At 35.0% G+C, this 60,948-nt stretch overlaps 6 protein-coding genes and 1 long non-coding RNA gene across 13 annotated transcripts; 2 read left to right on the forward strand and 5 right to left on the reverse strand.

Annotated features, from left to right (window-relative positions):
* Positions 1–6,755: 6,755 nt before the first annotated feature.
* Positions 6,756–11,697, reverse strand: LOC140839499 (transcription factor TGA2.3-like). Of its 5 annotated transcripts, none has more exons than XM_073206244.1 (12): positions 11,555–11,697; positions 11,310–11,447; positions 11,030–11,194; positions 9,908–10,011; positions 9,308–9,378; positions 9,017–9,208; positions 8,822–8,899; positions 8,689–8,748; positions 8,454–8,583; positions 8,033–8,304; positions 7,650–7,898; positions 6,756–7,254 (listed from the first exon to the last, which is right to left on the reverse strand). In XM_073206244.1, the coding sequence occupies exons 3-12, from the start codon at positions 11,134–11,136 to the stop codon at positions 7,105–7,107; spliced, it is 1,413 nt and encodes a 470-aa protein (XP_073062345.1). In that variant the 5' UTR covers positions 11,137–11,194; positions 11,310–11,447; positions 11,555–11,697; the 3' UTR covers positions 6,756–7,104. The 5 variants fall into 5 exon arrangements, with proteins under 5 accessions (XP_073062345.1, XP_073062346.1, XP_073062347.1 ...); XM_073206245.1 differs by having other exon boundaries at positions 11,410–11,447; positions 11,555–11,683; XM_073206246.1 differs by lacking the exon at positions 11,310–11,447 and having other exon boundaries at positions 11,555–11,693.
* Positions 11,698–27,483: 15,786 nt separating this feature from the next.
* LOC140839500 (uncharacterized) lies at positions 27,484–29,220 on the reverse strand. Of its 2 annotated transcripts, XR_012119737.1 has the most exons (4): positions 29,160–29,220; positions 28,929–29,003; positions 28,611–28,726; positions 27,484–28,171 (listed from the first exon to the last, which is right to left on the reverse strand). It is a non-coding gene; the product is annotated as an uncharacterized lncRNA (long non-coding RNA). The 2 variants fall into 2 exon arrangements; XR_012119736.1 differs by having other exon boundaries at positions 28,929–29,211.
* A 4,964-nt stretch (positions 29,221–34,184) lies between these two features.
* LOC140839231 (uncharacterized) lies at positions 34,185–34,637 on the reverse strand. The gene has a single exon (XM_073205870.1). It carries the CDS (start codon positions 34,635–34,637, stop codon positions 34,185–34,187), a length of 453 nt encoding a protein of 150 aa, XP_073061971.1.
* A 5,319-nt stretch (positions 34,638–39,956) lies between these two features.
* LOC140839232 (uncharacterized) lies at positions 39,957–41,030 on the forward strand. The gene has a single exon (XM_073205871.1). It carries the CDS (start codon positions 39,957–39,959, stop codon positions 41,028–41,030), a length of 1,074 nt encoding a protein of 357 aa, XP_073061972.1.
* Positions 41,031–42,385: 1,355 nt separating this feature from the next.
* Positions 42,386–43,690, reverse strand: LOC140839233 (serine/threonine-protein phosphatase 7 long form homolog). Its single transcript, XM_073205872.1, has 6 exons — positions 43,343–43,690; positions 43,115–43,246; positions 42,891–43,021; positions 42,731–42,818; positions 42,514–42,645; positions 42,386–42,397 (listed from the first exon to the last, which is right to left on the reverse strand). The coding sequence occupies exons 1-6, from the start codon at positions 43,688–43,690 to the stop codon at positions 42,386–42,388; spliced, it is 843 nt and encodes a 280-aa protein (XP_073061973.1).
* A 3,605-nt stretch (positions 43,691–47,295) lies between these two features.
* On the reverse strand, positions 47,296–54,998 carry LOC140839501 (nonsense-mediated mRNA decay factor SMG7-like). Of its 2 annotated transcripts, none has more exons than XM_073206248.1 (8): positions 54,732–54,998; positions 53,642–53,800; positions 52,862–53,470; positions 52,613–52,735; positions 51,772–52,007; positions 49,728–51,691; positions 49,418–49,553; positions 47,296–47,857 (listed from the first exon to the last, which is right to left on the reverse strand). In XM_073206248.1, the coding sequence occupies exons 2-6, from the start codon at positions 53,714–53,716 to the stop codon at positions 49,750–49,752; spliced, it is 2,985 nt and encodes a 994-aa protein (XP_073062349.1). In that variant the 5' UTR covers positions 53,717–53,800; positions 54,732–54,998; the 3' UTR covers positions 47,296–47,857; positions 49,418–49,553; positions 49,728–49,749. The 2 variants fall into 2 exon arrangements, with proteins under 2 accessions (XP_073062349.1, XP_073062350.1); XM_073206249.1 differs by lacking the exon at positions 54,732–54,998 and adding an exon at positions 53,999–54,021.
* Positions 54,999–57,936: 2,938 nt separating this feature from the next.
* On the forward strand, positions 57,937–58,420 carry LOC140839234 (uncharacterized protein At2g29880-like). Its single transcript, XM_073205873.1, has 2 exons — positions 57,937–58,263; positions 58,355–58,420. Exons 1-2 carry the CDS (start codon positions 57,937–57,939, stop codon positions 58,418–58,420), a joined length of 393 nt encoding a protein of 130 aa, XP_073061974.1.
* The last annotated feature ends 2,528 nt before the right edge of the window (positions 58,421–60,948 follow it).

Consider the following 60,948-nt stretch of genomic DNA (forward strand, 5'->3'; position numbering starts at 1 on the left):
TTAACAAAGCTCATTAAATTTAATTAAGGAACTTAAATCCACTATTATGGAATTTAGGTTAAGGCACTTATTTTTAAGGAAATAAAAAAAACAACCCAGCCTCCACTAATTCCAAGGTGTGATTTTCGAGAATCACAAAAACCCTTCTTCCAAGTTTTTTTTTTTTTTGTGGCCAAGCAAAAAAAAAAAAGGCTTGATCTATTTCTCGATTTTAATCTCTACGAAAATGTTCTTCTAAATTACTAGTGCAATTTAGAAGAGGAGCGAATATTCCAGTCGTAGACCTGATTCGGAGATCGAAGAAAGTTCGTAGGGAATTCATCAAGAGCTATATCCACATATACCAGATTAGTTGGAGTCAAGTGAATTAATTCACCAAAAGTATAATGATTTACTTCCAATGAATGTTTAATGTAAAAATCATATGAGTGTCCAAAAAGACCTTGAAAATCAAGATCTAAAAAAATTCCGCCGCGTTTGGGCAAAATTGATATTTTTGAAAATTAGTTCAATTTTTCTTTTGGAAAATTATTTTTTTTGTAAAATTAATAATTTTTTTGCAAAATAAATAATTAGAATATGATTTTAATTATTTATGGTAAAATGAGTTTTATAGGAAATCAATTATTATTGATTTAATTTGAAATTAAATAAAAGTGTTTTAATTTATTAAATTTTTTAATAATTGTGGTGGTCAGTAACAAAATTATTAGATATATGATTTATCAATTAATTAAATTTGTTTAATTAAATTGATGTTAATATTTGATATTAAATGTATGAAAGATGATCGAGAGCCTTGACCAATGTGTTAGGTATATGGTAAGATATTTTACTGTTTTATTCATTTTGTTAATATTTGATATTATTAAAGTGAGCCCGATTTATGGCCCGTTCCCATCCCATGATGTATCCCTTACATGCCATGACTATTTAAATGTAATTAATAGAAATAGTGGGAGATCAAACTAGAAGATGGTGGACCCGATGCACAAGATGAAGACATGTAAAATATTGGAAGCTCTTGTAATAGTTGCATTTGCATCCATGCATTCACGTAGGTTTTGGACTTGGATCCATGTCTGGCTCACATGGATCTAATAATGTTGACGATCGATCATCTTTATTTATTGTTGAATGTTATATTATGATATATATGCGATATATAGTAGTATGCATGTATATATGTATATTATTAGATAATATAGTTGCATGAATCCGGCAAACATACAAAGTCGTGGCACGTGATTTTTAAATTAAAATGATGAGACAATTTTAAAATTAAAATCTCTCATTTTGAATATGATTCAAAATTTATATCAAACCGTAAAAGTAAAAATTAGAAGAGTTTAATTTTTCTTTGCCTTCCATCAACCGTGGTTGCATGTTGATCGCTATCCGTGGACAGTGTTTGGCTCATATTATTGGGGAGACATGGAAGCCGAAAAGCTGTAACTTTCACATGACATATGATGTGAATTGAGTGGAACTCCATAACTTCGGCTCATAATATTGGGGGAACTCATGGCGACCGTCTACTACAATTCATTATTGATGGGTCGGTTTGACACGTGAAAATAAATGACGTCATATTATTGGGTCCTTATTAAACGTGAGGCAAAACACGTGGAGATTGCATAGAGATGCAATTGGATTCTATCTTTTTGAAATTATAATTGGCTGATATTATTCGGGATTATAATTCGCTAATTGGACTCTACGTGCCCACTAAAGACATACGATTTCTGTTTTTCATCAGAGATGGTGGAAATGTCAAAATAGTGGGAGGGAGATTTATAAAATAAAAACCATATTTTTTCTTAGAATTATTTTAAAATTATCAGCAACCATTATTCTGTTTCCGTATCAATATATTTTCGATTTCGTCACGTAATCTATTTTTATTATTAACAACCATAAAATTCACATAACATTTCCGAGAAGAAGGTTGATCTCCTCGGACTTCACCTACCCGGCCTCCCACAGGGAACTTAATCTTTTGATGATAAGTGGATACTACGACCCTCAGTTCATTCATGGCCGGTCGCCCCAATATGATGTTATATGATGATGAGAAATCCACCACAGTGAAAGTGGTCATCACTGTTTTTTAAGATCCTGGGAGCCCAAAGTCAATGGCAAGACAATCTCCTCTTTTGGATAAACCACATGGCCAGCAAAGCCAAAGAGTGCAGTCTCCACGGTTTCAAGCTGAAATCCTTGCAAATCCATCTGCACAAAAGCCTCCTTAAATATAACATTCACAGAACTGCCCGAGTCCACGAAGACTCTCATAATATCATAATTGGCCACCCGGGCCTGGATGATCAGGGCATCATTACAGGGCAAATTTACCCCCTTTAAATCTTCAGGGCCAAAACTAATCATGGCTTCATTTCTCCTCACCCCTTCCACTTCCATATAGTCCTCCTTACTTCTTGATTTCCTTGCGCGGTTGGAGTCTCCATCAGTGGAGCCTCCTGATATCATTTTTATCAACCCCGCAGCAGGGGGTGAAGATTTCTTCCTTTCTGTCTCCTGATCTCTCCTCTTACCAGGATCACTCCTCGGGACATCTCTTGAGTCAACCCAGGTGCTGGGTCCTTGCTGCCGAGAAGTCCAAGGCGGCCATCTCGGCCTCTTACTGGATTGATTATGTCCATGAATAGAGGGCGGGACAATCTCTTTTCATAGTTTTGCATTCCCCAGTTTTATGGTAACAGACCCCATGAAGAGTACATAATCCCTTTTTTTTAGGCCGGGTGAGTTGATAATCTGGAGCCAAATATCTACTGCACTCCTGAACCTCCCGATCCCTAATAATCTTCAGGGGCACGTGATGAGAAAAATGCCCCTGATTGCTCTTCCTCGGCACTCTCTCCTAGGGTTTTACCACCCGGTTTCCCTTCTCCTTCCTCCCCGCTTCCCTCTTCTACTTCTGGGCTTCCTCCATATTGATATTTTTCTCTGCCCGGGACAATAAGTATTCAAAATCCCCAAGCACCTTCTTAGTCAAAGATCGGAAAAACTCGCCCTCCCTCAAGCCCTGAGTGAATGCAGTTGTCTTCTTTCGGTGGCACAGGTAGGAACATCTAGTGCCACTCTATTAATCTCCTGATATAAGCCCTCAGACTCTCCTCCGGGCTCTGTTTGACTTCAAAAAGACTAAAAGCAGTCTTTTTGTACTTATTGCTGCTGCTGAAATGGTGTGAAAACACCTTCTGGAAGTCTTTGAAAGAATGAATAATTTGAGGAACCAATCTCTCGAACCACCAATGAGCAGAATCCACCAACGTTGTCAGGAACACATTACACTTGATTCGATCAGTGTAACAGTGTAACATGGCCATATTTTCAAATCTGGCCAGGTGCTCCTCGGCGTCTGCATTGCCATCGTAATCTTTCACTTTGGCAGATTTGAAGTTCCCGAGAAGAGGTTCCCGGACAATGAATTCAGCAAATGGGCATCCCTTGGCAATTGCTCGAGAAGTACCCCGACTTTCCAACTACCCTTCCAAGACCTTCATCTTCTGTCTTAATTCCAATAGCTCTGCCGCCACAGTTTGGGATTTAGACCCAGTATTAGATTCCCCGTCCTCCTCTCTCACTTCCTCCTCCTCCCTCCTTCCTTGATTCTGCTCCCGCTCCCGCTCCCTCCCTGGAATGGTAACATGATGAGAGGGGTCTTTATGGGCCATAGCTTTTTGCACTGTGTCGCCAACTCCTCTAGGGTCATGGTAATAAGATCGGGTACTGTGGGAAGAACACCACCTTGTCCCGAAGTATGCGCATCATCTCCAAGAGCCCGAGAATTATCCTAGTTAGTTTTTCTAGTTGGAGCCATATCAACGCCTTAGTCTCAAGTTTCCCACAGACGACGCTAATGATGTGATCTTGGTGAAATGAATGAGCCGGGTAAGGGGCTCCACCGGATCAAATCAATAATTTAGTGTTTAGGAATTTGAATGAAGACAATGGCTTCGATAACACCTGCAAACAAGAAAGTAACTCGTGAATGGGCGCAGAGGAGTGTCCAACGTAGCCACTCCGATGCTTAAGTCAGCAGGTTGAAGATGAACACAATCGAATATATGTGAGAATATATATGAGTGCTTGAGAGTTCAAAGTTTTTCAGAATCTTTAAATGACATTAATACCTGCTATTGATAGTAGAAAATGGGGTATGTACCTCGTTTCTCGTGCCACCTACTAAGTATGGCAAGTCGGTTGCCCACACTGTAGCTTCTGACGACTTTTAGAACACTTCAAACCCATGTTGCTCTGACAGATTAGACAGCCCGTATCAATCATACTCGAGTGTGGTGCAATTCTCGAGGAAGCCCGAGTAGTAAGGTACCCGGGTGCTTGTATGAGGGCCCGGGTTATTGATTACCCGGGAAGAGAAGAAAGTGCTCGGGATGTGAGGAAGATATCGTGCATATAGGCTCTGATTTGGGCTATCCAATTAATATCCCGGGTCAATGATTACCCGGATCCTTATGAGATATCAATGATGTACGAACAAGGCCTTCATCTTGATCCTCCACAGACTAAAATCGTTGGTCCGTGAAAACTTGTCAATATCGAACTTTGTGGTTAGATGATTCAAGAATGAAATCTTGGTTGTACCCAACTTATAATATCCTACCACTCCCGACTTCAATTACTTAGGAACACATTAAAGTTTAAGCTTGAATTGTGAATAGATTTCCAGAATTCAAAGTGCATGAGAATTGAAAGATTGAAAGCATAAGAAATATTTAGTAAAAACCAATGAACCTGGTAAAGAAGGCATAAATCTTGAGTGAATTACATAATATATACACAATTCCAATGAATTTAATATAAAGTTAAAAGAGGCAAAATATATTAAATATATGCATTGAATATTCCAAGAATTCAAATTTCCAACAATTATAAATACGACGCACCCCTATTTTTATACACACACTGGCACATAAAAGATAAAATCTAAATATAATTTTCTCGAGCCAAACAAAAGATGATGAAAGGAAGAGGGTTGGGGCTACTTGTGTGTGTTGTGATGGTGATGGTTCTCTTTATTTGTGTGGCAAATGCAGATCACCATTTTCCTGTTGACTGCTTTACCAGGTGTATGCGCATGTGCAACGGTGATGGAACCCTTCCTGGATCTAGTTGTCCTCGTGAGTGCCAAATGGCATGACCACCGGCACGGGCACTGTAAAAGGGGAAAAGGGTTTGATTTCTCTGGAGAAAAATTGTGACCTTTCTTCATGTTTGATTCAAGTGATGGATTAAAACTAAATCGAATAAAATGATAGTATATTGAATAATGAATAACATTTGTTTTTCAATCAGTATTTATCTATGAGCCACTAAAGCAGTTGCAGGATATTGTTATAATCTCAACTGGTTAGATAGACGTGTGTAAAAAGATTAAATTTGTATGTGAGAACCCGAAATTCCAGCATTTCAGCAGCTATGCAAAACTCCAGCAGAAGTTAATATTTCCAACAGCTAGCAAAAATTCAGTAGCAAGGGAAAATTCCAGCAGGAGCTAAAAAAATTCCAGCATCAGCTGATATTCAGAAGTTGATATTTTCCAGCAGATAGAATTCCAGCAGATATAATCCAGCAGCAGAAGAACGAGATTCCAGCAGACAGTTACTAATCCAACTCATGACTTGTAACTGAAGCATTTAAAATGGAATCAAGGCTGTTAAATGCAGATTATGACCATTAATAGGGAGGCTAACAGTCTGGCCTATAAATAACACTCTCAAATCTCTGAATTGGGTTACACAAATCTTGAGATTATCACTTGAATTTTCGAGCTAAGAGAGTGCTGATTTTCGAGCAGTAGAACCAGTAGCAAGAACAAGCAGATTTCAGACTTCAACCGAAACACTTTTAGCAAATTACTGTAAGTGGGCTTATGTATAAATATCTTGAAATCAGTTTGTTAAGATTTGTTTTAAAGCATAGTTTCTGTATGTTTGATTTCTGATATCTGTTTCGAAGCACTGAAACTCCCTAGTGAACTAATGGTAGAAATATATATTCTGAACATTTCTGAATTCTGATTCTGATTCTGACCTCACCCCTTAGAGGAGAGAACATATAGGAGACTGATATCAGTTTAGCCATGAAATTCACTAACGTGCTCAGTGCTTACCAATTCTGATTTCTATTCTGAAACCTGTAAATTCTGAATTCTGATTTCTGTTATGAAAATACGAGTTTTCTGTATATTATTGTATTACTGTTTCTGTTGAAAACGATTTCGAAAACTGGGAGTTATTCCCGCCCCTGCTTACTGAATGACAACCATATCACTCACCCGCTAAACCCATCTCAGATAAAAGCGAGGAGGAAAAGTTAGAGGAAGAAGAGCAGACTCAATTCTGGGGCTGGTGAAAAGGACAGTTGTTTATTAGTTCGGGTTTATGTTTATTCCGTTGCATCTGTTAAGATACTGTAATATTTGGTTTTACATTTCCGTTGTAAAACATTAGTGATTCTTCAATGTTGTCCGATAAAAACTTAAGAATTATTTGTCCAAAATAAATATAATTTGGCTGAAAATAAACGTCATAAAAAAAGCCGAATAAAATTCAACAAACCACGCAACCGGACAAAGAAAAGGTACCAACTTCTCGTTTCAATCCAAAAACTTCAAACGTTAGGATAAGTGGATCCATACAAGTGACATTTGGTGGTGTGTTTGTGTGTGTGTGTCTATATATATATATATATATATATAAAGCCAAACATATTGCGAAACCAGAACGTTATTTTGAATTTGAATTATTTAATTTTCTCTATAACATATGTCACCTAATCTTCCTGCTAAATGCCTCTACTAAACATTGCTTCTTGTTCTACCAACACTAGAATCTGAATACAACACCTAACCAGTAATTTGACATGATATGATCTAAGCTAGGCATTGCAACGATCTTACATCATATTTTACAAAGCAATAAAGCATCCGCCAATCGACTTCCCTTGCAATCACCATGGCATCGTAATACTAGAAGAGTGTTTTTCTTTCGATCACCTTCTTTCACGTGCTAATGACATTATGGGCATGACTGAGTCAAGGGGAGGAGCCTACCTCGATTATGATTCTTGTGGCCTAGCGAGCCAAAGAGAGCTGAGGGCACGAAGCCTTGAAAAATAGTCATTTATCAAGAGAAGTGCCCGGGCTGATTGTTTGGTTGTTAGTATACGATGCATTTGTTGTAGAGTTTGCTGCCGCAGGTTGTCAGCCTAGTGAGAAAAAGAAGATGCATCGTCAGTAGAAATAAAATGTTGTACAAGGATACATTGTGTAGCAACGACCATTGTCTATCACAGTCCTACGTGGGTGCCTGTGTGACACAATGACCGAATTGTACAGCTTCGGGTCCTACTTGGTTCAAAAAAATTGAGTGACAAAATTATCCCACCTATTATTTTCGGCACGATTGTAGACATAAGAATACAATACAACAGTTTGTGTTGGAGCATCACTGCGCATTCGGTACACATGAGGTTTTGTGGGTCAGGGGACGAATGAACTTTGGCATTTCGTATTACGTCCTCATACTCCGTTATAGTATTTTGTACAACATACAGTCCGATATCCCAAGAATGTACACATATTTATGGGGAAGAGATATCACCTGTCGAATAAAACCTTCCAGAGTTCCCAACTTCCCCATGGCCATTGCCATCTGCCCCATATAATTAGCAACGTTTCCAGACGAACCTTCGGCTCCAGAGGAACCAGTGGCCAACGTCTCGCCTAAAGATTGCTGCAACGCATCCATACCTTGCGAAAGAGCATCTTCGGCTTGATGAGATGATTGCTGCAAATTGAATATACCCGTCAATTGCTGCTCTGAAAGTGGCTCGAGTTGGTTCACAAGAAGCTGCAACATCACATCACAAGCCAGTATCAGAACCTGAACATTAACATCACTCACGATTTTTTTTTTTTCACATGGTAATACCCTTGTTTTATTGCATCAATAGATACTTCTGTTAGCATCAAATTTTAATATACCTTGAGGAGTTCTGATGGACGGAATCCACCAATCCACAAAAAACACCTTTCCGCCGGCGTCTTCCACATTCCTAATAAGATGTGAAATACATCGGCCTTGGCACCGTTACCTTTCAGCCTGAAAACATCGTTAAAGTGTGTTATCGCATTATTGACAATATTCCGAAGCTCCACATCATTTGTGTGTGAATTGACTGCAGTTCGCAGCTCATTTATGAGCCGATGCTGCTCTTCCATCCACCGTGCATATTCTGCATCAAATGCCAATACCCCTGGAGAACAAAACAACGTTAAGATTTGGTTTTAATTACTTGATGACAGTTAGCTAATATTACATTTACACCCCCTCTGTCGTAGGAAGCTTTCAATGTGTTGATCTTCTTCAGAGGGTATCCCTGTAAGTTAATCCAAAGAATCGTACCATTGGCACTGCCAGTATGAGATTGATCTGCCGTGCTTGTAATGTACACACCCTGCTGACGTGCTCGCTGCACTTCCTGCTCTAGTTGGGTTAACTTCATGCGACTATTCTCCAGCTGCTGAACATATGCCTAGAGCCATAAAAACCATAACTTCATTGATCTAGGATTTCCATTACGATACCTCGATTCTTAAGTGATGAAACACCAAGAACGAGCTAAAAATTATAAACATACTTTCTTCCTCAATCTGCTCTTTCTCGCAGCTTCACGATTTTGTGCAAGCCTTCGCTGTGTCTGAACATTACAGAATATTATAAGAATCAAATAAGGACTTGCTAAAATAAAAACTCTTACGAAAATGCAACACCTTTTGATCTTGGTTTCTTTCTTTCGATTTATCAGTGGAATCGGAGATCACCACAGCTGCAGATTGACCCATTTCAAACTGCATCACAAGTATGAATGTGCAATCACAAATGCAGTGAAAAGAAATGAATGAACATAAAGCCACACACTCAAATTTCTTGTACGTTAATTAGGAGATTACATGAAGACAACTCACCTGTAGATTTTTATCACCAGGTTCCGCATCTGTTGAAGTATCTGTACGGGAGCTGGAATCAGCCATGTTGGAATCTCCCCAATTCTCATGCTGAGCATTAGATCCAGAAACTATATTTGGCATTGGTGCCAGCGACTTATGAAACTGTATTACTTGAGATCCCGGGAAAAGCGTGCTAGTTGAAGGACGAGTCTACATATTAGACATTTAAAACTTATCACAATCTCAACAATCAATCCCATAAATAATAAAGCAATTAAGGTACAAAGCCATTAGATAAGTGATAGTTACCATATTGAATGCTTGAGAATGGAGATCAGCGCCTGATAGTTGGCCATCCGCAGCCGAAGTAAATCTTGGACCTATCAACGAAACAACTTTCTTGGATGAAGACAAAATTCTGACAACAGAAAAAAATCTGGATTTTTTTAAAAATATCTTTTTAAAACTGCAGGTTTTGAAAAAAGTGGCTTTTGGTTGGGTTTTACTTCAAAAAACCACTTAAAAATGCACAATTTCCCATCTACGTCGAAACATAAGGCAGTGTTTGCTTCTTTTAAAAAGCCCTGATTTACAGATTATGGCATTGAGAAAATGCTTGTGAGAATACATTCCGCTAGTTTATGAATTATGAGCATCGAGTGAAGTCAGATTACACTTCGGATTAGGTCGAACTTATAAATACTGGCACCTTCATCTTTCCCAGAGCTAAAAGTATTTTTAGAATATCAAAAGACAATAAAGCAAAGGATCAACCAACTTCAATGTATTACAGGTAGCAAATGCACAGTGTATAAGTTCGGAAACATGATTGTGATCCAAATAAAATTGAAGAAACTTGACAAAAACCAAGTAACAAACTACAAAGATAACTAAATTCATTATACTTACTTTGGCTGATACCACTGGGATCTCCGACACGAAATCCCATGTATTGCTCGAGGACCCCATAATCTGGAAGTCGTGAAGATTGTGTTCCATTAGCTTCTGTACCCCTGCAACCCACAAGGTACGCTTCTCATAAGATGTAAGCTAATGAACATATACTCAAACATAGGGAATTCAAAAACGATTTTTCGTACATCGTCAGCATGGAAAATGTCACAATCGAGCACTAGCTCTGTGAGAAACTATGAGAATGATTAGTAAGTTCATTTAGGCTCTTCTTTCGGACTAATAGCCTAAAAAGGAGGTCATCACAATTAGCTATCCGCAAAGAAGATGTCTTCTTCGTTTTACTTTTTACATGCATTTGGGCCTCCTTTGGGTAACTCAAACTGCTTTTTTAGTGAACCAACTCCAACAAGTAAATGCTGGTACAAGCACAACAAAAGCTTAGCGGAGTAACTATTCTACTTGAAATTCAATATAAGCACTAATCAGCATTGAATGTTTCAATAATAATTGACAAAATACAACTAAAACTACATCCTTGCAACTACTTTTCCCCTTTTCAACAACTTTTTAACTCAATTCATTTGTTATTGTACAAAAATTAAAGATTTGTCTAATCTTGAAAATCTTCAACTATATTAGATTCATAGCATCCGCAGTTCATTAGAACTCAAACTAATGATTTATTTATCAAAAAGAGAAGAAAAGGGTAGTCCCCGTCTCTCTTCAATCTTACTATAACAAATAAACGATTTTGATAAAAGGGGAAAAAAACATATTTTCGCATCCCTAAACCTCATAATTTTTCCTATGCTAATAACACAAAGTGAGATGCCGCATCATCATGTTTACGAATTATTTTGGTTTCAAATTTCACCGGCTTCTCGCTTTCAGTTTTCACTCATTGTGCTTACTGACGGTAAAGAAAATACAAGAAACTGAACCGTAAAAACAATTAATGCAAATTATACAACGATAATTTCTAATAAAGGATTCGCAAGAACTTGTTGCAGCAATAAATTTCACATAATCACCACATGTTCGAGTATTCACGCACCAAAAGTGGGTTGGAAAGGAAAAAAGAACAGGGAGAGAGAGAACGAAGTACAACAATATTACATGGGATTTGAAACTGGCGCCTGAGAAAAGAAGCTTGGCATCACAGAAGTGGCACTTCTTCTATTATTATTATCCTCTGCACCAATTTTTATTTTTGCACCAGCCATAAATCATCACCACCCCCTCCAATTCTCAAACCCGAGAAACAAGATGAAAATCTCCAATCTTCTTTGGCCAAGAAAGTTGCAAGTATTTGAAAGTCAACAGGAAAATCGGCACAAAGACCAAATCCCAGTTAGTACACAAATCAAACACGCGAAATCAAACTTTCCAAACGCACCAAAGTCGCCATAAACACAACGCTGTGTAGTGTAAACCCTTCCCGCAAGGCCTCGAAAACATGATAAAAAGTACGAAGGACACCGAGACCTTATGCTTACAGCTGGTATTTTCAGGCAAAGATCAAGTGTTCTGGGAGCTAAAAGACAAAAAGATTTGATATTTTCAGCTTCCAAAAAATTAATAAAAAGCTCATTGGATTGCTCTAAATATAGAATCCGATTTAAAAAATCCCAAAAAATTTACCATTTTTATCTGGAAATTTCTCCCTAACCAAGAAGACTTTCTTGTCAAGCACAATATTCAAGGGACCTTTAAGATTCTTATTTTTTTAAATGTATTTACGTATTATTTGGAGACGTGGCTTTCAGATTGTTCCAAGCAATGCGTCATTTTCGTCCAAGCATTTATCCACTTTTGAAAGCATCCTCCTTTTGTCAATAGCCTTTTCCAGCCACAATGGAAGATTGCTGTAATCCCCCTGTACTTACTTGAAATTGTACTTGTCGCTGTCTAATTCTGGTAAAAACTAATTTGTAACCCATGTTTGTGTTCTTTATTTTAAGGGTCATTATACGATTTTTCTTTTTCTTTTACACTACTTTTTTTTCTATAAATTTGGTGAAATAATTTAATATGCTTGTAGGAAACTTTTTTTTTTTTTTTAAAGATATGTTAAGATTGGAACTTGGACCTAACTCAACCACAAAAGTTAGCTCAAGGAGGGAGGATTGTCCAAGCCAATATATACAACTCCCAAGTTATCTATCCAACAGATGTGAGACAATTGACACACCCCTCTCACGCCCAGGAATGAACATCTGGAGCGTGGAGTTTACAAATGACCCAATTATGAGTAGAACGAGTGGCCTAATTATAGGTAGTCCAACACATAACTGTGGAACCCGGGCTCTGATACCATGTTAAGATTGGAACTTGGATCTAACTCAACCCTAAAAGCTAGCTCAAGGGAAGAAAATTGTCCAAGCCAATATATACAACTTCCAAGTTATCTATCCAACCGATGTGAGACAATTAACAAGATATGTTTATAAGAAACTTATTTATATTGAATTACAGATAATAGTAACTCGGGAACATTCATGATTTATTTTTGCAACATTACTTTGTGTATTAAGCATTCATATAAACTAAGTCTAAATATGTACTTGAATAAATTTTTTTATGATTTTAATTTTGATAAAATTTGTTTTTTATTATCAGTATTTTTTATGTGTACGAGATTTTCCGGTTTCATCGGGTTGTTCTAGATTTAAAAAAAAAAAAAAACCCAAAAGAGCATTCTGATATATTATATATAACTAGTAATTTTGTTTGGTATCGTATAACTATTAATTTTATGTCGTTAAAATTGAAGCTTGAATCTAATTCATCCTCAAAAGATTTTCAACGAGAGATGATTATTAGATTATATATTTACAGCTCTCAATAGTTTAATCTGACCGATGTGACACATTTCACATTTGACACATACTCACGTCCAGAAATTATTAATTGAAGTGTGAAGTTTATATGACATTATTGGGGGCCATAGATCATTTAAATACATAATGTTTAAAAGCTAGTTTAAGGTGAGAAGATTGTTCAAGTCTATATATACAACTCTCAAAGACATAATCTAGCTGATATAAAGCATTCACCATGTGTGTTTGTATAAATGTTAGTTAATACAAAAATGATTGTGACTTTATATTAGATTCAGTTGTTTTTAGAGGTGATTTTCATAAGTTTGTTTATGGTTAGAATAACTTTTATATATGGGTATTTAGGTCATTAATTGTAGTTTGTACCTATTCATTGATTATTATTAATTAGAATAAATAAATTACAATAATTTTTTTAATAGGAGTATTTTTCTAATATGTTGATAAACTTGCATATACGTAACCAATAAACTGGAGTTTATCAATTCAAAAGAAAATAGAAAAAAATAAATAAATCTGACACACATATTTGGAAGGACTGCATTTATTAACACAAGAAAATATTTTTTTTGTAGCGGATCAATGTCGCGACATCAATTTCCATTCTGTCTTGGATTCCCTCATCTTATAAACAATTTTTTAAAAACGACATCTTATAAACAATTTTTTTTTTTGTATTTGTATGATATAAATTGGGAACTGATTAAATCATATGTTCATGTGCAACCATGTTATTTTCAACTAGAGCGATTAAACCATGATCCTTAGTCTGCTATGCAGTTTAAAATATTTGATTTGATAATTATCATTAACTATAATTTTTGGTAAAACGGTAAGTGATCGATCTTATAATTAGTATCTGAACTAAGGTCGCAAGATTGATTCTCGTTAAGAATGTAATTATTGAGAGAGATTATTGCTGCAATAATTGGGTAGAGCAATCGAACCATGTCACTTGAGATGATGTTCGGTAACAAAAATTTGAGTTACACAATTACCAGAAATTATAATTTTTTATAAAACAACAAACGTTACATCTTATATCCTACATAATATAAATTATAATTTAAATTACCAATAGTTGTGAGCATTATGTGGTCAAACAGCACTGTTGATGTTCATCGACAAACATTGAATGCGTAAGTGCTCTGACTTTCCTATAAAAAAAAAAAATTACATTTAACAAATTTATTATTGTTGTGTCGCTATATTTATAACATAAAATAAAACCATTTTTATCATTAAAAATACCAGGTTACAGCAACATTTTCTCAATTACAATATTTATAACATAAAATCAGTTTGATCATTTGAAAGGTTAGGGTTACAACAAGACAATTACAATGGGTTAATCTGAAGTTGAACTGAGTTGGATCTATTATGGTAGAGTCGCACAATATTTATTTTCTTGATTTATCGAATTCGAATTCGAGATTATTTAAGTGCAATATTGTTTAATTCATCATATATAACAATTTTTTAAATTTAATTTGGTCGGTTTTGCACCATACAACTCATTTATCTTAAATTTTATGGTCATACGAATAAAAAAGTAGTGTTCAGAAATTTGGTCAATGTTCTTTGGAAAAATATGTTTGAGAAAATTTATTAGAGAACATGACTTTTTTCTTCAACTTGGCCGAGGTCTCACAGGGACGTAGTCAGGATTTTTAAATTTGGGGTGGAGCATTAAAATTTTAACATTTTTTAATTTTTGTGAATGAAATAATAGCCGATAATCTTTTTTACCTTTTACCTTTTAATTCACCTATAAATAAAAATTTAATAATTTATCATTTTATTTAACTTATAAGTAGAATATTGTTCACAACAAAAAAATAGCTCACAAAGATATAACAAAAAATGAATTTTTAAATTATATATAACACATCATATATGAAAACGTTGAAATTTTCTCTAAAATATCTAATAATCCAAGTAAGAACATGTTAGGATCATGTCAGATTTTAGAATGAGTGAATAAACTCCTTAAAATTTTATATAAAATAATGTCGAATAATGTGGTCGGTCTTGATATGGTTCGCTATATAATATTAATTGTCCAACATCGGTTGAATAAATAACTTGAGAGTTGTATATATGGGCTTGGACAATTCTCCCCCCTTGAGCTAGCTTTTGGGGTTGAGTTAGGTCCAAGTTTCAATCTTAACATATAATACCTAATTTTCTCAAATCTTAAAAACAATCGGACAACAAATAGTGTTAAATATGGTCCTATGATTTTTATGAAACTATTATACTCAAATATAGCAAGTCAACGAAGTAAATATGTGCAATAAAGAAATAACACAATGATTTTATTAATGTTAGAAACTCAAGCTCCTACGTTATCTCATCTTTCACTTAGGAACGATTTTTACTAGAAGACTTTGGTTTTACAACTCTTTATAACAACCCGCTTCAACTTTAGAATTTATTCACTGCATAAGTAAAAACTTCTAGTTTACTTTTACAAACGGTTGAGACACGCAGTCAAACAACAAATACAACACAAATGAAATAAAGTAATGAATCATTATATTCAAACTATCGAAAAACTTTCCAAACGATCTTGACAAGTAACAGTTGAGTAGTTTAACAGAAGCCCTTGATAATCTTCCATGGTTTGATAGATAATCTTTGAAGCGAGAGTTGTTCAAGCAGTAGTGAGTATCACAGTGAAGAGTGCTCAAAAAAATTTTTGAGAATGCTAAGCTTGAAAAATTACTTGGAATGCTTGTTCTTGTTATTTCCGTAACTTCGACTCTTCTTGACATTATCTATTTATAATGCTCTTTTGCATTTGCTCATCAAAGTTCGATTATAACTCCATAAATGAGCATTGATGCAAAAGAAATGTTGTTTCCGTCCTTTCTTGAATTGCACTATACTTCAATTAATGAGAAATTTGACATTTTTCAAATGCGGAAAGCAATAGTCGTTGACATCTAGGATTTTTTTGGAAAATATTATGATCTTCTGATTTCTTGTTTACAGTGCAAGATCATATAGTCAACTTTTCTGATAAAATATGTGGGATTTTTGTAAGACATGTGGATATCTTACTCATTTGTTTTCAAATGCACTTCGATAAAGTGAACAGTTGAGTAGTTCTTATGCCAAAACCTTGTATGCTTGAACGATCGAGTAGAACAAATAAACTGCTAATTACATGCAAATGCAGCTTGATCTAATACAATAAATTATTATTTTTTATAGCGAAAACTAAGGGATCTAACAATTTCTCCTGCTTTAGTGATGACAAAATCTAAGCTCCAGAAACTCAAATGATTTAAGAAAAAATAAATTCATTGATATATAAATTTCATGGTTACAACATAAAGAACGTAGGAAAACCTAATACGCCTGCATGCATAAAAAAACTTATTCTACCTCCTAAACCAAGAGCTCCCGCCACTTCTTGATCCATCATCTCTCTTAGATTGATCCTTCTTTTCTTCTCTTCTTTATCCGCTCTTGTAATGCTCGAATTTAAAAAAAAACAAAAATTTGAAATTACTGTTCACGAGATTACTATTCAAGCGCTGTGGGGCTAGAATAGTAGTGCCTAGGCGCTAGAATTGTGAAAATTTGGCGCTGAAAAGTGGCGTTGCGGCACTACAGATGCAAAAATTGACTATGTAAACACACTTTGACTTCCACCATTCATCCTCCAATTATTTTTCCTCTTCCTTTACACAAATCCTTAATCCATCTCCTTTCATCTCTACATTTCTTCTTCAATTTAAGGGAGATTAGCTCAAGAAAATTTTGAAATAAAGGTAGATTTGTGATCCTCTCATCACGGGCTTCACGAGGATGTAAATATTTCTCATTTTTATTTAAGTTTGAAAATGTGTTGAAATTTAGAATTGATATTCGAGTTGATATTTGATATATTAAGATGTTGAAGATGTTGTATTTGAGTTGATTTGAATTTAAAAAGGAAATGAGAATGGATTATTGTTTACGTGTAAAGAACAATTTCTACACCGTCTTTATTTCGTGTATATGGGACAGTTGATTTTGGAGTCAGGGTCTTCATCAAACTCGTAGATCATCACGTTAGCTTCGATTTTGTTCTTGAATCACTCAATTCCAGGAAGAATTGAAAGAGATACATGATTTTTACTAAAACTGGTATGAAATTACGAGTTAGTTCAGATATGTGTACATGCCTTCTGTTTATTTGATTTCTGGGATTTATTGGTGGGGATTAGTAATTTGATGTTCCAATGAAAGTTATAGAACATTGTCTTGTCTTCGAAATGATACCAAATTGTCTTGATTCCATTGAATATTGAGCAAGTTATGCTCAAAATACTAAAGTGTGCCAGAAATGTATTGAAGCAGAGTTCGTGGGAATTATGTTGTAAGTTTCAGATTATAAACGACTGGGTAAATGAATTTATTTGACAAAATTTTGTGAAGAATAATTGTTGGGCTTTGAGTTTTCTAGCATATCCAATTTGCGGATCTCGATTTGAAGCAGTATTGAAATAATTATGAATTCTATACAGAAACTGCTCTATTTTGATAAATAATCCGAGTTCTTGAGATAGTATACTTCAGAGGTTCAAGACTTCTCAACTACACATTTCGATCTCTTTTTGGTAATATTTAAAAGGTATGTTACGGTCGGTAACAACGAGGTAAAAGTATCATTTTTATTTTAAATTGAAAATTATATGGCTAGATGAATTACTTGTGATTCGATGATGATTGTTGTCTTGAGATGAGTTTATTTTTATATCGAGATGATGATATTGATTTGCATCATTACATTGCATATTGAGTCACTTGTCAATCCAGATTTGATATGGTAGAGGTCCCCTTGATTTATTGATTTGTTGGACATATGTGGCTATAGTTGAGTTGGCATAGTGTATGTGGAGGTCGCTGATATGGCATGAACACTCTCTATAGGCGCACCATAGTCCTGGGATTATAGAACACAGCACCCCACCTCGAGCAGATGAGTCAGTGGATGTTGCTGGGGGATTCTCTTCCCTTGGATACCCTATGACCAGATAATTCACTTGATCTTGAGATTTATTGATAACCCACAGTTTATGATCATGCATTGCATTATATTACATCTTTATGAATTTATATGAATTATCTGTCTTTTTAATTCTCATATGTTATTGATTGTATCATACTGGGTTTATACTCAACGGCACGTCGACTACATCTTGTTTTCATGTGCTTGACGGTAGGTGAGGCGAGACCTGGGATGTCAGAGTCCAGCTCCAGGCGAGGAGATACGAGTTAGGGTGGGATTCTCGGGTCTTAGAAGCTAATTGATGATGTTTGGATTACTTTGGCTCACTAGTTTATTTTGACATGTTAAAACTTATATTTCAAACATTTGAGACCTTTGAATTATTTTGACGATGTTATGTTGGTTTGTGAACCACATTTTATTTATTTTACTAAATCGTTTGGTTTGTTACATTTATAATTATTATCATTAATGTCGGACCCGGGGCCTCACAACTCTTATTCTAGATTCATCATGCGTCCTTCTTGCTGTTTTTTCCTGCCAACATTGTTCTTCCCCTTTTAGGCATTACTTTTCTGAAAATGATCCAACATTTGTTTTATTTTGGTGCCAAAACTGGCTTGAAGACCGTCAATACGAGCCTCAAGTCTTTGTTCATTTTGGGTTAACTGTTATGACAAAGTGACTATGACATTGTTGGTGTGCTTCTTTGAACTCTTAAACTCATTCATGCAAATTTTGATGTCTGATTTAGTTCAGACACATTTCATATTATAGCTTGTTAAATATTGAAAATTTCAACATTAGAGGATATTAGACGAGCATCAAAGTCGACCATGAGACAACAAACCCTTTCAAAATTGAAATTGACCTCTATAAAATATACATCGGCCCCAATCTGATTATTTGTGCTCTAAGGGCCAGTTTCACTGTCATTTGGCTCCGACCGCTCATCTTCACTTTCAGTACCCATATATCCACATGCTCCATATTATCGTCTCCATAGGTGCTCTCATGGTTAGGAAGAATTGGAGAGACATATTTTTGAATATCATACTCGACCAATGAAGGAGAAAAAATAGAAGAATCTTCTTGATCAACAGTTGTCTAAGGAGGCGTGTCTTCGGGACCTTTTCTTCAAAGAATGTCTCAGGAAATGCAGTATTGGGACCAATGTCTTGATCGGTATCGATGTTAGTGGACTGGCCACCAAAGAGATCTAAATCTTTCGTTGACTTCATCATGTCATCCACTGAGGTTAAAGGGAGCTCAATTAATGATGTCTCCATATCATGAATAGAGAAATGACATATTTTAGGGTTATTTAAATAGATGAGAGATATATCTCTGGTTGGGTTCCCCCAATGGTTGAAGTAAGATTAGTGGTTGCATGGTTTGTAGTGGTTGAAGAGGGTTCTTCAAGTGCCACTTGCTTAGCTTCAAAGACAATGGATATTTCAACCAAATCGCAGTGGAAGGGTTGTGAAAACCCGAAATCTTGCAACGAGAAAATCGATATATGTCATAGGAAATTTCAGCTCATTTTTGGCACAACATTATTCGCGTTCCATGCAATCATAATCTTGGAAATTCATATAATCATTTTTCCCTCATTATTTACCTTTTATCACTATTCTTAATGACTAAACTAAACCACAACAAATGAACCATTAAACTAGCTATATTAAAAGAAAAATAATGATAATTAAGAAGAGGTTAATGATCATTAATAGGCATTTTAAATATGATGCTAATGGCCATGAATAGGTGTTATTAAGAGGAGGTTAATGACCATGAGTAATGACATTTAAGTGGTATCAAATGTGAAGACCGTGCAATATGGAAGGACACCAATCTTGGAGGAGATTCATGCAGCCCAAAATCACTCTCCATTTGCACTTAAGGGAGCCAAAATCACTCACCATTACAGCATGAATCTCGGGTGTGTATCTTGAATCAAGAAGAGGCCACGTTCATTCGGGAGAGAAAAGTGCAATCATCACGTTGATTAAGCAATCAGCGACATTCTTGGAGTGATCCGGGTTTACCTTTATAGTTGATTATTCAAGCCTATATAAGAAGCAAACTCCCTCCCCATAATTTCAAGAATTCGAAATTTAGCATTTTGCAGCAGCCTAGTCGAAGCTCTACCGCAACCTTGTTCGAACGAAGTTCTTTTAGCATGTCCTTCTAGCGCCTTAATCCAAACGAAATCAGGTAAGTGGGCTTTTGATATGTATTTCTTTGTAACTTAAACTTTGTATAAGTATTTCATGACATGCGTCTATGTGTGTCAAATCATCTTCGGAAAATGCTATTATATATTTTATAAAATCTCGATCGATGTACGATATGTTCTTCTATTTCCAATGTTCTTTGATTCTGCTGAGTTCATTCAAAAATTCCGATAAATGTTGTTTGATACATCTGATTTTGTGGTGCACTGTTATGATTCGAGTGGGATATGGAACGACGATTGTAAATTATATATGGCCCCCATCAGTGGGTATAAAACTGTGTTTCGGCCCTCATCAGTGGGTATAAAACTGTGTTCCGGCCCCCATCAGTGGGTATAAAACTGTGTTTCGGCCCTCATCAGTGGGTATAAAACTGTGTTTCGGCCCCCATCAGTGGGTATAAAACTGTGTTTTGGCCTCATCCCTTAGAGGACTAACATATTGGGGACAATTTGACCATGGATAACGAGATGAATAACAGTGTTTTCATTTGTTCTGATTCGTTCTGTTCTGAATTGTCTGATAATCTCTGTTTCGCACTTCGATTCCGATACTGATCTGATATAAGATACTACGTTTTGAAAAAAATCAGTTTGCAATATGGGTTTTAAATTATATTTATATGTATTTGTGGTAATCGATCGGCCCCCACTTGCTGAGTGTTTCTCAAACACTCACCCCTTACATTTCTCCCCAGATAAGAATGAAGATCAAGTAGACGAGGATGAAATAAGACATGCTTTGGAGTTGGTGAGGAAGTCTTGAGATATGAAGATTTCTCGCTTATGTTCTTCCTAAGTTTCGATTCAAGTTGTACACTGCTTCCGCACATTTTATTTCGTTTTGGAATTTATCACTGTAAGACAAGATTATTTTGAGTTATTTATGAAATAGACTGGTTTTGGTTTATACTGAACTACGAGGCTTGTTGTTTGACGATTATGTGATTGTTGAACAACGCCGGTGTCGACTAACCCCGGTCTCGGGGCGTGACATTTAAGTGGTATCAGAGCCGCCAGGTTCATAATCCGGCTGGGGATTTCAATGGACAAATTTTGATGAAGTTAGATTTTGACAAAAACTTAGTCATTCATATCCACCCCAACGTTTTTTATTCGAAAATTGTGACTTCCCATAGGAAACTCAAAAATTCGATTCCATTAATTATTCTGGACCGTCCTCGATGTATAATCTTCAAACCATACGTCAATTCTCGAATTTTTTATCTTGGAACTCTTTTTGAATCAAAACTCGAATGAGATGACTCTGACATTTACTGTTTGATGACCTTATCATTTTGTAAGCCTTCCATTGTTTTTCAGGAAATAGCTTCATACGCCCCTCGTAACAACGCTCGGTTTTTGCCAATTTTTGAAATTCTCGTAGAACTTACAACTCTGCGTAGAAAATTGAAATCCTATCCTGCCAATTGTTCCTTGATCCTCATGAATTATTTTTAATTCATATGAAAATATTCTGACTTTTTTTTTTTGAATATTCCATCGATTCGTCACCGGAAATTTAATATCCATATGCATAGGCATGTTTCAAAAAAAAAAAAAAAAATTTAAGATATGCTTTTTGAGATTTATATGAAATCGATTTGGGACTAGTCTTTATATTAATAGGTCAATAGAAAATTTGAGATTTTAATTTTTGAGTTTAAGTTAGATTGACTTTTAAGTGTGGAGGTCATGACTAAATTTTAATAGAGTTAAAAAAAAAAATTATATTTAGGATTTTAAGCAAATTTATGTGAACATATAAATTTATGTTCTTGACTTGAATATATGGTCTTGATTTGAAACATCATTCCCAATTATATTTTTAATGTCAAATAATAAATTTTCATTTTTTTTAGTATGGTCTTAAACTATTACTAATTTTTTGTTTAATAGAATTAATTGCAATCAAATCAATTCACGTACATATCAATGTAATTGATTGAACATATCACCTTTCGGCCTTCAATATCTAATCTAATTCTTCTTGAACACAGGAACCATTCGCATCCCAATTTTTATTTTGTCAATTACTTATTAATAACTAAAATTATAATACATTTCTTGGGTAGATCATATATCATGTCTCTTTTTAAAATTTTATTTATTCATCTACTTGTCCCTATACAATCCTACCTATATTTTAGAATTTTCATATATTGTTCAAAAATTGTTCATTCAATGATGCATCCTTTAATCAAGCCTCATCTTTTACCTACCTTCAATTTTTGTAACATCATTATCGATCTCTAAATTTGGAAAGCTACCTTAAACACTAGAATTTAGCCATCACATTCACCTAAATTTTTGAAATTTTGAATTCTTCTTAGCTCAAATTTCGAAAATTTCATCCCATGATCATTGTCATGCAATTAAATTTTTTTTTTTATTTATTATAGAAACGTGAGACATTCATTGACCTAGAATTTGGCACACAATTAAGTACAAATTAAAATGAATCAATGGCCTTAAAAAAATTGTTACCTTACATCTTCTCCAAAATAGCTATATAACTATCTCCTCATAGATGAAGAAAGTCACTCACAAAAAAAAAAAAAATCACAATCCTCTCATATTTTCGTTCCCCCCTTCAAGCAAGATTCTAAATTTCGTGTTAGCAAATGACGACGCAAGCCAAGACCGTTAGGGAACTCGAGCTCGAAATCGAGCAACTTAGGGGTACCATCACAAGTTTGCTTTATGACAAAGAGAAGTTGAAGAAAGCTAGGGATCACCTTCAAGTAGAAGGGAGACAACTCACTTTCGACAAGAAATTTGCGGAGAAGCAACTCAAAGTTTACAAAGAAGAGTTGCAAGAGTCGCAAAAGTATGGTCAACAAATGTTTGCCACCTCCGAAGCTTGGTGCCACCACTATCACGCTAAGAAGTGGTTTTGTGACCAACTTCAACATGAGTTCAATGTCTATCGTCATGAAATGGACAACTATGTGCAACAACTTGAGCTCAACAACCAAAACTTGAGTGTAGAAATCGCCAACCAGCAAATTGCACTCGAGCATGAGCAACAACCACTAAATGCACAAGGAGAAGAAGCTAACGAGGAGTTAGGAGACGGAAACATTATTGATTAGATTAAGCTCCCATAAGTCTTTTGGAATAAGGACACCCTTGTCCATATTTTTTTTTTACATCTAACTACTTGTGTTTTGAAACCTATCGTCTTCGTATTATAGAATTCAAGTTTAATTTTTCCTTGAATCAATTGAACTCGAACCATAGATTATTCAACATGGATTTAAATTTTGAATTTATCAATCATTTCATATCTACATCGAGTTAACTCAAGTTTCGAGGACGAAACTTCTAATAAGGAGGGAGGGATGTGAAAACCCGAAATCTTGCAACGAGAAAATCGATATATGTCATAGGAAATTTCAGCTCATTTTTGGCACAACATTATTCGCGTTCCATGCAATCATAATCTTGGAAATTCATATAATCATTTTTCCCTCATTATTTACCTTTTATCACTATTCTTAATGACTAAACTAAACCACAACAAATGAACCATTAAACTAGCTATATTAAAAGAAAAATAATGATAATTAAGAAGAGGTTAATGATCATTAATAGGCATTTTAAATATGATGCTAATGGCCATGAATAGGTGTTATTAAGAGGAGGTTATTGACCATGAGTAATGACATTTAAGTGGTATCAAATGTGAAGACCGTGCAATATGGAAGGACACCAATCTTGGAGGAGATTCATGCAGCCCAAAATCACTCTCCATTTGCACTTAAGGGAGCCAAAATCACTCACCATTACAGCATGAATCTCGGGTGTGTATCTTGAATCAAGAAGAGGCCACGTTCATTCGGGAGAGAAAAGTGCAATCATCACGTTGATTAAGCAATCAGCGACATTCTTGGAGTGATCCGGGTTTACCTTTATAGTTGATTATTCAAGCCTATATAAGAAGCAAACTCCCTCCCCATAATTTCAAGAATTCGAAATTTAGCATTTTGCAGCAGCCTAGTCGAAGCTCTACCGCAACCTTGTTCGAACGAAGTTCTTTTAGCATGTCCTTCTAGCGCCTTAATCCAAACGAAATCAGGTAAGTGGGCTTTTGATATGTATTTCTTTGTAACTTAAACTTTGTATAAGTATTTCATGACATGCGTCTATGTGTGTCAAATCATCTTCGAAAAATGCTATTATATATTTTATAAAATCTCGATCGATGTACGATATGTTCTTCTATTTCCAATGTTCTTTGATTCTGCTGAGTTCATTCAAAAATTCCGATAAATGTTGTTTGATACATCTGATTTTGTGGTGCACTGTTATGATTCGAGTGGGATATGGAACGACGATTGTAAATTATATATGGCCCCCATCAGTGGGTATAAAACTGTGTTTCGGCCCTCATCAGTGGGTATAAAACTGTGTTCCGGCCCCCATCAGTGGGTATAAAACTGTGTTTCGGCCCTCATCAGTGGGTATAAAACTGTGTTTCGGCCCCCATCAGTGGGTATAAAACTGTGTTTTGGCCTCATCCCTTAGAGGACTAACATATTGGGGACAATTTGACCATGGATAACGAGATGAATAACAGTGTTTTCATTTGTTCTGATTCGTTCTGTTCTGAATTGTCTGATAATCTCTGTTTCGCACTTCGATTCCGATTCTGATCTGATATAAGATACTATGTTTTGAAAAATCAGTTTGCAATATGGGTTTTAAATTATATTTATATGTATTTGTGGTAATCGATCGGCCCCCACTTGCTGAGTGTTTCCCAAACACTCACCCCTTACATTTCTCCCCAGATAAGAATGAAGATCAAGTAGACGAGGATGAAATAAGACATGCTTTGGAGTTGGTGAGGAAGTCTTGAGTTATGAAGATTTCTCGCTTATGTTCTTCCTAAGTTTCGATTCAAGTTGTACACTGCTTCCGCACATTTTATTTCGTTTTGGAATTTATCACTGTAAGACAAGATTATTTTGAGTTATTTATGAAATAGACTGGTTTTGGTTTATACTGAACTACGAGGCTTGTTGTTTGACGATTATGTGATTGTTGAACAACGCCGGTGTCGACTAACCCCGGTCTCGGGGCGTGACAAGGGTAACCGTCGGTATGCAACCAGTTGAAAGTAGTATGATCCGGGACAACTTATTCAACTCCTTTGGCTTTCCATTCTTCCTCGGTCACTTCTTTTTCTTCCATACTCATATCATTGAGCATGGCAAGTGATTCACTGGTGTAGACTTTGATTGTCTTGACAAGAAGTAGCTTGGACATCTAAAACACCTTTCAGTTATTTGGAATTTTGAAGGCGATGGTCAGAACATTGAACTCCAACTGTGAGATGAATGTATAATCATCAGGAGTTGTGATGCTCGTGGGATCAAAATTGTTCTGCTTTTGAATAATTATCAGCCGTAGAAGATTCTCCCTCAAATGATGGTTTTGAACAGGACAGGGTGCAGTTTCAAACCATTTGTCATACAACTTCACTTTCTTGGTCACGACCTTCAATACTTGAGACAATGTCAAAGTGACATCTATCTGAACCACAGTAGGAATTGCTGAAGGCTTGGTTGGTGGTTGCATATTCCCTTTGCCTTTGTCCTTGGGGTCCGACGCTGGGAACATAGTGGTAAAAGGGATATCACCATCAGAAATGAAAATGTCAGCCTTTTGTCGAGTCGGCTGGACTTTTGGAACCTTCTCCGGTTCTATCACCTTGGACACCAACTTGATCTTCTTTTTCTTGGGATGCTTATCGCCCTTAGACCACTTTGGATCAGCAGCATCCGACTGTTTAGATGCAGGAGTCAAAGGATTAACAAAAACTTGTTTAAAGCGACATCGTCGATCTAGAATAGACCATCTTTCTCTTCACTGGTGCCCTAGCTAGTGCTTTCTTCTGCTTATGAGCATCTTGCTCAGCACCTGTCTTGACGTGCAATGATTCTGCAACAATTATATTTTTCTATTCCATAGGCTCATTAACAGTCACAACATTGAACCATTTCTTTGGATGCACATGCTCAAAAATGTCAAAATTCACCTTTATCAATCTAAGCAAATAACATATATGTAGTCTGAACCCTTCAGATTGACCATTTGCCTTGGTCATCTCATTGAAGGTCTTAAACAAAATGCTAGACCAGTTGACCCTAATCTTGTGGGCCCCAAATATTGAACGTATAATATAATGTAAAGTAAATTATAATATAGTTATAATATGAATTCAATATAAACATAATTGCGGAAGCGTTACTACAATTTATTTAAATTCATAGTATGTCGTCAAACGAACGCTTTTCTACACAATCATACTTTATTTTATTTTACAATGCAGGACAATACAATTTACTAGTTAACACATTGTTTGATTTCCTCTGGTTGTGGCTCCGGTTCCCCTGTATCTGAAATTTAAAGTAAATGGAAGAAACAAAGGTTAAGTCTTTGAAAACTTATTGAGGTAATAATCCAGTCGTCATATATATATGTAACAAATGAATCATAATGATATCCCAACTTTGATCAATAGGTTAGACAATGAAAGAGAAATGAAGTATTATGTCATGATTGTCCCCATTCTAGAATAGATATGCAAGCTAAAGAGGTGGCTCCCACCATTATTTGGTGTAGCACTTTTCTCCACATACTCATGTAGAATCTGCACAATTGATTAGTACGAGCCAAGTTGAACTTATTATTCAGGACCCAAATCACATTGTTCTAATGAACCATATACCCAGAATTGAACTCGTTCATTGGACTCACTTTCCGGTCCTAAGCCACGGTGTCCAATGAACTAGAAATCTGATATGATGATCATTGTCCCGGCTCCGTTCAGTCGTTCGTTTCAATTATATCTCATTTATTTTAACAACAATCAAATACACTAGGCAGTCAAATAATTCATGGTGATCATATATAGCTCAATTTATTCAAAACATTGCAGTGTATGAAAATTTTAATGGTTGAGAGAGTTACGATAAATTGCAGACCAAATGCCAAACATGTCATCTTAAATAAAATCAATAATAAACACCAGCTTCCTATCTTACTCAGTGATTTTCTTTAATATTCCAATTGCTTCAATATTTCTATATTCATCAATTTCATGATACTTCATATGTTAGTAATATTCCTAGATAATTAATTTGTCTAAGTTCAGATTTTGATTAAATTTGGTACTTGGACACACTTTAGAATTAGTAACAAAATCATAATAATTCAAAATTAATTCCAAAAATTCTGAAATTTTCACAGTAAGTGTATTTTTTAAAATGGTATAACTTTTGTATACAAAGTTTTTTTTCTAATTTTAAACTCATTCTATCTAGATCGTGTATTTCAGGCTGGTTGAATATGGGTATTTCCGGCCCAAAAAAGGAAACTTGCTCTACTGTTTCTGGCCATTGATTGAACCTTGAACATACTAGGTAGGCATTATGTTTAACATTTTCCTTTCTATGCATAAGTTCAAAAATAGTGTGCATGATGGAAATCCAGGAGCATTAAAATTAAAGATAACCATCCCAAAACTTTGTGGAGCTTGATTTTGTGTTTCCTTCAAAAATTCATATAAATTCATGGACTAGTCCAAAGGCTTTGAAATTTGAAATTATAGTGTAGAACAAGTGCAGAAACCTTTGGATACTAAAATTCCAATCATCGTGAAGGTGACTCCGACACTATGGCAGCTGAGTTTTTCCCGGTATACTCCATTCATCAAGATCTATAATTTTGTACTCAAGTTCATTGACTTTAACCACGAACTGTTCCTCAGATTCAAGAATCTTTACTTTAACCATTCCTTTTTGCCACTCATCGTTCCCTACCAGTACAAGCCTTCGAGCATTTATTCTTGCTACCCTTTTGAATACTCTGCAAAATTATCAAGGGAAAATAAAATCTCTATAACTAAGTATTGTACAAACATAAACCAGATACAGAAAGTTAGACACGTATTTACACCCTTTAAACGGAATATCTACAGCCCTGCATTTATTTATGAACATAAGCTGAATCTATGGAATTTTGCCTCAAACAAATTCCAGTATATTAGGCCAAGACAAGTACAACGGACGCATCAACTTGAATCCACTCAGAGAAACTGCAGTTCTCAGCTAGTGAAAATAGTTTCTTCGGTTCAGCAATTTCTTCCACTGAATCCCCAAGTTTCTCTACAGCAGTTTAACCATGATGAGAAGATATTAATAATTTGTTATGATAATTCTTCTTTGGAGAATAACTGAAATATAAGTGTGCATGCTCTACACAAACATACAAAAAAAATATATTAATTCAAGTAAACTTGTACCAGTCAAAACATGACATCGATAGTCATAGTACCTAAATAAGGATACTAGCATCACATTCTTATACAATGTATGGGATTTTCAGAACATTACATTGTAGTTAAGAAAAGATTCACTCTTTTCAAAATTATAAAAAAAATCCATTTCAAGTCAGATGATGTGGTCATCGTTACTATAACATAGCCAGAAAAGATATAAACAAGAGTTTTCCTTCCTCTTTCCTACCGATTTATTGGCAACAAACTTTCCTAACCACAAATTATCAAAAGTCGCTATAGCGATAGAGTTCATAAGCAATGATAACCTTCCATATTTGGAAAAGATTTTACTGAGGATTTCCAATAGTTCCTCAAAAACTTCGTCTGATAACTCAATAGATCTCCACTCCTTCTCGATATCATCAATTGAAATCTTTTCAATCTGATATAAACAAAAAATAGTAAACCAATAAGAAGAAACATAAACCAGAGAAAACAAAGGAACATTATTTAGCATAAACGTCAAATTAGAGAGATCATGTGGACAGATCAAGACAGGAGGAAGAATGAAGCATTGGCACTGATTATTTTAACTGGTAAATGGCTACTAATGATGATTAAATGCAACATTGTCGAGCTATAACCTTATCTGTAATAACACAAACCCTACCAAACTAACTTTCTGGTATGGAATAGTGTGTCAGTACTTCTTGAAAAACCTATAGATAGCCAAACAAATGACAAAATAGAGAACATATACCAATGCTCCCTCATGTACTAAAGTTGAAACATTATATTAGCAACTTCCCTTGATTTCAATATCATGAACTACTAGTATGATAAAACAAGCATACAAATTGTAAAGTATCTCACACCTTTCAACTAGAAACTTTAAGCCCATCTGATGCTATGATGCCAATGCACTTGAAAAAGAAAAAATCACCTCTGCTTCAGCCTAAAAAAATAGCACTCACAAAATTACAAACTTTTCAATAACACGAAAATAAAGGTGTAGAACTGCCAACATGTATATGTACATGGTCACCATTTCACATGTTTCGTACAGATAAAAAATGTAGGTAAAAGCGATTATGAAGTAGTATAGTGATACCTTCATCTCTACCTCAAAATGATAAAAAAGAAGTGTGAATGAAATTTGTGATTGTAACATGATGTCGGAACAGAAGAAACTGTTCTTAAAACAGAGGACAATTTTAAGTAAAATTGTTCAAAAAAATATATTGTTTTACTTCCATGGTAAAAAGCATATCACGTCGGAATAAAAAAAGAGTAATCCTCATTTTATACTCCCACATTTTGCAAGCTACAAATCAAGTACAGCTCAAAGTTAGCTCAATCATATTTCATATATTAGGTTTAATTCAGCCAAAACTTTTAGCTGGAGTGAGGCTGAACCTATCTACATGCACTTCAAAACTAGCCACACTTACAGTCGACTGAGTTATGCAAGCAATGATGCTAGATTTACTTTACAATATGATGAAAAAAAGCTTGTATAAATGACAATAGGTGCTTGGAAACTTCTTGAAAGAGTTTGACAAGTTCACATAATCAGAGAGTTATTTTGAGCAGCCAATCAAATAAAGTAAGACACAAAAAATGGTAAGTCCAAATTTTCTTCAAGGCTCTGAAGTAAGGATTTGACGGTGTGTGTATGTGAATTTCAATGAAATGGATAATCATAGAAAACACAATAAACTCAATAGACATAATGTGACATCTGGTACACCGATAATATCCATGTTCCATTGATAAATATTGTGACGATTACCTCTGGTCATTCGCTCATACCGCCAGCACTGTCCAATATTAAACCATCGTAGCTGAAGGGAAACATATTTTTTGAACAGAAAAAAAGATGGAGATCAAAATCTGGAACCTGTACCTGGATACAAAAATCAGTACATACACACAAATATTCTTTGGACATTTTACATAAAAGTTAAAAATTAGTCATGGTACCAAAAACTTAGATTTGCTAAATAATGTTGTATTATAACTTACATTTCTGTAACACAAGCCTTAACAAAGAAGGAGTAAGTTCTGGCCTTAATTCAACTCTTGGCTTTCGCCGATCTTCAAAGCAGTAAAACTTAATCCATAAAGAAAAATAAGATACTTGAGTGTCACCTTCCAGTTTTACTTGCATTTGGTCATCATTGCTCCATTTCATATCCACATCTTTCTATAAATTGAATGGTGCAAAATAAATGCACAAACAAAAAATATACATGGTGTCTGATCTCCTCCCCAGCTTTCCATAAGAACAATGGTTCTGATTCTAGAACTGGAAAATCAATCTCTTCGAAGCCAAATGATCTTGCAACCTAAAACATCCAACAGTCCCTTACCACTTTGAGGCAACAATTTAAATTATAAAACAAAACTTCTTATCTTCTTGAAAAACAATAAACGAACATGTACCAAAGATTGCATACAAAGGATAACTGCTGAAGTGATAAAATGTATTAGGAACAAGAGACAGTTGGGGAGAAAAGAAGAAAAACTTTTCATTATTATATTTCTTAATCGCACTTGAAGGCAACTTACAATATATATGAGAAATGTAAAATAAGCATATAAAAAATGAGAATAAGAAATACTAAAACGTGGTTCTCTTATAGAAGCGTGTTTTCCAGTTGCGTCCTTGAGGAGTGAAATGATCCACACTATCTCATAGGTAACACTAGCCATGGCTCGATATTCCGCTTCTGAAGATGATCGAGAGACCGTCTGTTGTTTCTTGGGTTTCCAGGATACCAAAGAATCTTCAAGGAACACACAAAATCGGTAACAAGTCTACGAGTGTCAGGGCATGCTACCCAATGGAATTAGAGAAGGAATTAATTGGAAGGTCATTAGAGGAGGCATAGAATAACCCTTGACCAACGGTCCCTTTGATGTATCAAAGTACGTTGTACACCACAACTAGATGTGCTAGTCTAGGCTTGGCAACATATTGACTCAATTTGTTAACGGCATATGGCAAATCTGGGCGAGTGTGAGATATATGAGTCTACCAATAATTCTTTTATACTGAGAATAATCTTCGAGCAAGGCATTGTCCTCTTGACTCATTTGAGAACCAAAATCCATAGAAGTGGAACGAGGCTTGCCCCCAAGCATACCTGAATCAATGAGGAGTTGAAGAGCATAATGACACTGACAAATGGAAATGCCCCGAGTAGATCGCGCAACCTCAATGCCAAGAAAGTATTTTACGTTGCCCAAATCTTTTAGTTTGAACTGGCCATTCAGGAAGACTTTTACATTGACAGCTTCTTCTTCACTGTTGGTGGCAATGACAATGTCATCGACGTATACAAGTAAGGCCAGAAATATGCTGCTCTGAGCTCGAACAAACAATGAACTATCAGCAAGTGACTGAGTAAAACCAATCTGAAGAAGAATGGATGATAATATTTCGAACCACTGACGCGAGGCTTGCTTAAAGCGATCCAATTACTTGTGCAATCTACACACTAGCTGTGATGGTAAAGGCTCCCCTTGTCGTTGTTATCCGAGAGGCAATGACATATAGACTTCCTCATGTAGGTAACCATGTAGAAAACATTTTTGACATCAAGCTGTATCAAACACCATCCACGGGCATTTGCCACGGCTAATAAAGTTTTGATTGTCACAAGTTTAGCAATGGGAGAAAAAATTTCGAAATAATCAATACCCTCATGATGTGTAAACCATTTGGCAACAAGGTGAGCTTTATACCGTTCTTTGTGAGCCATTGGCCTGAAACTTGGCCTTGTATACCCATTTATAGGAAACTACAAAGAAACAATGGACCATGTAGCATTACGTTCGAGTGCTTGTAATTCTTCATCCATAGCCTATCTCCATTCCGGCTGGACAACAGCTTGAGCAAATGTTTGTGGTTCAATGATGGAAGATATGTTATGAATAAAAGCCCAATGTTGTTGTGACAGCCTGTTTGAAGTGAGAACAGAGGATAATGGGTGGGCGATGGATTAAGAGAGGCCAGTAGAGGTAGTGGCATAACACTGGTAATCACGAAAGTGAGTTGGGGGTAGTGATAGGGCGGCGTGAGCGAATGGACTCACGGAATTGTGATGGTGATGATGGAACTAACTGAGAGTAAATTAAAACATAATTATGGGACAAAAAAGATATTATGCAACACCAAATGCATTGATAAGCATACGGTTCCAATATGTGAAACATGTATTGTGAGGCCATTAGGTAGTGTGAATGTGGAGCGAAAACTTGTATAAGAGTGGAAAGAGTACAACGAACATCAAAGATGATGTGTTGCTCCATTGTCTAATACCCAGCTTCTCTGTGACAGTAAACCAGAATCAAAGGACAAGGAATATATACCATTGAAGCACGAAACCGAAGGCTCATTGTGTTGTGGAGTCGTAGTGGATCCAGGATTATGCTGAAGCTGAGAACTTATGATTATAATAAGTTGATTGCATTGCTCTTGATTCAATGAAGTCTCCCAAGTGCTGGAAGCTAAGTCGTTTGTAAGTCCACGAGCCTGGTTTGCATGTGCTTTGCTTGGATATTGTTTGCTCTTGTACTTAGAATGACTAGGTGGATAACCATGTAATTTATAACACTTATCCACAGTATGTCAAACCCCATCACAGTGAGAGCACACAAGCTTATCATACTTGTTCCCTTTGACATTCAAGAAGGACTTAACAGCAGCGACATTCGGTGAGCGTGACACTGGTGTATTTGAATCAATTTGGAAAGAAATACTCTCTTGTTGTATGGAGAGTTGTCTCTCCTCTTGCACAACCAATGAGAAGGTCTTTGAAATGATAGGGATAGGATCCATTATTAGGATTTTTTGCGCGAATTTGAGCATATGACTCATTCAAACCCACTAAAAATTGCATAACACATTCTTAATTCTGAAAATTCATCCAATCTTTCATTGAGCCACAATTGAACAAGGAAACTAGTTGGAAGTCCTTAAAATCGTCCCAGAGTGTCCTTAAGCGAGTGTAGTAAGTAATCACATCCATCGATCCTTGGTGCATATATAGACTTGTCAAATTGGGTTAGGCCCATCGGATCGACCCGTCCCACTATAAAAATTGAACGGGTTGGGTTGATAAAATAGCAGCCCGTTTGGAGGCGGACCAAATGGGTTGAGCCCGTTTGGGTTTCGGGTCAAGACAGGTCGGGCCCAAACGGGGAGGGTTTAAGTTTTAAGTAAAAATTAGATAAGTTTCATGCGCCTCCATGTCTTAAAACAAATATATTGATAATTTGCTCTTAGAATAAATATACATAAAAAAATAAAAATAGAGAAATTTATAGATATATATAAAGAAAACAAAAGAGAATAAATTCATGTAAATTGTATTCATGAATCTTAAAATTATTTTTAAGCATAACAGTTGTTTGTGAACCCAAGAGCGGTTTCGTTTGAAATCCGAAGAGTTGCAGTGAAATTTTGTGGACCCGACGGAGGTTTGCTAATTATGTGTATTGTTGAATACATAACATTTTTAAAATTTACAACCGTATCTTTCCTCGACTTATGTTCTCTTACATGTCTCAATCTTCATGTTTGGTTTAAACACTTTACTTTTTATGGATTATGTTGTAGGCTTTCTTAATTTCTTATTTCAATATTTTTAAGTATTTTATGAAATGACTGAAATATATTTTTCTTGTGTTTACTGCGATATTGTTTAGCATTTTTTTCTTAAAAAAAATAAGCGGGTCGGCCCGCCTAACCCGCGGCCCAAGGCGGGTTGGACTGGGTTGACCATTTAGAGGCCCGCCGAAATGGCAGGCTGGCCCGCCCCACCCCGCCCCGCCTAATGGCTGGTTGCGACGAGTTGCAGGCTGGCCCGCCCCGTCAATCCGTTTTGACATGTCTATCGGCGCAATCCACTCAACAGCTTCTTAACCTGAAAAATTCGTTGTGCATTGCTATGGTGGAACCTATTGCGTGAGTCAATCCATCTTTCATAGGCAGTCAGTAAGTACATCAAGCTATTAGCTATTTCCTTATCAACAGAGTTAAAAATCCACGAAATCACCATGGAATTGCAGCGTAGCCAAGCTCCAAAAAAGAGATCGTCCAGATGTGGACATTGAATTGAATTATCCACGAAACCGTGCTTATTTTTTGTTGTAAGCGCCATGGACATCTCTCGGTTCCATGTGTTGTAATTTCTTCCAGAAAGCGGATGCGAGACAAGAATCAAGCTAGGATGATCATCATTCAGCAAAAAAAATGGACTGTCGGAATTGTTAATAGCAATGTGATTTCCCGATCCAATCGTCGCATGATTTGGAGCCTGATTTGCTTGATTTTCCTTCGCCATGGGGAGGCATGTGCACCTTTATTGCTCTGATACCATTTAGGAACAAGAGACACAGTTGGGTAGAAAAGAAGAAAAACCTTTCATTATTATTTTTCTTAATCGAGCCTGAAGGTAACTTACATTATATATGAGAAAGGTAAAATAAAGCATATCAAAAATGAGAATAAGAAATACTAAAACGTGGTTCCCTTATAGAAGCATGTTTCTCAATTGCTTTTTATATAATATTCAATAAAATGCTCTACAAGGCTGTTTTTTATCCAGTTTCTCTCTGTTTCTGTGAAGTACCCAAGTTCGAAGGAGGGGGAGCGACTAAAGTGGAGCGGACGGTTCCAGCAATATCCAATTCTGTTGATGATGCCGAAGTGAACTGGGCTCTAAATAATCGGAGTTAAGGAAAAATATCGAGGAAAGATGGGGATGCGGTGGCAGAGGGAACGGAGGACGGCGGCAGGGTGGTGGCTATTTTGTCATTGCCTTTTGGTTTTATGCTACTAATTTCATAAATGAAACAAATCAACATTTAGCACCAAATTCTCGGTCTTCTCCAATCCAAAATTCTATTTTAAAGCAATTCGATTTTAAAATAGTGAAATTTATGCACCAAATATTTCATCTCCAACCCATATAGAAAATTAGTACTTTTCGAGCCTGAGATCTCCAAGCCACTCGGCAAATGTTATTCGATTTGCCGGCATTGAAAGCTTCTTCAATACGACTCCAAAATCGATATTTGGATTGGTTTATAACGATGATAGGATTTGCAAAATGTCAAGATAAACATGACACATAAGTTTATCTTCTTCAATAGCGTAGTTATTTTGTCGGAAAATAGAGTCCATTGAATTTCTTTGAGCCTGAGATAGTAGTGTTCGAGCCTGAGATCGTTCGAGGAAAGATTTTCAAGTTCAACTCCATTAATTTTCAAGATCTGTTACTCGATTGAGAACATTCATTTTTGTGAAATTTGCTGTTACAAAATATGATATTTGATTAGAAAATTGAGAGTAAATTTAAATCATTTTTTATAACTCGGGAGGCCTACAATTTCATTTGAGATCTTTGAAAGATACCCATATAACTTGATGAAATTATTTTGATATTTGATTTCTGATAGAGATATCGATATTAACATTAGAATAATAAAATTTACTCGACATTTGGGAGAGACGAAAAAAGGAAACTGGAGAAGTCTCTTCAATATAGGTCTGGAGCTCAAAAGAGAAAAATGAATAAAGGAAAGTGACATTAATTCAAATTCAAGCTGTGTATGGGAGAACCTATGGGTTCATTTGTAAATCAAGAATTTTCATTGCAAACACAAATAAAAACCCTGATTATAAAGATTGACGTTCAAAGATCTTATTGTCAACGTTATTTTTATTTTAATTCCTAGCTATTATTTAATCCATGCGCATTATTTGTATTTTACATGCACGGAATCACATGTTCATGCAGTACTATTCAAGGCTTCGCTTCATTTTGCATGTAGGCTAGAGCTTCTTGTGCAGTGTAGCAGCACCTACAGTACCCTCCATGGTAATTCTGACCACAGCAGCCCCACCGGCACCTTCCTCCTCCGCCCCATCCGCCGCCGCCGCCGCCACCACCCCATCCGCCGCCGCCTCCTTCCCATGGACCCCATCCTCCACCACCATATCCTCCTCCACGCCCACCCCAATATCCGCCGCCACCATATCCTCCTCCACGTCCACCCCAATATCCCCCACCGCCATACCACTTCTGATCACCTGCTTGACTTGCTTCCTCAGCTGCATCCACGAGGTACAAGATACTCATATCAACACTGAGTATAACTCGCAATATAGCTAAACTAAATAGGAAAAATATACTGAATTGTTATACATAAACTGATAGTGCAGAAAGGCAGCCTGCAGGAGCTGTGTTGAAACGAACAGTACTAATAAGTCAAAGATTCAAAAAGCAACCTAGATTTTTTTATATTTTTGTCTGAGTTACTATTCAGAGTTAGCAAATTAAATAATATTACCATAGATCTCATGAAATCAAATTTAAGACACTCTTCTGTAGTGTAGAAATATATATAGGCGAGTTGATTTACTTGTATTTAGTTCAAGAGCTACAAAGACCAAGTTCTCAACAGTAGAGGCTACTGAAAAAATTAAGATTTAACGACGCTTTTACTTACACTTTTTCTCATCTTGATTTGCGACAGATGAGATGAGAAGAACTGCGCAAAGGGTAGCCAGAAAAATGAAAGCTTTGATATTCATTTTCTCAAGAGACTATTCTTAGTGAAGTAAATCAAATTCTAGAAGATGGGAATACATAAAAGTTAACTCAAGAGCTCTATTTATATATAGATCGTGAATATGGAATCCAGAAAACAAGAACCAATCCCTGCCTGTATTTTCCAGAAACAGATAATTATGTATTAAAAATTCAATGTGTATTGTTTGCAGTTGGAGGTTTCTTGGATCATGTCATGAAAATTTCAATGTCCCGAGTGTCTATTTAATTTAGTTCCATTTGCAGGATCGAACTCCCTAGGTTAGACTTAGAATAAACGGCGGGAAGAAGACAGGTTTGCTGGTGATAGTTACAATTTCTATCTTGGGAAAATGGTGATATTACATATGATGTTTGACTCGCGACTTTGGAGTGCAAGATCTAAGGGCTTTTTAAATAAATATTATAAATTAAAAAAAAAATTAGAAATATAACAGATTTTAAAATTTTAAAAAAATATGATAAGGTGGGGTTTGTAACCCCGCTTCATTGAGGAGTCGGGGTCTCTGCTAATTGTGTTTTTCGAGGAGTCGGGGTTTAAGAACCCGACTCCTTGATCGCTACAGTAACCACCGCGAATTCCGGGACAAATGTCTGATTGAAATATATTCATTGAATCCTCTTTTGTTTTTTTTATGCTTTCTTCCCACTATATATGTATAACTTACATGAATAATAATTCATTCGTATTGAAATTGATAAAGATGCATTTGGCGATGATGTGGTAGTGTATTTTATAGCTGAATGTTGGTTATATATAAAGGTATTTTTTCTTCAACATTTTGTTTCAATTTTATTTACATGTACTAATTTATCTCTTTATTTAAAATAAATTTTGGTGCTCTGTAAAAAAATCCGAACAAGTTAGATGAAGCATTTTTTTCTCCTATGATCTATAAGTGAAGCTTTTATAGATGTTTATTATTTTCTACATGATTTTCTTATTGTTGATATTGTATTATTTATATGTAGTGTGTAATATTGTTTAAAGAAAATGAGTGCAATGGTTAATTTATTAAAAAAAAACTTGTTTTTTTTTTCTCTAAAATCCATCACTTTAAATATAATGAAAATTTTGACTAAATGAGAAATAATTTTGTGATTTTTATTAAATTTCAGGTATGTGATTTTTATTAAAAAACTTGATTTTACAAATACTAATTTATCTCTTTGTTTAAACTTAATTTGCAAAGTTAGACGAAGTATTTTTGTTTTCTATACTCTGTAAGTGAAATTTTATAGATGCTTATTAATTCTACATGATTATCTTATTGTTGATATTGTATTATTTATATGTTGTGTGTGATATATTTAATAAAATGACGACAATGTTTAATTTATTAAAATGAACTTTTTCTTTCCTCTAAAATCAATCACTTTACGATCATGGTTAATTTATTCAGAATTTCATAGTTTTATAACATATGTTGTGTTGTGATTAATTATAATTATATTCACGTAACACAGAAAATGGACACTATATCAGTGGCGTTATATGTCAATGGTTATGTAGTTGCACAACAAGGAACTGTGGAATACAGCAAGCCTGCTGTGAAGATGATGATGGTACCATGTTCCATAACTTATTCTGATTTGATGAAGAGATTGTATAAAAAGTTAAATATTAACAGCAAGGAATTTATGTTGAAGTTGGCAGCCAAATATGCCTACATGGAGATGACGCATAGAATAGAGTTTCAACTTTGTATCGAAGATGACGATAATTTACATTTTATGACATCTCAGATTGACCTGTGGTGTTTACATTTGTATATTGAGTCTGAGTCGGTACAAAATAATGTTTGTTCCAATGCTCTAGAAGCCTACATCCCATGTATTACACAAGGATTTAGTACAATGGGCTTCGATGATGGAGGAGGCACTTCAAATGTTGTTGTGGGTGAAGATGAACAGCCAAATAATTGGGATCGATATGTGAATAATCATGTGGTTGAACAAACCATTCCATGGGCAGATGATGGGCGTAGATGGGAGTCTAGTGCAAGAAGAAGGTGTAATCCGTATGAAATTACTCTGTACACATCATATGATGAACAAACGAGATGTGATTTCTTTATGGATAGTTACCACGATGAGGATATTGATGAAGATTCACCTTCCAACGATTTTGGAGATGGTAATGTCGATGAAAATGATGGTAATAATGCATTTGAACGTGATGTCGGTTATTCACAAGTTCCAAATTAGGGTACATCATCTCAAGCATGGAGGCAAGGTACGGTGCCTGACAATATTCAAGCGGATAGGTCGATAATCTGTGAAGATCCACCATTTTTCAGCCAAGTGTACGATGAGCAAATTCCAGATTCTACAGATCTCCCATATGCAAGTCGCACGACCTTTTACAACCCTGAAAGAGGCGATTTGTGCATCAACATGATATTCAAAGACAAAAAAGAACTGATTGCCACTGTCAAGGACTACTCTGTTAGGGTCGCACGACGTGAGTACCGTGTCGTCCAAAGCTCACCGACGTTCTGGAAAGTTTGCTGCAAAAATAAGTCTTCAACTATGCCATGTCATTGGGGTCTTCGAGCATCGCTCAAGGTGAAGTCGGGCTATTGGAAAATCACTAAGTATGGAGGGTCACATACGTGTATCTCTAGTCATGTCGGCCTTGACCATCATAACATGGACATGAACATGGTGGCAAACACTCTTGTGGGTATAGTTCGTTGTGACCCTTCATACGAAATCAAATATGTAATGCAACTGATTAAGGACAAATTTGGGTACAATATTTCGTATCACAAGGCATGGCATAGCTTGAGGCGATCTGTTGAGAATGTTTATGGAACATGGGAAAGTTCTGTTCGACGACTACCGAGATATATGGGCGCCCTCGTGAAGCACAATCCAGGCTCTATCGTTGAGTGGAACCATATTGATACGTATAACCCAACAGTGAAGATTTTGAACTATGTGTTTTGGGCATTCAGACCGTGCATAGATGGGTTTGAACATTGTCGTACGGTTATTAGCATTGACGGAACCCACTTATATACCAAGTACAAGTAAAAAATGTTGATGGCAGTGGGATTGGATGCAAACAATCAGGTGTTGCCATTGGCTTTTTCGATTGTTGATGAAGAGACGTACGACTCATGGAAATGGTTTCTTGATAATCTAAGCAAACATGTCATTCGTGGGGCTAGAGGTATATGTCTTATCTCTGATAGGCATCGGACTATTGTAAACGCTGTGGATGATGTACCAGATTTCAAACCTCCTCGTGGAGTACATCGTTTTTGTTTCTGCCATGTATGCTCAAACTTCAACAATCAGTTTAAGAATGTTCATTTGAAAGATCTTTGTTGGCGAGGGGGCACTCAACATCAGATACGTAAGTTTGATGCCACAATGGATGCAATTAAAAACCTTAACCCGAATGCGTATCGATATTTGTGTGGGATTCCACGTGAGAAGTGGACGATGGCCCATGATGGTGGATGGCGTCGTGGTGTGATGACGACAAATATGTCCGAGTGTTTGAATGGTGTGTTGAAGGGTGCAAGACGTCTTCCTATTTCAGCAATTGTGCAGTTAACAATTGGACGTTGTGTAAAATATTTCTTCGATCGTAAGGAAAGAATTACCTATATGGTGGCAAACAACCAACCGTGGCCTGATTTTGCATTCCACAAATACGAGAAATGGTCAATCAAATCAAGCAATCACAGTGTTAGCAGATACGAAATCAGTGACAAATCTGCATCTGTAGTAACACGAGGACGACTAGGACATAATGAACATGTACAAGTTGTTAACTTGAGTACTCGTGATTGCTCTTGCGGAAAATGGACAATTTTCGGAATACCTTGCTCTCATGCCATATGTACAGCAAAGTGGTACGGTTTGGACCCGATGGAATTAATGCAGCCGTGTTTTAGTATGCACCGATACGTTAAAACATATGAAGGAAAATTTATCCCAATACCAGATGAAGGATATTGGGATGACGCTGAATTTGAATTAAACCATAACCAATGTCGACGTGAAAAACGAAGAGCTGGTAGACATAGAACATCAAGGATACATAATGAGATGGATCGACCAACAACAAGAGAGAGACATGCTTATGCACGTGGTGGTACATCATAACAATGGAGTTTCATGTGTTGTTTATCATAATAATATTAAGATTTGTGTTGCAAGTGAAGTGTGGTTACGTGTATTACGAATGTGTAATATCAACAGTTTTTAAATAATTGTAGTTGTTATTTTGGCTGTAATTGATGTTTGATTTTTTACTTTGACTATTGATATTTTATTCTGTCAATAAATTTATATCATGTTATATGATTTATATAAGTATAAAAATATGAAATAAAAATATGATATAAATTTATATCATGTTATATGCACCGATATATCATATTATTTTCAAATAAAAATATCATAACACATCCAAAATACAAATACCAAAATAAAACAACAAACTACAATTGACGAGAATATGAAATCGACATGCATAGAGGATATACTAATACTAGTAGTAATAGAAATGGCTAGTGCCACAACCACGTGGTATACGCACTCGTAGACTTCTTCGCAAGTTCAACTGTTCTGCTTCCATATCCGTATTATGTTCTGTCTCCGTATTGTGTTCTCTGTTTAAACCATATGGATCATTAGCAGATGATGTGGCAGAAAATCCATGGAATGGAATCGGTGAAGTCAAATAGTTTGGACGCACTTCATGATTAAACGAGCGCACTTCATCATCAAACTGTCGATGGTCAGAATTTAGTAGATCAGTGAATGATAACACTGTTAGCAACGTACGGAGTGTGAAAACCGTATTGCATTGATGGGCGATAGTCAACATTAGACATTGTTGATGGTCTATGTGACGTTCCAGACATGTCATGACCACGTGATAACCCACGCATGCAATGTCCATGTGAAGTGGCAGTGACATCGAATCCATGTGGTCTACGATGTTGCTGTGAACCAGATGAGCTACTAGAACCCGATTCACGTCGTCGACGACGGCTACATTCCTCACGATTTTGAAACGAATTTCTACGTGGTATATCATGTTGCACTTCTTCTTCATTAGATACCTTATTCAGTGCATCACGAAGATGTGAACCAATTCTCCAATCATCTTGAATGGCTTCCTCAAGTGCCTCCCTCGATTGTTCATGTACGCTAAGCCCTCTGAATTGATTTGTGAGTGTGGTTGCTTCCTCGTCCTATGTAGCACAAATCATATCAATTAAGAAAACATTAGAAAATAAGTACAAATAATTTACTTTGATAAATTTGCATTAACACTAACCACAATGGCTCGGAAATATGCTTGTCCACTGAAGTAACCAATTCCTTCGCTATTTGGAGAAATGAATCGTATAGTGATGTTGTCGTACCATTTCTTATATTGATAGTCCACCATCATGTGTCCAGAGACGAGCATATTCTCCACGATATGTGTTTCCTTATTTTTCCATATCTCAATCAGACCACTATGAAATTCTTTCCAATCAAAATTACGATGTCCTACTCGGGACAAGTTGTGTAGATCATCCCCATCAGTTGCGGGTTCTGGAATTCGTTGTCGCATTCCAAATTGACGCAACACCCGATTTGAACGGTACATTTCCACAATATCAAAACAAATTAGAGGGCATACACATCGCCATATTTCCCCTTGATGTCCTGTGATGAATGCTTGCACATCGAGCGCTTCGAAATTGTAAACAGTCCAATTAAACTGCAATTAATAAAAAAATGTAAAATCAATATGAGTGTTAATTGAATGTTAGTATTAATATTGATGAATATTGATTGATAAACACCTGACCATCTTCCATAAGATAAAGTATCTCACGTATAATACGTACTGAGTGGGTAGATGTATGAGTATGACTAAAATGACGAGCCCACCTAAACAAACAAACAAAAGTAATTTCAAATATTTTTGTAACTCAAATGCTAAATTGATTTGAAAAAATTTACCTTGCACCATAAGGAGCAATTGGAAGAATTGTATCATAGTCGTTATCATTTACATCGGGGGCTGCAGGAACAATATGGCAAAAACCATGTACATCAGGACTAAGCGATGTCATCATGCTCCATGCCCAAACCTGCATTAAAGAAAGCACCATTAACAAAGGCCTACAAATTATTTTTGGCTTACAAAAATTGTGAAATTATTATAGACAATATAATAAAGCTACCTGTAAGATCAACAAAGGCCCACAAATTATTTTCCTCCCTATAATTGATGATTTACATAACTCGCGATACAGGAAGGATAATACACCGCTTCCCCAACTATACCTACTCGCCCGTAGAATATTAAGAAGTAGCTGCAAATACATAAGACTCACAACACCACCACGAGAATCAGGGAACATGCATCCTCCAATTACCATCAGGGCAATACATCGAGTCTATTGCACCACCTCCAAGTCTGAACTGTCGTTGTCAATCTGATTTTCTATGCAGTGTGTGTCTAAAACAGATATCGATAAGCGTCCTCCAGTCACTAAAGATGCAGTGGGTGCAAAACCTAGTAACTCGACACATTTTTTACGCCATTCTTCAGCTGTGTGACTCATGCCGGTTCCCGTTACAGGTTGACCCTTAATATTCAAACCACATATTATTTCAACATCCTGGAGTGTGACGGTGGCCTCACCAACACGTAGGTGGAATGTATGAGTCTCACGTCTCCACCTCTCAACTAAAGCTGTAATTAGATGGTTATCAATAGGTCGAAAGCCACATCGGAGAACACCATATAACCCCATCTCATTCAAGAGGGTCAGAACACGATTGTGAATTAAGCCATAACTATAAAGTTTCGAAATTCGGTTATCCGATCGTCTGACTTCTGAAATGGTATCGATGTTATCGCTTGATATTGTTCTTGAGATATGAGTCTCCTGCAAGTGAAGGACACTAGGGTCGACCGGTTTGATATATGCCCCCATCTTGTAAAAAATAACAAGAATAATTTATTATTAATTAGAAATAATAATATTCCTTCAAAAAAATAGAAATAATAATACAAATTTATAATTATATTTTTAAAATTACAATATTTTTTTAAGTCCAAAAAGCTAATAAAACATTATTTTGTTATATTTTTACAATTAATATATTTTTTAAGTGTACAAAAATTAAATTTATTTTAGGAAAGTTCAGTATATTTATGTTATGAGAAAAATGCTATAATATTTTTTATATATATTTACTTAAAAATATTTGAATATTATCATTTATGATACAAAAAAATGAGTATACTATTTAATATTTTAAATATATAAACAATATTTTTAATATTATTAATGAAAAGTTTACTATTAGAAAATTTTCACGTATATATGTATATCAAATTAGTATTTATTTCGTATAACCAATTTATTTTTTTCAAACTTATCATTAAAAGCTTTGTAATTATAAAACATTTCTCTCAATCGATTTTGATAGAATTTTTTTTAAAAAAGATTATAAATAATTATTTGATCTTAGAAAAATTTTGTATTATAAATACTAATATCTTTTTGACTATTTATACAATTTATATTTATTATGTTTAGAAAGGATATATAATAATGAATAGATATTTAGTTAGAAAAATCATATACTGATAAATATTCATATACTGATAAATATATGACAAAAAAAAGTTAAATTATAATTCAAATGTCGGTTAAAATTTGCTACAAGATTTTTATTTTATAATATTTATAAACATTTTTATACTTAAAATTTAATTAATATCACAAAATTATTTTTAATTTGCTCAAAATTTTCATTCTACTGAAAACTAATTGAATAAAAAAAGTTTTTAAAATTTATCAGATTGTATCTAAATTATATTTAATATCCTAATTCTCCAAACTAGTTAATATTCAACAATTAAATTTTGATTACTATAATTTTTCAAGGCATTCGTATCCGTTTTAACATTAATATTTGTCATCATTAAAAAATTTTAACATCTTAAATTGTATTATTTACAAAGTATGAATGATATAACACTAAACATAACAATGTCATGATAAATTTAATTAAAAATATTAACAATTGTTGTTTAATAAAAAAATCACTTACTTTGTTGACGAGGAACTCCAAATTATTGATTTTTCAAAAAAATTTATACCAGCAAAAGAAAAAAAAACTAAGCTTCTTGTTAGTTCATCATAAATACAAAGTAAAGAATAAAAAAAATTGGTGTTGAAGAAGAAAAATAGATTGAAATAAGAAAAAAAAATATAGAAAAGAAGAAAAAACTTGCATGCACCTTAGAAGAAGAACATGAGGGAAAGGAATGATAAAAGCAAGCAATTACATGTTCGAGCATCACTGATATTGCAAGTTGAATTCAATATAGATTCACGGGTGTTCAATTTGGCTATCACGGGTGTTCAATTTGGCTTTATCAGATACATTTGTCATACAAAATGACAAAAAAAAAAAAATCAACACTAATCAATTGTAAGAAGTTGTCGGAAAAAAAAAAAAGAGGAGGAGTCGGGGTCTCAAACCTCGACTCCTCGAAAAACACAATTAGCAGTCGGGGTCTCAGACCCCGACTCTTCAATGAAGCGGGGTTACAAACCCCACCTTATCATATTTTTTTAAAATTTTAAAATCTGTTATATTTTGAAATTTTTTTAATTTATAATATTTATTTAAAAAGATTTAATAAGAGACCCCGACTCTTCAATGAAGTGGGGTTACAAACCCCACCTTATCATATTTTTTAAAATTTTAAAATCTGTTATATTTTGAAATTTTTTTAATTTATAATATTTATTTAAAAAGATTTAATCTTATGTAGTTATATACGTATACAAACATATATATAAAAATATATTATATACTTAATTGATTAAGATTTATTATATTTCTGTTGCTCCAGAGTGGTGTCATAAATGATATATATAATTTGTATTTTGAAATTTGTTTAATGGCATTGTGAAAGAAACACTAGTTAATTATCATATGAGATTAATTGGTTTACCATGTAAGTTTATATTATAAACAAATACTTTATTTGCAAAATGTTGGGCAATTTTGTTTTCTTCCTTGCTATATGAATAGACTGATTTTTTTTATACCTTTAATGAAGCATAGAGTCGAGGGAATGTCCAACAAAAAGTATATACTGTTGGAGATTAAATTAGTTTATTTTATTTAGAGGGAAAGTAAGTATATATTGTTGGAGATTTAATAAAATAAATCTATAAATCATGTGATTAAATTCATATATAATATCACAACATACCAGAAATTTATGTCGAATTATCAGAAAATATAAATAACAGTAAACACGTACCAGAATCCATTCATTGATATAATGTCAGAGTTATGGATCTTCCAAGGCAACAGAGAATCGACCACCTTATTCTTGCTTTTTATGGGAGAAGGAGAGAGATCTAGAATATGAGCGTCGTATATATTCTGTGTTGTGTTCTCTGTTCCTTGTACACCATAACCTTTATAATCTTAGCAGTCTTCAACCTATCATAGAATACCTAATTGTGCTGGGTTTCTACACATAAGGTGGATCATACCAATTTATTTAATACTTTGGAAACCCATAATTAATTAGATCACTTTATTGGGTCCTTTATTAGATAGCTTGTCCATGTACAATTAATTAAATTATGTGAGCCCACAAAATAATTCCAACATCTACACGTCTCACTCAAATTAAAGGAGATTTTGTGAGAATACATTTTGATTAATCAAATATCATATGGATCGTAGGGTTTTTTTTTTAAGTCTGTTTGTAGTTTGCATAATTTCTATGTATTTTTGGGATGAGTAATAAGCAATGAACAAACTGTAATGGAAACGTATGTTTAATTGTAAAACATCAAAAGTTTTCTATTATTATACATACGTCTTAGTATAGCTAATGCAGAAATGCTCTAAAATCTAAACGGGCTCATTTTAATAGAGACATTTTAATACGTTTTTTCTTTTTTGTGATACATATTTTGAAATTGTTTCATAAATTATTACGTCGAAACGGTGTTGGGTCACTATAATTTGTGTGGGAATTTTATAAGTGTAACATGAATTGGTTAAAAATGGGTAGTCATGCATTCCAGAGGATTTATATTTTAAGTTTCAAGTTCAACGGACTTAAAATCTCTTACAACTAACACTATTTCTAGGTAATAGAATACCCACGACTCGTTCGAATCAAATGCAAATATATAAAAACTAGCAATTTCACATGTCAAGAAAGGTGGTGTTTCAAAAACAAACTGGACGTTTTATCGGTTTCATTTATTTGTTGTAAGAGAAGATGAGAACTTCCCAACTTTTAGCCAAGGTCGTCTGTCTTGCAATGATGTGCCAATAATCACCACGTCCGTGCATAATACCAGTAACATGAAAAAGAAGGACCATCTTATGGTAGTAGCATTCAAAGAACCATCCCAAATTTAAGAAACAAATATCATATTCGCAATAGATTGCGAAACATAGGGATAACATTCACCTAAAGGTTCATCTAAAAATGTGCTTTCGCAATAAAAACATCAACCATGAAGTTGGAGTTCATAGTCACAAACTTATTTAAGTCTAACAACCACAATGGATAATTCGCAGATCACTACAAATAACATTCCCACGACTTTTTCAGTTCCATTCAACATCTTCAATGCGCAGAGACAACATATTGTCAGGAATACACTGGAGAGGAGAACTTCAGCATCTGAACCTGCATATCATGAAATGCAACTACGAAGACTTCATATCAAGAATATTCACCTGATCTTTTAAATCAATCCTGATGCCCACTGCTTCCAGTCTACTTGTGATATTCCTTGAGAAGAAATCCCAACTGATACAACAAGACAAGGCAGACAAGCTCATAAAGTTTCCAATTCCAATCACTCGATCTATTTGTTACCATAAGCTCCACTGAAATATTCTGGAAAGCACGGCACGAGCTGCATGAAAAAAAAAAAAGATAATTTAAGTGCACATAGAAAGAAAAACACGAAAAGAAAGGTGTTGAGGGTGGAGGTCGATGAAAAAATTAAATACGAAGAGTAGGTAGAAAATCATAGAGCAGAAAAGCAGAAGGGAAAGCAACTCGTTGAGGAGTCAAGAGTAAATCCTGATCACTTTCATTTCCGATTGCGTCACAGATAAATTTTTCCAATCAAATCCAAACAGGTTCCCACAACAAATCACTAACATCGCCAATGCTTGTCAACAATCTTGAATTATACATTCCCATCTTCAAAGGTATACAAGATATACATCACATAATTGGAAAGGTAAAATGTGGCATGATGACAACAGAGGAAAGTAAGATTTTGAGTTTCCATGCTTACCACAGACTCCCATATCTTTATTAGTTTGCTTCTCCTTCTAATTGTAACATCAAATGCTATATTAACCATACATTATTCTTCTCCAGACAAGTAGAACATCTAGAAGCAGCCAAACTTGAACAGGAAAACGTTTCGAAGTTACTCAATATTTTTGGAAATAAACACCAAGTATTAGGAAAGCTCCGCCACAGTTCATCCTCCACAGACCACAATCAACTCCAAAAATCACGCTTCCAAAAATATTGACAGTGGGGATGTGTTAACTCAAGCTGGGATAGAGTTATTAAAATTTTCCCCCAATTTATGCCATAGAATAGAGCAAACAATTACACTCCCAAAAAGGCATAGAAATTATGTGGTTATAATAGGACATGAGTCATATCCCACAAATGCCAGAAATAAATAAAGTATGACAACAATTCCTGTAACAAGGTGGCAAAAAATAGAAACAATGTCCAATTAAGAGAACTGATAAGAGGGAAGATAAATTGGCACTTCATGATAATTCTCTAAAACTGGTTATATTTTCAAGAACCAGAAATCAAGTATTAGGCAATTGAGGGACATATTAATGTGCAAACAAATGACAAAAGAAAAAAAATTGAAATAGTTTTTTAAGTTTCAATCTACCAAACAAAAAATAGAATTAATTTGTTATTTCTTATGTGATTTACTTCTTCAAATAGTTTTGGGAGTGGAAAGAAGAAATTAGACCATTTTCCATTTACAAGGGTATAATGCCCATGAAGTTAAATAGTAAACAATAACTAAGGCAACGAGAGAGTAAAGATTATGCATAGTCCATAGATAATTATTTAAAAGGTCGAGTGCTGTGAGAAAAGTGCAGCAGAATCAATGGCCAAGCCAAAGCCTTTGCATTTAATTTGCAGAACAAAAAAATGTTATCGTTAAACTTCACATGCACCAAACATAGCATGCAAAGCAATTCCCAAGCATCCTCCAGAAACAACTGAGATACTAAATCCCTTCACAGCTAATAAAAATAATAAAACTGGCACTTAAATCAAACATGACATCAAGAGCAGATGATATGATGGAGTGAACACAGATTCACCAAGAAACACACGGGTCCATAACACGGAGACACTGCATCTGTGTGTGCACATGTATTTGTGTGAGAGAGAGATAGAGAGGGAGTCATAGAGAGACCTGTTGAACAGCAGGTGCCGGCAAGACTCTAACACCAACCATGCTCCCAGAAAAACTTAACATCGTCCAATCGGCAAAGGCGATTGCTGAAATAGTGGCACCAGGCAATGGTATTTTGCCGCAGTAAACCGGTAACCTTAATACATTAAAAAAATTAGTAACGTGGATATAGGAAAGTAAAATCCAGATGAGAAAATTATTGATAGCTTACATATGCAAACACTAGCTAATTAATGTTCCACATCCAATACAAAGGTAAAATAGATTGGCAAAGAATGGATTAAGATAAATTTATAAAGAACAAATGTACCTTCTATGCCTCCTTAATCATCTCACACAAAGAACCGACCATCCCAGAGAGACTGTCCTTGATACTGCTGTGCAGGCCCGAATGTCTGTTGGTTTCCAGATGATCCTTTATGTTGCTGCACAGGTCCGATTGGCAGTTGATTTCTGTTATGAGATTGTTGCTGCTGCTTGTCGTATAGCTTCATATTTTCTGAAAACTGATAATCCCCCAAGCTTTTTTGGTTTTCGCTATGAACTTGTAGTGTCGATGATTGCTTCCCAGGAAAAGGGAAACTTGCTATGCTCGATGAATCATTGCTATTGCTCACAGAATGGAATGTAGGTCCCACTAGATTAAGAGAATTGCTGAATCCAACACTTTTATCAGATGATGGAAAGTGATAACCATCTAGCCAACTGTAATCATCCATTTGAGGGTTTGGAGGATTTTCATTTTTCAAAGCCATATTCAGTGACTCATCCGCAGCTTTGGGAGGAACATAACCAAAACCAGGTGGCGGACCAAGGTGCCTAACAGGTCGACTCACTGGATTCTTCTTTAAGCCAGTTGGAATTATTGAAGATTGTTTCACAGGCAGGTTATCAGAGGTTGCTCCTGAGAATATAATGGAGTCAAATTTTGATGGCAACGTAGTTTCTGGAATCGAAATTGGATGATTATAGCCGGTGGAAACATTGAAACACTGGGGGTAGGGAACAGAAAGAGTAGCAGTCTGAGAAGTTCGAAACTGATCTTCCAACTCAGACCTAAGAGACGACTCATTTTCCATTAAATGGAGCTGGGCCAACCCTTTCATAATTTGAGCTTGATCTACAACCCACTTTGATGTGCTGGTTTGGACTGGCTGCAGATACTGGGCAGTGCCGTTAGCAAAGGTCGTAGGAGGTATCATGCTAGCGCTAATTACATTCTGCACTAGAAGACTATCGTCTCCAACAGACAAGGTCCCATTTTCACACCCAAGAGCAATAGGTCCAGCCCCCCCAACAGAAGCAAGAACCTGTGAAGAAGTAAACTTTGAAGCAAAGTCCTCAAAATGCTTTTCGATTGTGGAAGGCTTAAAAACAATAACCTCATCCTCATCCTCATCCTCAACTTCCACACCACCCTCAAACTGTGGCACAGCATTGAGATCCATTTGCCTCCCAGAGTTGTCATTTACATTGGATTCCAGAGGACTGGAAAACAGATAATCATCAGAAATCTGTGGCTCAACGCCAATCACAAATTCCTTCAACTTGGGGTCAAAATAGAATCCTTCCTCACCAATCCGAACTACATTAGTAAGAGCCTTTCCAGATGCAATGATCCGTTGAATACGAGAACTTTTTTCTTTTTTGCCAAAAGAATGCTTCCTAGAAAAATCAAGGATAAGCTGGGCAGGAATGAGAGGAAGAAATCCTCTCAATTCAAAATCCTCGGGCAATGCAAGACGATTTGCAGTTTCACTCTCATCATATTTGCTCATGTTTGAAAAACATGTTTCATCTTCATCCTCATTCAGAAACAAATAGCCACTTGATAAGAGCTTGTTTAACAAGGAAATGCATTTGTTCCAGAAAAAAGTCCTTGCATTGACTTGTTTCTCCTCCAGCTCACAGCAAACAGCAACATCATGACGACAGGCCAACCACTCTACAAAAACCATAATGCCAGGCAATAGAAAGCTCGACGCTGGATCATTTAACTGGTAGCACCTTTCGAGCATGAATCCCATAAATTCAAAGGTAGCAGTGAAAGCATTTTGAAGTAAAACTGAACGCTGTAGTATATCAGCATATGATTTGTTTTCATTATCCTTATTTAAGTTGTGCACCGTAAATATTACAATGGCAACCAGCCTGACAATTGTAAGCTTACACTCAGAATTATCTGAGCCAAAGGTGAACTCATCCGGCCCAGAAGAAAGAAGTTCTAATAGATCATTTTTCACCATTGAAAACACTTCCGGAAAAGTTTCCAAGCTGTCATCACAGTTAATAAACAACAATCAGTTAAAAATATATTAACATTTCTTAGATTCTCTCCAAAATTTAGAACTGACCTTGTGCGAGTAAAGAGAATTCCATTCAGTCTAACAAATCGCGTGACAAAGGCTTTGAAGAGATCAGATTTATTTGAGGCTCTTTCCTTAACTGAATTAGTAGATACCCGATTGTTCTCTTTATAAGATTGTCTTGCTTCCCCTTTGCCTCTTCCTTTCCCAGGAATTCTTGAAGGTGTTGTCTTCGTTGAAGTAACTTTAGCATCACCAAGAAGTTGGGTATAATTTAGCCGATTCTGCAAAATAAAAGATAAAAAAATGACGATAGTTCTGATATCATAAGATTGAAAGGCATCATCCTTCTTCCTAAATCCTACCGCATCCTTGCACTTTGCATTCGTCACAAAATATATTGACCATACTTAACAAAATTCAACACGAACCTAGATTTTTAATGACAACAGAGTCTCATATGCAATGCAAAAAACATATTTAATTACACCATTCTTGATAAAACACATTTCAATTAGGTGCAAAAGGAACATGCTTGAAATGCCAACACAAGTAAAACATAGACAAGTCCGCAAGGTAACAAATGCATGATTCGTGCACTATTAACTACCTTGCTATACAGAACCCTGTGCAATACGGGGAGTAACAACTTGATAGAATATAGGTAAAAGAAATAATACCACCAATCCGAGCCGTTAAACTATGTAAAACCTTAAGAAAGACAACAAACAAGTCATAAGTGAGTCTAGTGCAGTTAATGTATTGTAATCACATAGAAGTTTACCTTCTCAAATGCAATTATCAAACTATGTAAAACCTTATGAAAGACAACAAACAAGTCATAAGTGAGTCTAGTGCAGTTAATGTATTGCAACACATAGAAGTTTACCTTCTCAAATGCAATTATCAAATTATCTCTTGCAGTAATAAAAGGGTTATCAACAGCTAGACTTCGGAAATAGCGATATATGGATATCAGCTCATCATTTGAATATCCAGCAAGTATAGCAAGCTGAAGATAATAAAGGACAATTAATAATAAGTAAACAATCAAAGGTAACTATAAAAACTGGAGGAATATTTTAATCAAATGCTTCAGGGTAACAAAATCAGTTCAATAAAATACATACTGACTCACCTGATGATGTGGATTACCACTTGAAGGCCAGAGTGAAGAAGCTTGCATATAATAACTAGATGCAGCCGTAAAATCCCGAGCTTTAGAATCTCCTTCGCCATATAAGCCCTTGTAACGAGCAAGATCCCCAAGATAAATCAAACAACGATGACAGGACATCAAGCCTTTTTTCTGCTCAGAAGATTTTTCTCCATCTTTTGACACCGGAATCTGATTATCAGAATCATCAGAAAAGAATCCCAGTGGCAGACCATATTTTGCTCTAATCTTCAACATCAAATCGTGATAAAATCCAGTCGCCTCAGAAAGGAAAGTCTTAAGCTGGGAACGGATCTTTGTAAGTCGATCAGGTCCGTCACGAACTTGACCTTTCCCATTTTGGGATGCGGCTCCTGCGGATGCTAGAGCTGCGTTGAAGAGTGTCCTCAGCTCCTCGATCCTCCTATAATGGAGCTGCCACAAAGTATATTCTATGTCATGTTGCTCAGAGAAAGCATGATCTTCAAGGACAATTGCTTCATAATTTTCTCGCATGTGTTGCCATGTGTTAGGGTCTGAAGGGATCCTGGCCTGTGCTGCTTTTCTTCGTTTATTTTCCAATTCGACATTCTGTAGAAATCGGCCGGAGGAAATAATTATTAATGAAAATGCAAGTGTTTCAGGAAAAATATATATTTCTAAAAAATTTATTTCTAATAAAAATTTATTTGCGTGCGTTTACAAACACGACACCAACCAAAAACGACTCTATAGAACTTTCAGAGTAAAGAAAAGGCATACCTTGTTAAAGAGGCGCTGAACACCTTCTATTGAGGAACTTTTTTCTTTGTTGTTATCCATCAGAATGGTCATCATCCATCAAACAAAGAAATGAAAGAATCAATTCCACCAAATGAAACTTTTGAAGACACATAACACATACGGTCCATGAAAAATTGCCTGCAGCAACGTTATGAACAGAAAATTAATCAAGAAAGAAGACTGAAAAGCCAAAGCTCTTAAGCGTCACTCTATACGTGTGCCAAAACAAGAGCATTGACTATCTGAAAACCCAACATTTAGGTATAAATGTTGTCACACCAATAATCTAGTAAATCTTCTGGCCCAAGTTATGCATATAAAAACAACAAAACATACTGCATACAATATTTATGAAATCCATAACCCAGATTACAGATCCATGTGCCCTCGTACTCCCTAGATGCTCTATTTTATAGGACTGTCTGATTTCAAAAAAAAATATTTCTACAGAACACGTTTAATATGCATAAGAACAGTAGAGAATAATAATTCAACTTATCGTTATATGTCTGGCGGAACCCATTCATAAAAAAGGGGAAGATAAAGACAAAGACAAAGACAAAGAAAAAAAAAAAACCATAAGCGAGACCACTACTCCGTCATTCCGTACCAAGGTTATTTCAGATGTAAACTCGGGTAGGGACCTTGGTGTTCAAAGGACAATGAACTTAACCAAAGCGATTGACCCACAAGCTAAGTACTACTAAAAACTCCAAAATCAAAGGGACTTTACTGATTAATCGGTATTTTAAAATACTGATACTAAAAGATAAAAAGATAAATTTAAACTACACATACTAATACTAAAAGATAAATTTAAACTACACATTAAACCAAAAATAAAAACCACACAAAATCATATCGAAACTGATCAATGATTTACCCCCGCCATCACCACCAAACATCTCCAAAGAAAAGCACAATTCAAAACCCTAAAACAGATAACCAAGTTCACAAAACAAATAAATAAACGAGGTATCCATGAGTTAAAAGAAAATATCGAAGATAATTCAACCATGAACAACGAGATAAACAACAAAAAATAACATTATCAGATAAATAAGCAAACCTTAAACCAAAAAAAGCACCAGATCTGCAAATATCTCAGCGCGAAAAACCTAATTCCACGAAATCGATAAATTCCCTGTATATTACGAACACCAGAAAAAGGAAAAATATATATGTATAGGAATCTTGATTGGTGCCTGCAATTTTTCAACGTATAAAATTGGGTGGTATCTGGGGATTTTCTGGCATTAGCTTTGAGAGAGAAGAAAAAGATACGTGAGAGGAAGAACAGGAGACGACCCTTGCTTCTCCGTTTTTTTTTTAAATCTCTGAAAACATCGTAATAAATAAAATTTCTTTTTTTTTTCTCATTTATAAAAGTTTTAGCCAAAAACTTACATTGTTATTGTAAATTTTATAAGTCGAATATATAATTATAAATATGATAAAAAATATTGTGATATCGTTTTATAAAATATCTTTTAAAGTTTTAAAACTATATTTAATTTTTATTTTTTAGGATAAGATAAGAAATCATCTATACGATTTTTTGTATCTGCTGCTCAAATTTATTTTTTTTACTGCTTGACTTTGTAAAATCATTTTAAATTTTCAAAAAATACATTAACAAGCCAAATTTTTACATGAGATTATTTCTTCAAAAAATACATTAACAAGCCAAATTTTTACATGAGATTATTTTTTGAATAGGTCTCTTGTGAAACGATCTCGTGAATCTTTATACGTGAGATGGTCAACCATACCGATATTCACAATAAAAAGTAATACTCTTAGAATAAAAAGTAATATTTTTTCATACATGACCCAAATAAAAGATATGTATCACAAAATACTACTCGTGATATTTTCTGACATAAGTTTTTGCCTTATTCTTTTCACACCGTTATAATTTACAAGTTTAAATTCTAATTTTAAATTTTCCTCAAAAATTAATTTTAGATTGCTTTAAAAAATTTAATTAATTTCTTGATGCATTAGCAATAGTTATAAAAATAACTATTAATTTTTCTTAATTTTTTAGTTTGTAATTTTTTTCAGTCAGAATACCAATATAATTTTGAGAGTAAAGTAAACCTCACCAATCATTACGCAATATTTGTTGATTGGTTTGACATATACCTTAGTTTGGGTAATGACAAAATAATATCAAGCTACTTTAGGTTTAATTGTAGTTCGTATGTATTTACAGAACTCTGGTCGCTGGACAAGTCAAATCGTTTATCGTTTATCGGAAGTTCAAGCTGTAGAAATTGTGAATTTGTGATAAGTCAAGTCGTTTATCATTTATCTGAACTATGGGTTCTACAAACAAACCAAGCAATTGTGTCTTTGTTGTGGTGATATTAAGAATTTCGAGTTAGGCATTGTGATAAGTCCTAATCAATGTAGATTTGTATAAAGATTGTATGAATCTTTTTTAATGCAATCTTTCTTAAGTGGGATAAGGGATGAAGTAGGATTTGTTAATATCCGAACATCCATAAAATTAATGTGTTTTTAAAATTTTTTTCAATGAATTAATTATTATATTTTATAATTCACTTCTAATCTTATGTTAATTGATTGATTGCATTGAATAAATATTATATCACTACTCCAGACTGTTTCCACACCTAAATTCTTGTTGTAGTCCAGTTAAGTCTAGTTGTTCACTTTAATAGCAAATAAGTGTTAAATTCATCTCAAATTTTGCAAAATATTTTTAAAAAATTTATTCACTCTATCCATTTTGTTCCCAACATCATTCTTAACTTTCTTTAGGGGGGTGTATTCAATCTAAACTTTTAATGGCTTTTATGGAATTTTAAAATCTAGATGTATTCAATCTAAACTTTTAATGACTCTATATATGTTACGTGGTATTCAACATAGATTTTGGTAGAGTTTTAAAAAGTCATGTGGTATTCAAATTTGACTTTTTAAAACTCTCCACAAGTCAAGAGGTATCCAAAAATCCATAGATTTTCAAGGATTCTTATTTTATTATCCATGTACAAACCTTGAAGCCTTATGTACAATTACAAAAAATCTAAAATATTCTTCCACCTATACCAAATATTTTGATGGACTTTCTTTTTTGAAAAATACGCTATCTCTCTTCTATCTCAAGCCATCTCTAGGGTTCTTCACTCTCTCAAACAAATTTCTTCTATTCAAAGGTATGATTGGTCATTCTTGAATTTATTATATTGCCAAACGATGAATGATCCAACATGTGATGAATTGTGTTTTTTCTTGAATCATTATGATTATTGTATACCAAAGGAGTGTCGATTTGAAATTCATCACATCGACATGATTACTTGACGTAAATGAACTTGTTCGGTAACACAATTCAAAGCATCATGTTTGATGGTTGGGACTGTAATTAGACCTACCAATTCCTATGGACTTGTGACTGTCTTCGTCGGGGATGATACCGAGTCGAATTTTCTCTTGGTTCCGTTTCCTCTCATATTTATTGCATCCCCAGATAGGCTGCTTGAACCTAACAAGCTGTCATCTTCATTGATGAATATTCTCTCATCCAATTCACCCTTATTGAGAACCATATCATAATCATTTTCTAATAACATCATATTCGTAGATAAAGATGATTCATCCATCAAATCTTCAAAATAGATCAACCTATCCGTGACAATATTTTCCAAATTTTGAGCTGTATATTCAGCAGCCAAGCAAGGCTTTTTCTTTAATATAGTAGTTATCACATTATTTGCTTTTTCTAGCATTTTCTTCAACTCATCTTCTGAGGTCTCGTACAATTTGCAAAGTGATGCAAGTATGTCAGCCTTGCCATTTGTCATAACAAAGCGTTCAGAGTCGTAAATATCAAATTTTCTGAACTGAGCAGGTACAAATTTTTTTTCAACGAAAATTGGCTTTACCATATTACCTACCAATTCCATATTCCCCACGCTCGCATAAACATTGTATTGATTTATTCAAGGAAAAAAATATTTTTTATGTCATAATCAGTGTCCTGGATTCTCAGGCCATATCCAATGGCAGATGAAGCATCCAATGGCTTTACCATATTACCTACCAATTACCTTCTCGACTGTGAACCCTTTTATTTTCTTGCAAGTATTCATTTTTATTTCAATATATATAGTATGAAGGTATGATGCATTTTTGCACGCGTGTAGGCTGATGCATTTTTAATGTTCTAACATGTTTGACAAAAAATTTAAGAACCCCGTGCTCATATTTTAATATACTTACCTTTTCTTAATAAATTATAAATGGGCGATTCACAAATAAAATATAATTTTTGGACGACTGAGGAGAGCAATGAATTATTAAAACTCATGGTTGATGCTGCCATCAGAGGATGGTGTGATAAGAATGGGATGCTGAACAAAAGAACAGTGGAAAAAAATATACTTACTACTCTTAACGGAAAACTGGGGTGTGAAAAGACTTTCGCACAATATCAAAGTCGTTTGAAATGGTTCAAACAACGATATAATAATTATTCTAAGCTTACACGTCATAGTTCTGGGTTTGGATGGGATCCTGATACAAAGAAATTCACGGCTAATGATGAAGTATGGGATGAATATTTTAAGGTGAGAATCTCAAATTAGAATAATAAAATTTACATTTTTCAATTAAAATTAGAATTATTTTTAACACTTGTTGCTTTTTGTTTTTTGACAGTCTCATCCTAAACATGAACATTATCACATTATCGGACAAGCACTTTTGAAGATTATGAAGATTTGAGAATTGCAGTTGGGAATGGAACAGCCACATGAAAGTGTTCAATTGGATTAGAAGATGACACTGATGCGAGAACATTTGAGACTGAACAAAATAAAAGTACTAGCTTAATAGATGATTACATGTTTGATTACGATAGTGGTGAATTCATTCAAAGTGAAAGGCAAGAATCTTCATATCAGCCTCCACTTCATGAGAACTTTACTTCTCCATTACCTTCTCAACCAATGAGTTTAGAGGTTCCACCAGCCACTAGAAAACGAGATAAGATCGAGTTTGAAACAAAATCGAGCACATCAAATAATCCTGACCAAGATATTATGCATAAGCTCTCTTACAACCTTGAGAAGGTAGCTTCTAAGATTGAATCAATTGGTGATGTAGATGATAATTGTTGGGATGTTATTAAGGAAATCCCAAACTTGGAGAATCGTACTCGGTACAAGGTGCTTGACTTACTTAATACTAGATCAAAGAAGATGGCTTTCCTGAAAATGACAATCGAAGAGCGCTTGGAATGGATAGACTATAAGTTAAATGAATGATTGATTTTTGGTGGCATAAATCAGTGATAAACATTGTGTTAAAATGTTTACTAATATTTTTTTGAATTAATTTTTAATTATTGAACTGATAGCGAATTTGAACTTTTGGATTATTTCTATTCTATAATTACTCTTTTTTTTTTATTGAACATATCTTCTTTTGGTTAGACATATGATGTTTTTTAATGGATTCATAGCTTTTTTTTATTTTCATTACTTGTTTTATGTCAGGTGGTTAATTTAAATGTCAAATATCAATGTGTACAACGTAGATGAACAAATGGAAGAAGAAGAACTAGGAGAAGAATTACATGGAACTTTTGAGTATTTGTTGATCCAAATTTTTGAGATCCTATATGTGCTAAATGAGCACATAATTAACATTCATAGAGAACTTGTCCATCCTCCCTTAACTAGACAATCAACAACTACAAGTGGATACGATTATATTCATAGAATATTAAAAAAGGACCCAACAAATTTTCGAGAAATTTACAGAATGTACCCCGATATTTTTTTAAAATTATGCACCATTCTTAGAGAAAGAACACCCTTACAAGACACAAGATACATTTGTGTCGAAGAAATGCTTGCCGTGTTTTTACTTATTGTTGGTCAAAATACTCGATATTGCTTGATTCGTAAAACATTTGGTCGATCACACTACAATACTAGTCAAAAGTCTATGAAATATGTTTTACAATTCCATGAGATCTATAAAAGTCAATCAAAATCCATCAACTCCACAAAAGTCCACCTTTTAAAAAAAGTCATTAAAAGTTTAGATTGAATACACCCCCCTTATACTCTATTTCGATCTCAACAGTATTCTTAAAACAAAAGAAACATATGAATAAAAACCACGAAGACATAATTCTCCACCACAATCACTATCGTATTCAGAATTGTAACATAGATTGCACCTGCCACTACAAAAAAACGGATAACTTAGCGACGGTGTTTAGAAAACCCGTCGCTATTATAGCGACGGTTTTATTGCACCGTCGCTATATAGCGACGGTTAGTAATACAACCGTCGCTTAACAAATCAAGCGACAATATAATAAAACCCGTCATTATAATAGCGACGGTTCAAGAATAACCGTCGCTACATTAGCGACGATTTCTCATAAACCGTCGCTATATTAACGACAGTTTTTATAAAACCGTCGCTTATCAAATTAAGCAACCGTTTACAAAAAACCGTCGTTATAATAGCGACGGTTAAATATATGTCCGTCGCTATATTTAACGACGGATTATTTAAACCGTCGTTAATTTTTAAATAGCAACGTTTTAAAAAACCGTCGTTAATTTAAGCCACGGTTAAAGTTCAAGCCGTCGCCGATCTACGACTGTTCGAATTACCCGTCGTTATTTTGGGCGATGGGTAAAAAACCCGTCGCACAAAATGACGACGGGTTTGTCGAACAGTCGCAATATAGCAACGGTTTAAGTAATTCTGTCGCTAAAATAGCGACGGTTATACATAAACTGTCGTCGATCTAGATCGGCGACAGTTTGAAACAACCGTCGCTACAGTAGCGACGGTCGTGCTTTACCCGTTGCTATATAGCAACGGTTATGCTTTAACCGTCGCTACATAGCCACGGTTTTTCTTGAACCGTCGCTATATAGCGACGGTTTTTTCAAAAATCGTAGCTATGATTCTATATATACCGAGGTTCACGAACATTTTCTTATACGATTTTTCACCTACCTCTGGTAGTAGCGAAATCTATCAATTTTTTCGAAATTTCGATTTATTTAATTTGTACTAACATTTTTTCGTGTTTATATCGTAGATTTGCTCGTCTGTGCAATCCTCACGTGTTACGTGGAACTCCATATCTTCGCGTACATCAGGTTTTAAAGTTTTTTTATTACAGAAAATTTAATACATGATTTTAATTTTTGTGTAGTAGTTTATTTGTGAATTTTATGGCGGTTGTGGAAACATTTCATTAATTTGTGAATTTTTTGGCA

The sequence above is a fragment of the Primulina eburnea genome, chromosome 8 (genome assembly GCF_022965805.1).
Source record: "Primulina eburnea isolate SZY01 chromosome 8, ASM2296580v1, whole genome shotgun sequence".
NCBI classification, from domain to species: Eukaryota; Viridiplantae; Streptophyta; class Magnoliopsida; order Lamiales; family Gesneriaceae; genus Primulina; species Primulina eburnea.

Bases quoted from the DNA above. Each gene is read 5' to 3' on its own strand.
- LOC140839499 (XM_073206244.1), bottom strand. From the start codon at position 11,136: ATGGCTGGTGCAAAAATAAAAATTGGTGCAGAGGATAATAATAATAGA. The intron at 8,749-8,821 runs GTGTTGCATTTT...TGTAATGTTCAG, and splicing joins AAAGAAACCAAGATCAAAAG to ACACAGCGAAGGCTTGCACA. The intron at 7,899-8,032 runs GTATATTAAAAT...GTGATGTTGCAG, and splicing joins GTCCATCAGAACTCCTCAAG to CTTCTTGTGAACCAACTCGA.
- LOC140839231 (XM_073205870.1), bottom strand. From the start codon at position 34,637: ATGGCGAAGGAAAATCAAGCAAATCAGGCTCCAAATCATGCGACGATT.
- LOC140839232 (XM_073205871.1), top strand. From the start codon at position 39,957: ATGGCAGTGGGATTGGATGCAAACAATCAGGTGTTGCCATTGGCTTTT.
- LOC140839233 (XM_073205872.1), bottom strand. From the start codon at position 43,690: ATGGGGTTATATGGTGTTCTCCGATGTGGCTTTCGACCTATTGATAAC. The intron at 43,247-43,342 runs GTGGTGCAATAG...ATGTATTTGCAG, and splicing joins ACGACAGTTCAGACTTGGAG to CTACTTCTTAATATTCTACG. The intron at 42,819-42,890 runs GTAAATTTTTTC...TTGTTTGTTTAG, and splicing joins ATTGCTCCTTATGGTGCAAG to GTGGGCTCGTCATTTTAGTC.
- LOC140839501 (XM_073206248.1), bottom strand. From the start codon at position 53,716: ATGATGACCATTCTGATGGATAACAACAAAGAAAAAAGTTCCTCAATA. The intron at 52,008-52,612 runs GTAAACTTCTAT...TTTATTTTGCAG, and splicing joins TGATAATTGCATTTGAGAAG to AATCGGCTAAATTATACCCA. The intron at 51,692-51,771 runs GTCAGTTCTAAA...CTGTGATGACAG, and splicing joins ATTCTCTTTACTCGCACAAG to CTTGGAAACTTTTCCGGAAG.
- LOC140839234 (XM_073205873.1), top strand. From the start codon at position 57,937: ATGGGCGATTCACAAATAAAATATAATTTTTGGACGACTGAGGAGAGC. The intron at 58,264-58,354 runs GTGAGAATCTCA...GTTTTTTGACAG, and splicing joins TATGGGATGAATATTTTAAG to TCTCATCCTAAACATGAACA.